This window comes from Carya illinoinensis, chromosome 4, assembly GCF_018687715.1.
Source record: "Carya illinoinensis cultivar Pawnee chromosome 4, C.illinoinensisPawnee_v1, whole genome shotgun sequence".
Lineage (NCBI taxonomy): Eukaryota > Viridiplantae > Streptophyta > Magnoliopsida > Fagales > Juglandaceae > Carya > Carya illinoinensis.
In genome coordinates, this window is record NC_056755.1 from 11,099,193 (window position 1) to 11,150,348 (window position 51,156).

The 51,156-nt window shown below is 34.5% G+C and overlaps 5 protein-coding genes across 14 annotated transcripts; 2 read left to right on the forward strand and 3 right to left on the reverse strand.

The window, feature by feature from the left end:
• Positions 1 to 2,899: 2,899 nt before the first annotated feature.
• On the forward strand, positions 2,900 to 8,444 carry LOC122308222 (glutathione hydrolase 1-like). The gene is made up of 7 exons (XM_043121423.1): positions 2,900 to 3,166; positions 4,847 to 5,193; positions 5,783 to 6,298; positions 6,646 to 6,881; positions 7,181 to 7,445; positions 7,728 to 7,865; positions 7,994 to 8,444. The coding sequence occupies exons 1-7, from the start codon at positions 3,160 to 3,162 to the stop codon at positions 8,231 to 8,233; spliced, it is 1,749 nt and encodes a 582-aa protein (XP_042977357.1). The 5' UTR covers positions 2,900 to 3,159; the 3' UTR covers positions 8,234 to 8,444.
• A 1,053-nt stretch (positions 8,445 to 9,497) lies between these two features.
• Positions 9,498 to 16,914, forward strand: LOC122307339 (pentatricopeptide repeat-containing protein At2g22070). 4 transcript variants are annotated; one of them, XM_043120175.1, is made up of 4 exons: positions 9,498 to 12,272; positions 13,181 to 13,234; positions 13,393 to 13,544; positions 15,801 to 16,914. In XM_043120175.1, the coding sequence occupies exon 1, from the start codon at positions 9,700 to 9,702 to the stop codon at positions 12,055 to 12,057; it is 2,358 nt and encodes a 785-aa protein (XP_042976109.1). In that variant the 5' UTR covers positions 9,498 to 9,699; the 3' UTR covers positions 12,058 to 12,272; positions 13,181 to 13,234; positions 13,393 to 13,544; positions 15,801 to 16,914. The 4 variants fall into 4 exon arrangements, with proteins under 4 accessions (XP_042976109.1, XP_042976108.1, XP_042976110.1 ...); XM_043120174.1 differs by having other exon boundaries at positions 13,181 to 13,544; XM_043120176.1 differs by lacking the exon at positions 13,181 to 13,234 and having other exon boundaries at positions 9,498 to 12,194; positions 13,297 to 13,544.
• LOC122307342 (transcription factor TGA4-like) lies at positions 13,805 to 22,046 on the reverse strand. 7 transcript variants are annotated; one of them, XM_043120177.1, is made up of 10 exons: positions 21,653 to 22,046; positions 20,935 to 21,019; positions 20,146 to 20,311; positions 19,985 to 20,059; positions 19,198 to 19,257; positions 18,987 to 19,064; positions 18,821 to 18,884; positions 17,031 to 17,329; positions 15,917 to 16,144; positions 13,805 to 14,435 (listed from the first exon to the last, which is right to left on the reverse strand). In XM_043120177.1, exons 1-10 carry the CDS (start codon positions 21,681 to 21,683, stop codon positions 14,283 to 14,285), a joined length of 1,239 nt encoding a protein of 412 aa, XP_042976111.1. In that variant the 5' UTR covers positions 21,684 to 22,046; the 3' UTR covers positions 13,805 to 14,282. The 7 variants fall into 7 exon arrangements, with proteins under 7 accessions (XP_042976111.1, XP_042976113.1, XP_042976115.1 ...); XM_043120179.1 differs by having other exon boundaries at positions 17,058 to 17,329; positions 21,653 to 22,039; XM_043120181.1 differs by lacking the exons at positions 20,935 to 21,019; positions 21,653 to 22,046 and adding exons at positions 20,493 to 20,566; positions 20,726 to 20,906.
• Positions 22,047 to 30,027: 7,981 nt separating this feature from the next.
• Positions 30,028 to 30,879, reverse strand: LOC122306236. The gene has a single exon (XM_043118670.1). It carries the CDS (start codon positions 30,877 to 30,879, stop codon positions 30,028 to 30,030), a length of 852 nt encoding a protein of 283 aa, XP_042974604.1.
• A 6,629-nt stretch (positions 30,880 to 37,508) lies between these two features.
• On the reverse strand, positions 37,509 to 39,413 carry LOC122306237 (putative protein TPRXL). The gene is made up of 2 exons (XM_043118671.1): positions 39,374 to 39,413; positions 37,509 to 38,032 (listed from the first exon to the last, which is right to left on the reverse strand). The coding sequence occupies exons 1-2, from the start codon at positions 39,411 to 39,413 to the stop codon at positions 37,566 to 37,568; spliced, it is 507 nt and encodes a 168-aa protein (XP_042974605.1). The 3' UTR covers positions 37,509 to 37,565.
• Between the last annotated feature and the right edge of the window lie 11,743 nt (positions 39,414 to 51,156).

Consider the following 51,156-nt stretch of genomic DNA (forward strand, 5'->3'; position numbering starts at 1 on the left):
TTAATCAAAAAGCTGCAATGATTTCCGATCGATTTACTTCAATTAAACTAGAATAATAATTCCGTTTAATTGGAAGATTTAGCATTTAAGATCAAGAAAAATAGTCACTAATGATTAAGCATGAACAATCGATGATTAAAACATTCACAAATCTATTTGAATATCACATGGATTCTTTAAGCATTCACTGTATTTGAAAATCACAATGAATCAAGATAAATATATAGATAATCAAAATATCCAATAATAAAATCTTTCAATTGATCAAGCTCACAAAAATAAATTTTATGTTGATTCAAAAACAATGTTTAAATCATTAAACTTCACCTCTAACCTTAGTATGAAAATTTAGCCAACCATATTCATCACAAGTGCTATAAAAATTACATAAATATTCTCCATTAGAAAACTAAAATAAAAGAAAACAACTTAAAAATAATAAAATCTGGAAACTCAGCCGACGCCGAGAAAATAAAACCCACGCCCTCACCTACCAAAATTAAAAACAAGAAAAAAAAAAAAAAGAAGTAACCCAGTACGAGAGAATCCTAAGAACTAACAACCGAAAACTTGGAAAAAAAAAAAGAAATAGTCTTCAAACAAGAGAGAGAGAGAGTTTCGTCTGTCTAAACAATGAAAACGCAGAGAGAGAGAGAGAGAGAGCCGCCACCGAAGGTTTGGACGAAAAATGCCTCTCACCGACACTCCCTTCCCCAACGTTCCTCCACGTCAATACTCTCCTGCAAAAAATATAAATCCCAACTGACTCTCCCTCAACTTCTCTCAAATCCCCACCGACTTCTCATAATAAATCACTACCGACTCTCATTTCTTTCACAACCCACCAACTTACTTGAAGAAAATTAACCAATCCCAACTGCCTCAACTCAAAACGTCCCTCCCCTCAAAACCCCCAAAAAAGTAAATAAAGATGACAAGCCCCCACCGCCTAAGGTTTGGGACCTCTCCCTCACATCCCTCTCTACTCCAACCTACTCTCTCCAAGAAAAATAAACTCAAGCACCGACTTCTCTCCCTCTTACGTAACGACCGAAACTCCCTTCAACTCCCACTTCCAAGAATAGAGCAAGGAAAATTAATTAAATAGCTACCTCATTGAAGACGCGAGACGTGAAGACTTCCAATCGAGTCCGCTTTAGCTGCACCAACCGACATCAAATATTTGATTATGCTTGACTATACGTTTGCAGTACCGGAGGGAGATTAAAAGACACGAGTCCAAAAGCACTTTCAATCTTCACCTATCCGCTTCAAAAAATATAATATCTCTTGCTTTTTTCTCATAAATGTCCAAAATTCACCACTAGCCAGCCTCTTTTTCTTTTCCTTTCCATATACGTCCAGACCACCCACTTCTAGGTCCTTCACTTATTTTTCTTTTCAACGTGCCTCCGCTTGGTTTCAGCCCCCTTCTTAGACTTTGACGTTGCATGTATTTATCTACCGCAAACCATTTTTTTTTTACCGCGTGCGTCTATGAACAACCAAGGTAAGAAAGTCACCACTGAAAAATTATCTTCATTTTGTGTCTTTTTTCATCTGCCTAAGTACACCGCTTTCTTCCTTCTCTTCATTCCTCTCAATTAGTATGCACTTTTGGTCGGATCCCATGTGAATTTTATTTAAGTTGAAAATAAGTAGATAAAATAACACTCAAAAATAAATTAAAAGAAAAATAGATTATCAAAAATATGTTATATATGTAAGGAAATATTGCCCAATTAAACTATAGTTATAAAATTAAGTATAAGCATGATATCAATCAATTAAAAATCACAATTCGTATTTATACTTATTAACTATTTTTTCATCTAAAACTAATAATAGTGTCACGAAGAATTTAAAATACATTAACTTTATATAGTTCAAATATGTAATATTTCAGCTCAATCAATATTTCATCACAATTACAACTCGCCGATGTCTTCACCAAGAGTGTTTCATAAGTCCTTTATGTTTTTTCCGTTCCAAGCTATTTTGTGTTAATCTCACTCTTAGCTTGCGCCGGGCTCCTTTTCCAGTAAATTTGTCATTAATTTATGGAATCCTCCTTAATCTTTTCCTCCTTCATTGCAGGAGATGTAGTTTTATCTCTTCTTATTAGTTTTCCTTTTTTGACGTAGATACTATCTTTGTATCCAACTGTACTCTGCTTGTACACATATAATAAATAAAAAACTCTCCACCCCATATAGGTGTGGTGGTTCACAAATATTGTTAGATCTTTCACTTCTATTAACTTTATATTAGGTTTACTTTAACTTGCATAAATTTATGACTTGTTCTAACTTTGTATGGATTTTATTTGTCATATTTTTGCAATACACTTATTGGTATATATAAACAATTATATATATAAAATCATATTCCAAAATAACATCAATATTTTAAAAATATACTAATCTGAAAAACTCAATAATACTTTTTTAATTTTTTATAAGATAATGAAAATATAATAAAGAAAGAGATGATGAATATTTTTTCATATATTACATACTTTCACAATTAAGATAATGAAAATCCAATCAACGTGAAACGTTTAAGCAGTTTTTTTTAATCATCTTTGATTCTTTTGGGGGGGGGGGGGGGGGGGGGTCGTCTGACTCTGCCTAGAATCAAATATTTGTTTTTGTTGGAACTTTACAATTTTAATATCTTTATGTTACTTTTGTATTCATGTGCCTCACAGATATTAAAATATTCAAACTTGAAGGAATGTTCGCCAACAATGCCAAGAGTCCAAAACTCAGGAAAATATATATATATATATATATTGAGAAATTATTTATTATATTTTATTAGAATAAAAGAAATTATTGGAAAGACATGTGATTCATATCTGTCAAGGCATAGATATTATTGGGCACTGGGAGTCTGGGAATATTAGTGCGTGCGCGCATAATTATACGATATCGAAGTCAAACCTGATTAATTGTTTCCTTCTTACAAGTCACCATTTTCCAACTTCGTCATCTTATTTACCGTTCTGGCCATATAGGAATGAATGCGTATCTGCTACTTCTGACCGCACCTCCAGTTGCAGCAAACTCTGAGAGTCCGTGACGCTAACGAAGACGAAGAAGAACAAAAAGAAGAAGAATACAGAGGGTGTGAGCTGATCTTATCTGGTGGAGGCTCATGTCATGTGAGTGATTTAATAATTTTCGTCGACTTCTTGTTAATGGGTTTCATTTTTTGTGCGGATTAATTTTAAGGTGTGCGTGAAAAGATTGAATAGATAACATTGATCTGGAGGGGTGCATAGATGACACTCAACAAGAGAACATAGGTAGGAAGCTTGCAAACGAAAAGCTTGACGGACAGCTGCAACATGCAGGGGATCGAAAAATAAGAAGAAAAAAATGCTGCATGTTGTCCGAATGTCAGTGTATCTGTCACAATTGAAAGTACTCTGGTGAAAGAACTGGGGAAAAGGCTGGTGGCTTTTGTCCATGAAATATTGACCCTTTTCTGAGCTTGACCCACCTTAATTATTTGCCAAGCCGTGTGCTAATGCATATATGTGAATCTCACTGAGTTAGATACCATCAGATTAGAGGGTGGAAAAAGCATTCGCTTAATGGAGGAAACGATTACTGTGCAACTACTAATTCTGACCGTAAATATTGCTAATTGAGCTTGGTGTTCCCTAGTTGCACAACATGGTATGCCCCAGTCGACAGGTTTAATCCCCCAAGTTTAAAATTTTTTAATGTGGAAAATGTACACTTGAGTGGGATTAGATTGTGGTAACAGAGAATGGAAATATTGTTTGATGTTATTGTACTGACTATTGGGGATGCTACTTATAGTTATCTTGAAAGTTTATCATTGAGTTCTATATGGTAACATGGACTTGCTTGCTTACGAACATATTTCCCCCCGCATGCTCGTTGACATAAATTATATAGAACTCAGTCTATTTTCGGAGAGAATGTTAAGAGAACAAATTGAACAATGTAAGGCATTGGCGGTTGACCTTTGAGCTTCAGAAGGCAAAAACCTAATCATCAATGCTACTTGCCATTGACCTTTAACTTGAGAACCCCAATCCTAGAAAGAGGGTCATTAGCAAGCCTCTCCTCTTGATTGTGTAAGAGCAAATCTCCCGGCAAAAAAAATCTATGCACTTTAGTATTGTACTTTTATGACATGTACAAATAACCTGTCTAACTCTCTTTCTATAACGGTCTTTTGTTTTCTGTAGCATCTGATCATTATAACAATGTTCACATTGTTATATTGGTGGCTGATAATTAATATGTGGAAGCCTTGAATGTGTTCTGGACCGTTTAAAACTTTAAACAACAGAAATAATGTCCTGCTTTGCGCTGTATGAACGATAAAGCAGACAGAGCAATTCACAATGCTGAAATATACATGCAATTTAAGTTGTAAGGCTTATTTTGCCAAGCATGCATTTCTTGTGGTAAAATTTAGACCTTTTTGGTGTGGGGATACATTGCAATGCGTCGTTTGAAGGATGGGAGCTTGGTGTGGTTGACATAAGATGGTCGTCGCACACTTCCAAAACACCTATCTAAAATGCTTCAAATGCGCATGATATAAATTTTTCTTAGAAACTAACTCTATCATATACCTCCCCCCCCCCCCCCCCCCCCCCCCAACACACACACACAGATATATATATATATATATATTTGTCTGTATGTTTGTATTTCTGTGTGTGGATGTGATTTTGAGAATTTCCCTTTTGGTGATGTTTTTATTGATTTGGCTGCAATTTGGTTGATCAGTACATACTTTTCTTTATATAGTTATTTTTCTTTGGGGAACTCAAGACTATTGTATCAATTGGTTGCAGCTCTGTTGTTCTTATGGCCCACCATAGCATTTCTCTTCTTTATATGGTTGCCTCCAATTTCAAGCCTTGGTTCTGTCAGTGGTCCCATCAAACATAGGCATGAGGTAATCATAGCACGTCATGGTGCTGTTGCCACTGATGATAAACGATGTTCCAGAATAGGGATGAAAGTTCTTCGTGAAGGAGGTCATGCTGTTGATGCATCAGTGGCTGCTGCTCTTTGCCTGGGAGTCGTAAGTCCAGCATCAAGTGGAATTGGTGGAGGAGCCTTTATGCTTCTCAGGTTAGCCGGTGGGAAGGCACAAGCCTTTGATATGAGAGAAACTGCCCCCTTGCAAGCTTCTGTGGTACTTCACATCACTTTACTTGTATATTTCCGTTGGATTGGTTTTGAGTTTTTTTAACTGTTCTCATTAGACATGACAGGGTTACGAAGACTTGCAAGGCTTGTTTCTATTGTCTGCTTCCTTAACATGTGTGCATTTAGTTTTGGCACTTACTAGAAAATTCTTTGGTTGAGGAGCTCCTTCTTATTCATTTCTCAATTTATATTACAAATATGGTTTATTTACAAGGCCAGAAGCTTCCACCAATGCTTGGCTAGAATAAATCTCAGCATGGGATCCATCTGATCATTGAGTACTTCCCATGTTCAGCCATGCCATCTATAAAACTCAATTTCATATCCAACAACAGATGGAGTATAACATATGCTTGTCCAAAGATATAATCCAATAATTATTTTGCTCTGCAACTACTACAGATCGGCATAGTTTATATGCTAACGCGAATATATATTTGGAACTATCCCATTTAAATTACAATGTAATTGAGAAGTGTTGGATTAATGCCTATCAGACTTGTGTTGCTTGTTGAATTTCATGTTATCCATGACTGATTCATTTATCATTCTCTTACATAATTATTCATTTTCAGAATATGTATGCTGGTAATGCTACACTAAAAACAAAAGGTGCCCTCTCCATAGCCGTTCCAGGGGAACTTGCAGGCCTTCACGAGGCTTGGAAACAACATGGAAGGCTTCCTTGGAAGAGGCTTGTAAGGCCAGCTGAGCGTCTTGCTCGTTTGGGATTTAAGGTATCACCATATCTTCGCATGCAGATGGTCAGGACAGAATCAGGGATCTTAGCAGATGCAGGACTCCGTGACATATTTACCTCAAATGGAAGTCTCTTGCAGGCAAGCGATATATGCTACAACAAGAAACTAGGGCAGACACTCAGATCAATTTCAAAGTTTGGTCCAGTGGCCTTCTATAATGGTTCGGTTGGATTCAATTTGATTAGGGATGTTCAAAAGCTTGGAGGGATATTGAGAATTAAGGACTTGCAAAGGTATCGAGTTAAGTTGAAAGAAGCCATCACTGCTAACGTTTTAGGGCTTAAAATACTTGGCATGCCTCCTCCTTCAGGGGGTCCTCCAATGATACTTGTAAGTATATCTCTTTGCTCTGTTTTGCTATTATGTTCTTCTTTTTCCTCTTTTTTAATCAATAAGGGAAAGCAAATCCATTGATCATAAAATTGATGTGTGCAATCAGTGGCACAATGGGCAGCAACAGACTTAGCCTTTGGTTGTATGGCCTTAGATAACCTTCCTAGATGTATTTTGTATATTGACAGTGGAAAGGATCCACCTTGAAGCATTTTGTATGTCTAAAGTATTTCCCATTTCATATTATTATCTTCAATATTAAGCATGCTTGTTGATTAGAAAAAACTAAAAATAAATAATTACTATTTTATTGACCTAGCTTTTTGTCTTTTCTGCTGCTACAGATGCTAAACATTCTTGCTCAATATCCAATCCCTTCAGGTATTTCTGGCCCTCTTGGCGTCCATCGAGAAATTGAAGCTTTAAAACATGTATTTGCAATGAGAATGAATCTCGGTGATCCCGACTATGTTGATGTGTCCAGATTTCTATCTGATATGCTCTCTCATAAGTTTGCAAAAGACTTACAGAAAACCATCAATGACAATATGACATTTGATGCAGGTCATTATGGTGGTAGGTAAGCTGCTTCATTGGTAGGGAATCAGTTCACCTGTAACATCATAATGCTAAATACTTAAAACCAATGCATGCTTACTAAGTTCTGGGAAACCTTAGCTTTATGCTGTCTCAAATTCATACATTTGATGTGGCAGGAGCCCCATCACATTGGGTCATGCTCGTGCCTTGTGACCAAATTCCCTAGAGTTAAGATATAACAGTTAAAAAATCTTGAATGACTTGCCCTCACCTTTACACCTCTGTCTCTTGTGCATAAAACTCGTATTGTTATGTATACTGAATCTTGTTTCCTAACAGATGGAATCAGATCCAGGATCATGGCACCAGTCATATGTCAATCGTAGATCATGAACAAAATGCTGTTTCCATGACTTCTACCGTGAACTCATATTTTGGTTCACAAATACTGTCACCAACTACAGGAATAGTCCTAAACAATGAAATGGACGATTTCTCCATCCCTATGAATGTTACTGCAGGTGTTCCACCTCCAGCACCACCAAATTTTATCAGCCCAGGGAAAAGGCCATTATCATCCATGTCACCCACTATCATCTTAAAGGTATGTTCTAGCCTCTAGGAGTGTTTTCCACTCAAGTTAGGATTGTTACCATTTCCAAATTACTGAATTAATGGTCAGTACACTGTTCTATTTCGTTGGGTACAGTCCTTCAGATTGACTCTTTGACAAGTAGAGTTGCATGCAGAATACTAACGGCTAGAAGATTGTAAATTCCGTTTGGAAACACATTTTTCTCATAAAATGTTTGTCATAGCTACTTATTACATTATTCTGTAAATTCCTATGCAGAAAATCATATGACCCTTTTCTATGCATCTGTAGGATGAGCACTTGACAGCCGTGGTAGGTGCAAGTGGGGGAGGCATGATCATTGCTGGAATTGCAGAGGTTTTCTTGAATCATTTTGCCAGGAAAATGGATCCTCTCTCTTCTGTCATGGCGCCAAGATTCTATCACCAGGTCTCTCTCTCTCTCTCTCTCTCTCTCTCTCTCTCTCTCTCTCTCTCTCTCTCTCTCATGCACACACACTCTGTATGTAACAATGAGTAGACACTGGAAATTATGTGACAAGTTCCTTTAATTATCAGCTGATACCCAATGTTGTATACTATGAGAACTGGACAACTGTGAGCGGCGACCACTTTGAAGTCCCTGCTGATATCAGGGCAGCCCTTCAAAAGAAAGGCCATGTCCTACAGAGCCTCTCCGGTGGGACTATTTGCCAGTTTATAGTTCAAGATGCAGATGGTTTGAAGGAAAATGGAGGAATTGGAAAGCTTGTGGCTGTGAGTGACCCAAGAAAAGGCGGGTTTCCTGCCGGTTTTTGAAATCCTTCATTATTAGACAATGAGTTCTCATCCTTACACTACACTTAGTAAGGAAAAAAAATAAATAGATAAAAAATAAAAGTAGGTAGTCGTTAATAAGGTTGCCGGCTCTTGTTTGGCTGCTGGCCAGTTATTATGGTTTGGTTCCCTTCGTTTGTTGCTGAACCTCTGGTATTGTAAGGCACAAATAAATAGAAAGAGTTTTCTGTTTGCCTGTGTCTTTACATTTCCATTTCTAAAATCCAAAATGCATAAAATTCCAAAAAAGACAAAAACAACTCTTCCAAGTTGATAAGTTAATAGTTCATTGTTTTTAGCATTTTTTCTTATTAGTTTAAGCTTTTAAAATAAATAGTAATTTAACGTGATATTAGAAGAAATATATTAAATTTCATCTCTAACTCTATACTTCATTTTATTTAATTAAATATATTTCTTTTAAAACCTTCTTCACACATGAGGAGAAGTGTTTATAAATATAATCGATTTATTCCATAAATATGGAATTTAAATGATCCAGAGTAATATTAGATACAATTTTAAGATACGCATGTATCGCATACTCTTTTAAAAAAAAAAGTGAGATTTATTATTAAAAAATTATTTTTTATATTAATTTCATATTTATTTATTTATTTTAAATGTATTGACAAGATTTATATACCTTAAAATTATAAATATCATTTTTCAAATTATCCATTTTTAAGCTCAAAAGCATCCTAATTATAATGTTATAGCACATTTCAAATAATTGTCCTCTAAATGATTCATAGAAAATATATATATATATATATACACATCACCAAATGTGATTAAAGGTGATAAAGTTTAGCATGAAAAATAATAGTACTCTTTTTATGATTTGTCTAAATTCTAAGAGATCAACGACATTTTAAGTCGTTGGATTGAATTTTTTGGGAATTTGTTAAATAAAAAGTGTTAGTTCTATACACAAATCTTACAAATTTACATGCTTGAAACAAATCTACATTATCATAAAAGGAGTTTTCTAATCTAATGAATCACCTTACAAAATATTTTTTTTAATAAATATATATATGATGTATGATATGTGTTATTATTTATCTTGATTTTATTATCGGCGTCGTAAATAATTTTATAAGTGAATAAAGTAATTACACATTAAATGTATTGAAAAATTCTATACAACACATTTTTATTTAATTATATAAAATATGATATATTTATCATCATTATTAAATTTTTTACTATGGAGAACATTTCTCAAATAAATATTTTAGGACTAAAGTTAATTTTTCCCACGCTCCAACGAGGACATTAGGGATTCAAATTCATGCTAAAACCCACTTGAAAAACCTCCTCCTCCACCTAAAAATCACAGCATCCGGCCAGTTAAGCATCACTTTATGTAGTTAGTTAAAGACCTACGAGATCCGTCCTCTGAATCGTTGTTCTAATTGATTGTCTTATGATAGTTGTCTCTAATGGAAATCCGGAGCCCACCCCGTCCCACTTCGTCTGCAGATTTCTACGCGCATTTCCTGCAAACAAGCCTCAAGACCAAAGACTCATTTGCTGGAAAATTGATTCATGCTCGAATAATCAAAGCTGGGCTTCACCTCGGTGTTTTCTTGATGAATAATCTCATGAACTTCTATGCAAAAAGTGGGTATGCTTCAGATGCTCACCGTATACTCGATGAAATGACTGCCAAGACTATATTCTCCTGGAATACAATGCTTTCGGCATATGCCAAACAGGGTAGGTTAGATGAAGCTCGTCGTGTTTTTTATGAAATTCCAGATCGTGACTCTGTTTCGTGGACTGCTATGATAGTCGGATATAATCAGATGGGTCGTTTTGAAAATGCGATTCGGATGTTTGTAGAGATGATAGGAAGTGGAGTGGCACCAACCCAGTATACCATCACTAATATTCTTGCTTCATGTGCTGCCATTGAAGCTCTGGAAATTGGTAGGAAAGTTCACTCCTTTGTTGTTAAACTTGGCCTCCGTAGTTGTGTTCCTGTGACGAATTCATTGCTAAACATGTACGTGAAGTGTAGTGATCCAATAACAGCGAAAGTAGTTTTTGATAGGATGAGAGTGAAGAACACGTCAAGCTGGAACGTAATGATTTCATTACATATGCAGTCGAGTCGGGTTGACCTCGCTCTTGCCCAATTCCAACAAATGGCAGAACGAGATGCAGTTTCGTGGAATTCGATGATTTCAGGTTACAACCAGCATGGTTTTAATCTTGAAGCACTGGAAATCTTCTCAAACATGTTGAAGGATGTTTTTTTAAAGCCTGATAAGTTCACATTGGCGAGTGCTTTGTCGGCCTGTGCCAACCTCGAGAAGTTAAGTCTTGGCAAACAAATCCATGCTTATATCATTAGAACTGAGTTCATAACCTCTGGGGCAGTCAGGAATGCTTTGATTTCAATGTATGCCAAGTCTGGTGGGGTTGAAATTGCAAGGAAGATTGTAGAGCAAAGTGGATATTTGGATCTCAATGTTATAGCTTTTACAGCCCTGTTGGATGGCTACATCAAGCTTGGGGAAATAAAACCAGCCAGACAGATATTTGACTCACTAAGAGAACGTGATGTGGTTGCATGGACAGCCATGATTGTAGGTTATGTGCAGAATGGCTTGAATAATGATGCTCTGGAGCATTTTAGATCAATGGTTTTAAAGGGTCCCAAGCCAAACAGTCACACTCTTGCAGCCGTGTTAAGTGTCAGTTCAAGCTTGGCTTCTTTGTATTTTGGCAAGCAAATTCATGCAAGTGCCATAAGATCGTGGGAAGCATCGTCAGTTTCTGTGAGCAATGCTCTAATTACCATGTATGCCAAAGCTGGAAGCCTTAACAGTGCAAAGCACGTATTCAATCTAATAAGGCAGAAAAGAGATACTGTATCTTGGACTTCCATGATTATGGCTTTGGCTCAGCATGGTCATGGAGAAGAAGCCATAGAACTTTTTGAAGAGATGCTAGCAGGTGGTATTAAGCCTGACCATATAACTTATGTTGGTGTTCTCTCTGCCTGTACTCATGTGGGATTGGTCCAACAAGGACGAAGATATTATTATCTGATGCAAGATCTTCATAAAATTGAACCGAGCTTAAGCCATTATGCATGCATGATTGACCTGTTTGGGCGTGCAGGATTGCTACAAGAAGCACATGATTTCATAAAAAGTATGCCTATCGAACCAGATGTTATATCTTGGGGTTCACTTTTAGCTTCTTGTAAGGTTCACAAAAACGTGGAGTTAGCAAAAGTTGCAGCAGAAAGATTGCTTCTTATTGAGCCTGACAACAGCGGGGCATACTCAGCCCTTGCCAATCTATATTCAGCTTGTGGGAGATGGAAGGATGCTGCTGAAATTAGAAAATCAATGAGAGATAGAGGAGTGAAGAAAGATCAAGGATTCAGTTGGCTTCAGGTACAGAACAAAGTCCATGTCTTTGGCGTGGAAGATGGGCTTCACCCACAGAAGGATGCTATATACGATAAGGTAGCAAATATCTGGAAAGACATAAAAAAGATGGGATTTATTCCAGATACCGAATCAGTACTGCATGACCTTGAACGGGAAGTCAAGGAACAGATTCTTCAACATCATAGTGAAAAACTTGCCATCGCATTTGGACTGATAAGTACTCCAGAGAACAGTACGTTGAGAATCATGAAGAACCTTAGAGTGTGTAATGACTGTCATTCTGCCATAAAATTTATCTCCAAGCTTGTGGGCAGAGAAATTATTGTGAGAGACTCTACTCGTTTTCACCATTTCAAGGATGGTTCTTGCTCTTGTCGGGATTATTGGTAGGCACAAGGATGTTTCAAGAAACATCTGACGTTCTCATGTTTGTGCTACCTGCTTTTCTTAACGCCTTGAGAACATTTACTAATTGCTTGTGCGGGGTTGCTGTATCTTTGGAGATAGCATGCAACTGCTTTGCCACAGTGGGTATTTCCAACATTGATGTGACATTTATAGGAAGATCTTTATGCATGAGTCAACCTGAAAATATCTAAATTCTGGTACATGCTTACATTTATCGTTAGAGGAAATACTATTCACAAGAGATGGCATTGTTTAATTATTTATGCATCAGTACACTTCATACTCTGCTTTATCTTATGCCAAGGCCTTCTGACTATAAAGTACCTTTATTTTTGTATCAATGTCAGGTCCAGCTACCTTGTTTTGTTAAATAAAGTGGTCATATTTGTTGATTTGTTGAGATTATAGTTTATAACTCAGAAAAGTGCACGTTATAGTACTCCTAATTTGAGAAAAAAGTCATTATGAGACTTGCCTTGCTTTACATCCAAAACATAAATGGTCGCCGTAGGCAAATTACACATACGAAATGCCTATACTAGTCTACATGGAGTAATGCTTCTCGCCATCCCTTTTACCATCATCTTCCCACCATTCCACGATATGGTATTAAATGATTAAAGACTATTTGTTATGTTTCACTTGTGGATCAATCATTTGATGCTACAGCAAGGGTGTTAGAGGATGATAGTGAAAAGGATGATAAATAGAAGTTTTCTATTACATGATATGGTAGTGGCATGGATAAGTTAGTTTTTATAGAAACTTATGAGTATTATAGCACTTTGGTTTAAGTAAGCCATTGCTACGAAGGAAGGTTTGTTCTGCGATTTCATGCTAGTCATTTATATTTAGGCCTTTGGTTTTTGTCTTAGCATCATGCAACTGTTTGACCTTTCGGACAGAGTAACTCTCTTTGTGTGCATATTATCCATCTTTGGATTCTTAATATTTTCTTACTGCTATAGCTTTGAATAATTATAAAAATTGTTAATTATAAAAAATATTGTTGGTAAACATAGCAAATTTGGAAAAGACGAGAGGTAAAATGATAATCACAAGATATTTGAACAATGGTCTTTTTAGCGCTTCCAAACCTATGCAGGCTGATCTCTTTTGAAGCTGCGGTTGTCAAACTTCTACATCTTTTACTAACAAGGTATTGGCTCTCCTTTTATAGAATAGCTCTCTGCTAATCGAGTTTCTTCCTTTGCCCTGTAGATTTTGCCCCATGATTCTTACTTCTGTTGTAGCATGGTCTCTGCCTCATTTTATTTGTAATCACGAGTATTTTTAAAGTTCTGAGACCTTTATCAGGCCGGAGTGTGAAGGGACTTATTGCAACCATCATTTTGAACCAAAAAGGAGATTCCAGCCCTCCACTTATGGTCTTTTTTGGATCAGACTTGCCATTATACGCTCCATGAGACTCTTCAAGCTATACTCGTGTTTCATTTGGCATTGAATCGGTACGCTTTCTTTCTCCCCAAGCATTCTGTCCTTTTTGTTTATGGTAGCGCAATAAATGGAAATTTTCATCATTTAGAAGCCATATTGTTCGAAGTAATGTAAAATATTGGAGTTAATTGGGACGTTTTAAGCAATGATTAGTTCACTAATGCCTTGACAGCAAAGAGGTCACAAAATAAAGAGAGAATTAACACGGTCAGTATGCTGGAAATTAACATCGCCAGTCAAGAAAGAATACACACTACTTTTGGAATGACTATGAAGTTGAAAATAGATAGTCCATCAAACCTTTTTTTTTTCAAATTAAAAGCATTTGATACACCTTACGATCACAATCCAATTCAACTACACAATATCACTTCGTTCTGAGCAAAGCAAGTTCAGTTCAAAGCACAAACAACTTTTAAGACATTTTTACATGACAAAGTTCCAAACTCTCAGCTCAAAATCTAAATCTTAAATATATGAACTTTGAGGAGAAGGTAATGTACAAGCACTAAAAATAACCCTAATTACAATTTCCTCTTGATCAAATGGCCATAAATATATACAACTTCTCAATGGTGGGAGGCTGATTGAAAAATGGATCATGTCTATGTATCTTCATAACAACACTACTGAATTGCACATCTGCTTGCCAAGGTATGCTGCTGGTCATGATAACCTCATGGCGATTTTGAGCTTGTAGCTTCTTCCATTATAAGACTAAGCAGTTTGTAGCCTCTTCCACTATGAGACTAAGCTTGCTCATGAGAACGAGCAGCCCAAAGCTTACTCAAATCTCGAAAGCGTTGGAAGTACTCTCCCAAGGCAAGCAGGCCTCGAGCTGCCTGGCGGATAGTGAGGATGCGAAACATCTGATCTAGGGCTTCCTCCCGAATATGGTCAGCCTGTTAAAACAAATACACCATTTAGTCTGCACGTTCAGAGGTTCACAAAGATGATCATGGAGGTACAACTTCTTATTAATAACATAATAAGACCAGAGTAATTAATAAAAAAAAAAAAAAAATAGATTGTTTCTTTAAATATATGCTTCTATTGGTGAAATACTATGGTTGCAAGGTATGGTGTGGAACGCTCTTTGACTACTACAACTTTGATGTTAACCACTTAAGTGATCACTTGATAGAACCCAACCATATTTACTAGTACTCCAGTCATGACCTAAGCATTATCAAACTTGCAACCAAATCATTACAAACTTCCAACCAAAATTATATTCCAATCTTCAGAAGATCTACTCAGATATAGGTTAATAAAACTGTTAGAGCCAACATCTGATTATAAATATAGAAAAGCTTTCAACAGCCTCATGACAGTCTTCTTGTTCTTTGGGGAAAGGGGGGTGGGATGGAAATGCATGGGAAGATTCTTCAAAACTGGAGCCTCATTGCAGCATGAAATGGGAATGCTGTTTTCTTATTTTAACGCCTTTTTCATATCTTGGGAAACTTGATAAGCACCTATGTCATTCCTGATTGCTCTGCCCACAGATTAAAGAGATGAGTGTTCAAATCAATTTTGGATGCAAGATCCACTGTTGATTGCAACGAAAAGCTTGTTTACCCTTATCTTTTTAATGATCAAAGCAACAGTGGACTCTATTAAAACAGCCCAACACCTAGCTTTAACAAGAAACAAAAACACAAACTGATGCACAAAAATAATTTTACCGAACAATATTAGAACAAGTATACATGAAACATGTAAGGCTCTAGGACTTTTGCCAAGGGTCAAGGGTGGAAGGGCTGGGGTAGCTTCAAGTCTCACCTTTAATAGTGGGCCCATCACTGTTTTACTGAATGAAGGAATGCAAAAAATGAAAGGTGTGGTAGAGTACTGATACATCCCTCTACAACTTAAATGACAATTTAAGATCTGCAAGAACGAGTTTGCCCTTTCTAAGTCAATAGCTTCCAATGCTTAAGCCGCTGGAGATTTCTAGGATACATGAAAAAATGCCTCTCATTTTTCTTTCAAGGCACGTGCACTACTTATAGCATCACTGCATCAGGTCCCTCAGACCAATGAAAATAAATAAATAATCCGATAAGAAACCAAAGACAGAAAAACAAGGAAAAAATGTGTACCAAAACGGATTCTCTCCCAACACAATTTTTATAGAATCGAAGTTGCTGTTGTCTCAGTCAGAAGAAAAGTATGTTCAGTCAGAAATATGTAAAATATAAACTATTAGCCTGCATTCTTGGTCTGCATACATTGACAAGGAACAATTTGATGGATCCTAATAGATATTTCAGAGAGAAGAGACAGGTGCAGAAAGAAAGCAGCACAAGTATCAGTCACACTGAGAGTCAGAATTTGTATAGAAGCATTTAGCGTGTCCATGAGAAAATGCAATACATACCTCATTCACAAATTCCACTAGATTTTCCAATTTCTTCATTGCAGCAGCCATCTGCGGGATGTAACTTCCTTCAATCAGTTGACTAGCTGCTACAGTCTCAGCCAGAGTTTGCTGGAGTCTCTCCATACCTTGCCAAAGAGCATCTTCTGCTTGCAGACATGCATCTTGAAGATAGCCAACTTGCACAGATTGTTCTTCTGTCATGGGGCTAAGCTGAGGCCCAAGCACCTGTAATCAACATCAATACAATAATATTTTATGCTTGACTATGGAATTACAGCAGAAGGCATTAAAAAATAAATGAATGAATGCATTTTTTCGAGTAAAAAAACAGAAAAAGGCAAAATAGATACCTAACCCCATGACCCTAATAGGGGGATGCTCATAAATTCTATACTCAATTGTATGCACAAGCCCAAATTAGAGGTTGCCTTCAGCTACGTGTTAGTGTTTGCGCACCAGCAGATTTGTTGACATTATGCCTACCCAACCCTAAATATGATTAGTAGAAGAGGATGACTTTACACTTTATGTTTATACATTATATCAATGATGGTAGGTCACGAAGTAGGTGTAAACAGTCCCCCATCCGTTCAAACCCCTACATGGAGGCAACATTTGATCCTACGTCCCAGATATGATGTGGAGATGCTTTAATGGTATTTATTTTACAGTGTCTACATTTTGCACAAGGTGAAAAGATGGGGGCAACGGCAGCGTTAACTATAAAAGATCTACACCATTTGGGGAGGGCAGTTTCGAACTCCAAATCTCCATTTTTGAGGATGGGGATACTGCCAATCAGGCCATAGACCTTTGGTTAGTATTATAACCTTTATGAGTGTATCAGATGACAATATTTAGCGCAAATTTATGTTTTATGCACAAATATAAAGTTCAATATGTAGTAGCCTATTTTATGAATCAAACTTTTTCCTTGGCTGTATCTATTTGCTTATGATTCAAAATATGCATGACAGCATGAGAGATTCTTTTAACGATTAGAACCTCTAAGTTGAACTGGTAGCCCAGACTAGAGGGTTAAAATTGTCTTTGGATCCTGCAATTTCCATTCCTAGTTGCTCATATGAATTGAAAAATGCATGTTACCCACATTAATTTGAGATGATCCACACGTCACCTTAAGAAGTTCTGAAGGGCGAATCCCTCCAATCCACGAGAAAAAGCGCTCCGCTGATGTTTTCCACATGCCCGACGACACATAGAAGACGTCGGCTTTTGCAGCAGTTTCTTTCATGCGGAAAAGTTCAATATAATGGTGCCTGCAGTTTTCTACCAAGATTCGAAGCTTCATATCAGGTACATCAGCATTCAAAGCATTCCTCAAGGCACGAATCTGTCTATTTTGTTCTTCCACCCAGTTCCCATACTCTATCTCAAATGTAGTAATCCCTGCAGAATCCATAGTGTTGGTACAATATAATAATATTGAAAAAAAAAAAAAGGTAAGCGAAAAAGGGTTGTTGGGGGGAATGACACAAGAAGAAAAATGTACCCATGGGGAATAAAACCACAAAGGCTATCCTCAGCATGCCGAGAGCAATACATGATAATAAACAGCTCATTGAGAAATTTGACTGGTAATACAAACTACAAGTCAAACTTTCTGCGTGTGTGTGTGCATGTCTAGTTACAACTAATATTTTCAGTCTCCAATTAATCTTCTAGAACATTTGAAAAAGGCTGTGGCAGAGTGAATGTTCTAAAAAAATCATCTTCAATATTCAAGGTTGGGTGTATGAGAATAACTATTGTACTTGTCCTGGTAGTGAAGAAGCTTATGAAGGACTAAAGGGATCAATGTTTGAATAGATAGCATGTATATCCACAAAGCAGTAAGTTAAAAGCCAGAGATGTGGGTATAGTTGCTGCTTGAAACTTTTATACCGGACAAGGTGCATGGAGGTAATGTAATTGTACGAGTGGCTTTGTTCCTTTTTTCACCAGATTTGGGCGGACACAAAGAGGTGGACCCAGATGGAAACTGCATCCTCCCCAAATCATCTCACCTTTCTGTTCCACCGCACAACCGTACCACAGAAATACCTCTTTCTCTATCTTTTTCATTAGGAAATAGCCACATCCTTGTTCCGAATGGCTCATTTGAGGAGTGAGATAAGATGAGAATTTTGTGAATAATAATAAGATAGTTTGTAAATAGTATTGAGATAGTTTGAGTTGAGTATTTTTTAGGTTTTGGAAAATAAGAGAAAAAAAGTTGAATAAAAAATATTATAAAGTTAAAATATTGTTATATATATAGTTTTATAATATAATTTTTGTTTGGGGATTTGAAAATGTTGAATTGTTTTTATTTTTTGTTTGAAAGTTTGAAAAAGTTGTAATCATTAGTTTGAAAATTTTGTATTTAAATTATGTTTAGAAAAAATATGAGATGAGATAAGATGAAAATTTTGGAATGAGAGCTATTTTCAAACAAGCCAGATTTTTCTATTCCCTAGCAAAATCAACAAACCTAATATAGGCAAAAGCCGAGAAACCTTAAAAGACTTTTTGGAGGAATAGAAGGGATGTCAATATATGTTAAAAGCATGGTAAACAGCACATTTCATGTTCCCCCCACGTAAACCTTACCATCATGATTGGCTAGTTGGTGTAAGTTCACTTCCTGGTATCAGGCATTAATCTCTCCCCTTGCAATCAGTTCTTTCCTTGATATGATCAACTTTTTTTGTTCCATTAAGAAACAAATAAACCCAACTCTAAACAAAGGGAGGGACTGGGAGGATTATAATAGTCAATTTTAAATGAGATCATGCGCTTTTGACAAGCAGTACAAGAATTCAACATCTCAATGCTTCGGATGGATGAGAAAGTGGAAATATCTGAGATTACATGTACAACTTCGTTACATTAACAAACCTGGGTTCACTGCTCCAGGAAACCCCGGATGGATGGCATCCAACCCACCAACCATATATGAGCTCTGCGGTAAGACATCAACTGCTTTTAAATATTTAAGAGGAGAAAAAAAGTTATACTGATTGATCAAAGATGTGATAAATAAAAGCTGATCCTCTTTTCAAACCTGATGCCGGGCACACTCCAGTTCGTGCTCTAATTGATTCAGCTTCAGACGACTTGTTTCCAACTGCTGAACATAGGCCTACAAAGTAAAACGCGAATCTAGTATGACAAACCACTTTTTGCATTTCCTCACACCCAAGGCTTCTGTTTCAAATGTGTATTCTTATATACCTTCTACTTATAAAAAAAAATAAAAATTGCTACATACATACCTTCTTCCGCAAACGACTTTTACGAGCAGCCTCCCGGTTTTGTGCAAGTCGTCTTTGTGTCTGCAGATTTTATGTTTAAAATTTTAAAACAAGGTAAAGGTTGTTGGTTCTGCATTAGGGTTAATCCTCAAAATTAAAAACTATAAATTGTATGCCAAGCTTATGGATTGAAATCCTCAATTGTAAGCATATATGCATATATTTCTAGATTTTCCATACCATGTTACCTGTTATCTGCACAGAATGAATGAATGGCAAACAACGAATGGACCCCATACATCATTCTTGAAAAACTAACGCACACAACACAAGGTTTCCTTCATATAAGTAGTCTAAACTGAAAAATTGCACCCTCAGAAAACCATTTAAGGTCCTGATCCTGTGTATAGATCACATTTCAGGAATGCAAACTTCTTTAGAACTTTCATACGGCATATGATAAGAAAACCTATAAAACATGCACCAAAATGTATTTTCAAAGGAAAGAAAGGAGAGGAAGATAAGAAACCTAAGATGCACAACAAAAGTTCCAGCATGTGTGATCTCTGACCAAGATACAATACCTTTAAACAAACATATGCACAAAAAGCGAAGCTAAAACTCAAACCAGAAGCAGATATTAGTATGTGACGGAGGGGCACTCTAACCAACAATAGCACATATTGGTCCAGTTTCAGGAGGAAACCATTTTATGAGAAAAAGATGTCATCCATCCAATGCAGAATTATAAGAAAACCTAATTACCTTGTAAATTGAAAATCATTCTCATTAATACAGTCACCCTCACCTTATCAACAGGTTTAGTAGCTTCTTGGTCATATTGATTTGAAGGTCCCGATATTCCATGTGAAGCAACCTCTGACTAGAAAAATCACAGAACAAAAAACATTTAGCATAGGAGGAATTTTTCCCCAACTACCAAGACACACAACCTTCAAAAATTGTCACCTGACTATCTAGTTTCACATCCTCCACGATCAAGGATGCAGATGAATTTAGATTATTGTTGCTTTTGAAGTTTTCACCCCACATGCTCATCTGTTGGATTGGGTCATATACTCCCATCCTTCTCGAGGTGACAAATTGCGCTGATGAAGAGTTCATGTTCTTTGGACTGATCATAGTGGTTAATAAGATTTTCGTATCAATACATAGGTAAGAAAGACAAATGCATAAATCAAACATATAAATTAAGAAACATGGGTGTGAAATGGCTGGTTATAATTTGGATTCCAAATGGCAACAGCACAAAGAATGAAATCCCCAGAAAACTTGATTAATCAAATCATTCTCACAATTTTTTAAGCTCACTGCAGTATAACATTTCAAAATTGTTGGATACAGATCTTAGAACGACTTCAAATTGAACCTTGAAAAAACAATCCAAAAATGAGGTAATATTGATCTAGATTCTCAAAGTAACACCAAAAAAAAAAACATGTTCATAAAATTTTCAAACTTCCTTCAAGTTTGTTCCATGATGATAAATAAATCTTCAGTGTCAAGATGAAGGGTAACAGAATCGAACTGTTGGCACAGTTATATTAGCACCATCCTCGGAAAGTGACCAGAATGCATGCTAATCACATGACATGGCTTTTAAAAACAGTGAGCTGCTGCTTTTGTCAAATGATAATGAATTGGGGCAGGCATGAAAGAAAGCCAAAGAAATTAGAAGGAACTGAAGTCAAACAATGGCAATCCTTGTAAGTGTCACCTCTAGAAGCTTAAACAAACCAGCAGAGAGGGATGACCGAGGAAGATGGCAGAGGAAAATGCTTCCTCTCAAGGCCTTTGTTATCAAACCACAGAAGCCACAAAGCTGAAAGTATTTCTGCTTCAGATACAAATTCGACTTCTTTTTTCTTATTTGCCAGCTAGAACAACTTCTAACTTCCGAGCACAAAAAAAAAAAAAAAAGAATAAAAGAAAAATGAAATCTTTTTCATAAAGATACAAAAAAAAAAAAAAAACAATGATTTATGAACATAGATTAGAAAATACACCGGAAACTTCAAGATATTTGTATGTTTGAACACGTGTATAGGAAGAAACAGATATATGAACTATAAGCAGCAAAAACACTGAAAATGACCAATTAACTGTCTACAAAATGAAATTTCCCAATCTCCTTTCATTGAACCGATTTGAACGCATGACTTTGCTACTTTCTGCATCAAACTCAAGATACAAGGAGGAATAGAAAGACGTTCGTTTTACAAAGTACTGTAATAACAACCAGAGGACTAACCAAAAGTCAAATAAAAAAGAGAAAGAGAAGAAAAACCGAGAGAACAGACCCTTTATATTTCCAAGCACTCTACAGACTACTCACAACAACCGAAAGTGAAACTCAAATAAAAGAGAAACAAACATTTCCACACTCCAAGCGAACAGCATGTAATCATAAATTAAACATGATAGAAACTCAAAACTCCAACTTTCTTTTCGTCACCTTTCCCGGAAACCAAGCAGAGTCCAAGCATGGGCAGACAAAATTCAATAACAAGACAGAAACACAAAGCTGAAACTTGGGGTAAGCCAACTATTAATTTTCTTTTTGTTTCCTGCTCAAATCCCAGCCCTGGGAGCACTAAAACAGTGCACAAACATCCCTGGCTCGAATCGAAACCCTTGCTCTATCTCAACTCCCAGAGCCCAAAGTCCCGTCATCTTGCCGCAGAATCAAATGAGAACAACGACAGCTTATAAGCCACCTCCCGAACCATTTTTTTAATTTTAATTTTCAGACTACTGTTCCATTAGGAATTAACAATGACTGTATAAAACTTATCACATCTATTGAATAATAAGAATAATAAAAAATTATTTTCCCATCCAATTTTCTCTATAAGACCAAAAAATAAATAAAAATGAAATGCATAATATAGCAGTAGTTGTCATCGGGAGCTACAGAGAGTCAAAGATCTCTCGCATTTAACCTAAGCCGTCATCGTCGTCATTGTCATCTTTCCACTACAACTAATGTGCGCACCATGTTGGCTATTTCCGCTTAACCTGCACACCTGGTCGCTAGCCGAATATGCTAATACACGCGCGATCGGAGCCGGAAGTTTTCTGAGGCGGGAAAGTCAGTGGTCACCGGCTATTTTACCGTACGAAGGAGCGTACGCGCTCCATTGCGCGTGGGGGCATCGGCGTTCAAACATTTGAAACTTTTGTATTTTTTAAGGAGGAAGAATAGTAACGGCTATGGGAAGATGCGGTCCAATGCTTCGAAACTTTGTACGCCTTCAAGCATCTTGCATACATCTACTACCCCCAAAATTAATTTATTAAGGTTTCTTTTGAGTACTTGAATTAGTTCAGATTCTATGTTAGATTTATTTAAGTATTTAAATGCATAATTTTTAAATTAATAAATATTATTCAACTCAAAATTTCTTTATATATAAGATTTATAATTTTTTTTCAACTCAATACATCTTTGCACGTGGGATCCACAATCTGTTTCAACTTTTCATAAATACATATAAATTCATCTTAACATCCAAACACATCTAAACTCATCTTAAGCGGGCTTCACAAAATTCACTCCATTATCTTAACTCATTACTATTAATAAAGAACTAAACTCATCTCAACTCAACTCAACATCTAAACATAGCCCAAGAGTTGTTTGGAAAATATAGGCTTCTTAAGGCCTTGTTCACGTTCACAAAACATCTCATCTTACTTAATCATTAGAATCTTTTTAAATTTTTATAGGAAATAAAATAAACAATTTAACTTTTTTAAATTTCAATACAAAAATAATATTAAAATAATATATTCTAATAATATTTTATTCAATTTTTAATTTTAATCTTATCTCATCTTATATCATTTATGAAAACAAACGAGATCTAAGAATAATGTTAGATACAATCATAAATTATGCAAGTATCGTGTATTCTTTTTAAAAATGAGTAGAATTTATAATTAAAAAATTAATTTTTTTTTTTTTTACTGGGATATCATATTTCCTCACTTTTTTGTTTCTAAACAAGTATGGTGCATTTGCACACTCTATAACTATAAATATCATTTTTCTATTCTTAATATACCCCATAATGTGAAATAATTAGATTACAGATCATTTAATGTTGATTATATATGAAATAATTTGAGAATTTTTTCCTCAAGATTTCACTAAGCAAGAAATAATTATTTTAGAATTAAATTGAGCGCAATGTAGAAAAAAATATTGGATTTTTCAATATTTTACATTATCTTTTTTTTTTTTTTGACAGATTTACATTATCTAATTATGTAGAAGAATAGCAATTTCGAGAAAGTCAATTGCTTACAATGTCATTGATAGGTTGATTATTTATTGTTGACTTTCTCCATTTCTGCCATGAATTTTATGTAAAAATTATGAGTTTTTAACTGATCACCATTTGGCGGTTAATCCAAAAACCATTCGTTATTATTGGTTTTAGAAAAAATTAGATATTAAACTTTAGATTTTCCTTTTTTTTTATTTTATTTAATTAATAACCACATATTAATATATTATCCTTAATTATAAGAAAGAACATATATATTTAGATAGAATATTGGTTAAAAACTCATACTTCCTCCTCATGTACCTTATAATTGACCAATTAATTGGACTATTTAGTTATTTAATTGGTCAAAATGTAGCATTTAATGCAGTTCGATTTCTAGGTCAATAGTCTGATGACATATGACCCAATTCTCCATATAAAAAATTGGGTTCAAAACCTCCCATCCTTTTATATAAAAAAATAAAAAATAGAGAGAGAGAATCATATGTACCAACTTGTTAATTATTAAAGTTTTATTCGAGAAAGAAGTATATAAAATAGATGAGACAAGCATTAACTGATGCGCTTTCACTTAAAAATATAAAAAGAAAAACAAATTAATTAAACATGATTAATTTCGATGTGAAAAAAAATGATCATATAGTGTATATAAATATATATATATATATATATATATATATATATAATCGTCTTAGCAAGTTATGGAGGTTGATGGGCTGAATGCATGAAGAAGAATCGAATAAATGCAACCAAATAAACCGATCATCATCATGTCAAGAAAGGATTACATATTGCAATATTATATTCTGTAAATTTTTGTTGGTATATATTCTGATGGTAAAAAAAAAATCACATAATTCATTGGATTTGGGTGGGTGTGAGTTCTAATTCGATTCTAATTCTTACCATCAATTGAAGAATTATATATATATATATATATATATATATATATATAGATCGTGTGCCCCTTTCTATATATACATATTATCTTGTGGAAGCAAGGATTCTGATGATCAACTTGTACCCATCAATGAGTGCATATTGCAAATGCAAAGCCCCTTTTTCTCCAAATTGCATATTTACAAGTAGAAGGCATATCATGCTATAAATAATTTTTTTTTTAAAGGGACTATTTTAATTTAATTTTGAGTTTATTATTCCAAATAACACTAGTTGATATGATACATTTTAAATTCTTAAGCAACTTTATATATATATATATATATATTTAATGTGAAAAGCCAATTAATAAGAACCTCATAATTTGGCATGATGGATCAATGATATAATAAAACTCAAGATAAATAATAACATTATATTATAATTAATGCTTGATACAGTCATGAGTTGTGTAAAAGTAAGATTTATTATTAAAAATTAATTTTTTTATTTGAATTTTATATTTATACACTTTTTAAAAAAAGAATATACTGTTTTTATATATTCTATAACTGTAAATATTATTTATCTGTTATATATATATAGGTGTAATTGGGTTTCTTTTTTTAACTGTTTCCAAGTACATGAGATCAAATTAGAGTTTTGCTACATATAAGTACAGTTGTGCATTCATCTGTATACTAATACTGATTTGTTCATATTTAAAATTTAAATTAACATTATTTTTAATAAAATTTATTTTTTAACCAATTACATTACATTAATATACAAATTAATATACAATTATACTTACAATTATATTTTTCCATCAAATTAATTACGCAACCAAACCACTCGGCCTAAAGTTGCTAGTGACGTTAAACAAAAAGACTTTTGTTTTTATTTGGAATTTGGAAGTTTTGGTGATGGAACAGCTCATAGAGCTCTCTAGCTTTCCAGCTTAACGTATATGAATTTATTATTGGCCCTTGGGATCCTACAGGGACACACACAAACTGATCTCAACCCTTTTCAGTTTCAAGTTGCCATTCATTAGCCGCCGTTTGCATTGTTAACTTTGTCAAGTTTTTAAGTAAAATATAATAAATAATTAAATATTTTAAAATTTAAAATTAATAATAATATTAAAAAAATATTATTTTAATTATATTTTATTCAACTTTTAATTTTTATTTAAAATCATCCCATCTCATTATTCAAATCGTATCTTAATTAGTTGTTATTTTAGTGGTTCTCATATTTAATCTGTACATTTAATTTGGAAATAAAATTTTATTTGAAATATAAGGGGATTTAGACCAAAGACTTAAGTTGCTGAGAACTTAACTCAAAGGTATACGAAACACGACGTTAACACAAAGAATGGATATAATTGATATAAAATTCGCAAAGCTAAATTCAACATATACATGATGAGTACCGATCCACATGATGCATGAAAATCTCGAGCTCCCAAGTATTCAATGGTAGGATCATGTGATAGGTTTATTATGTGGAGAGAGAGAGAGAGAGGAGGCTGGCAGCTCCTTTCACCAACTGATCAGTAGTCGATCCTTGTTTTACAAATACCTGTTTTTCTTGTAGTATGCCATTAATTATTTGTGGAGCTATTTATAATGTAATCATCAACTCTGCATTAATTAATTCAGCATGATGAGTATGATGACTGATTAATACAAGTGCTATATATATAAATATATATTATATGCATGGTGGTTTTGCAGATAAGGAAAGTGCTGATCAGGAGACCAATTAATGAAGAGCACAGAAATGCACTCACATCGGTGATATTCAGCATGTTTCATACCAAAATTTATGTCGTTATGAGCAAAATTCCATGAATTTATAAACAAAGAGTTTCATGTATTTTTTATTTATTTTTATGTTATTAATTATAATTTACTTATCGACTTTTTTGCATGAGCCCGGCCGTAACGCATGCATGCATGCATGCACCCTTTATCCGCATGTACGTGCTTATTTAGTGAATATTCAAAGACAAAGAAGTCATGATCTCTTTATTGGTCGTGAGTCATGTATATATATTTTATAGCTAGAGATCGGAAAACATTACACTCGTACGTAGAGAAGAATACCATGCGCGCATGGCTCCAGCTCAAATTAATTATTAGTGTCATATCAAGTACGTACGTACATATATATGATCGTGAAATTCCTCAAACATGCATGCAAAAATGCTAGCTCAACTTGCAGGTGTTATTTGGAAAGGGCCGAACGAGATCGGCAGAATTACTTGGATTGGACAATTTTTGGAACCTTTTTTTCAGTTTTGCTTTCAGGCCATCATAAATTTAACTGTTGAAAAATAATCTCATATTATCTGTAGATAATATCTTAGATATGTTTATAATGAATGAGCAATTCTCTTTTGTTGAATTGATTTTATGAGATGAGTTAAGATGACCATAAATTTCTTCAGTAACACGTTTGATTTGGTAAGAGAAATTAATGTCCTGTTTCCTTGAAACTTCAATCTAATTAATTTAAGACAACATATATACTGGTTCTTATATATATATATATATATATAAGAACCAAATTTCTTTGGCGGAGTATTTAATTGAATTAATTTTTAATGCCATCAAGTGCAGGCCGGTTACCATAAACGATAGTGACATTATTATTGTATGGCTATCTACTCAGAGACATTAATCTTTAAAAAATGAAGAGATGATCATCAAAAACGGACTATCTACTCAGAGACATTAATCTTTAAAAAATGAAGAGATCCAAAACGATAGATTTTTTTATAATTATATAATTAGGTCACGGTGCCAATGATGTGTGTAAAGTGTGTGTATATATATATATATATATATATGATGGTGGTGGTGGCCGGGGGTGCATGCCTAGCTACATTTCAATCAATGGTTGGCTGGTTCCTTGGTGATTTTCCTTCTCATCTTCTGCTCTCTCTCTCTCTCTCTGTATATTTGTTTGGATAAAGAATGAGAAACGTCACCCAAACACTCTACTTTTCCTATTTGTGGTGGTATTCTCAAGTGCATCCTAAAGTGGTTGCCACTAGGCATGGTTGGTGTGGCGTCAGAATTTTTCAAGATTCAAGAGAAATCATTAGATAAATTTAGATTCTGATCGATCAACCCACATGATTTTGATGCCATTTTGCTTTCTGTCTGTGTCTGCACTTTGGTTGGAGCTAGCGGCCATTTTTGCTCCCTACCTAGCTAAAAGGAAAATCCAATCACATGACAAGTTGTATTTGATTGATTCAAGTTTTTTCCTTGCTTGCATCATTACAGGTTGGAGGAAATTTGAAATAAATTATATTAATTACTAATTCCTCTGCACAATATATTATAAAAAAAAAAATTATATTTACAAGTCGTAGAAAACATGGTCTAATTTTAGTACAGTGTAGATCAGATCATCCTCCGATCCACAGTGACTTGCAAATACTATATAATTTTCCTTCCTAGTAATATGTACTTTGGTTTTATTGTATTTTGCTTATGCATAAATTTTGAAATCGATCACATGATCGTAATGTATTTCTTTGAGATTAATGGATCGAGTACCTTTCCAATTAAATATTGGGATTAGTAATTAATCCATTATATCATTAGTGTCCATTATATGTACCCAAAATTACTTTTTTATATATTAATAATTATTTTCTTTGCAAGCAATGAAAACTTATTTATATCATTACCTATTCCATCTAAAACAACCACAAAAATAAAAATTTTATAAACAGTCACTTTTGTATGTTTTTTTACGTATTTCACTTGTATGATTGGTTGCATCATTTTTTTAATATAAAATAACTAGTTTGATCAATCATATCAGTGGAATGCACAAAGAATATGTGTAAAAGTAATTGTATATAGTATAATTTTTTATTTTTTATTAAAAAAAAAAGAGAGGAAACATATGGTTGTTTTATATATAAAGTAAAGTTTGCAGATTCGAGTAATTAGTATATATAATAAACGGATTCAATACTTGTCAACTTAGGTGTAAAGTGGGCACGCTTTTGTAAACTTCACACATGTTTGGAATGCATGATTTCTAATGCTTCCATCATAGTTTTGATACATACATACATACATACCCTTTTACTCTTTCTTGGAAACTTTTGATCAAATATATATAGTTTGTATATATCAAAGCTCATATATACCCACTTCGTTGTCACATATGTGGCGCATGCTGCATGTATGTACTATGCAATCCATGGCAAGGCGTGTCGGATTGCGAACGGACATATATATCTTATTAATTTGTAAAGAATTTTGGCATGCCTATGGATGTATGGATGTGTGCCTAACATTTAAAAAAATAAAATGAAATATATAGACATTATAAACAATGAAAACTGATGACACATGCACAGACAAATTGCCTATATGGAATGCATCATGCCCTCCTTTTTCTTTTTCTTTTTTTTTTTTTTTTTTTTTTTTTTGCTACGTACCTCTCCACAACTTTATCGTTTTTGATAAACAACGTCAAAGAAGGCAACACGTAGATCGAGCAATATGGTGTATCGGATCCAATTAATATGAAAAGCCTAAAAAAACAAAAGAAGAGGAGGAGGAGGAGGAGGGTGTTCGATTCCACATGCAATAATTGCTTTATCCATTTTTTTAAAAAAGAAATTAGTTAATTTTGACATGAAGGCTAGTCAGCCTTAGTTTTGAGTACCTCCTGACTTCCTTCACTACAACCTTGAGTTGGGTTTTAAATGTTAATCTACATTTTAACCCTTGTTTGGTCTCAAGTTTTTCTTGGCCCAAACTCTAAGTGCTACCCTAAAATCCTTTTTAATTGGAGAAAAATTCTAATAATTCTTCTATCTACAGGCGAGTTGCTGCACGAAAGCTGATGTGTCAGCACCTATTTTATTAAAAAAAGAAAAGAAAGAATAAAAATACAAAGAAGAAAGGAAGAAAGAAGATGTCTTGTATGCAGAAGAACTAATTGGAGAAACTTGTATCCTCCCTCTTCGGTGATTGCAGTGTGCAAAACTAAATACAGTGTTCGTGGTTTATCATTTCAGTGGTTTCTTTGTCAATGTTCTTCATTTCTATTAATGTAGATCTTGAAAGTTGGACCACCTCCAACCAAAGCCTCATATTCTTCTTTCCCAATCCAAATTTGAAGGTCGGTTGGTTTAATCAATTATGAACTGCGTGATTTAAAGTATATGTTGCGGATTTCATAGAAGAAAAAGTTTAAATTCATCCCATTACATGGAAACAAAATGTAGAAAGAAAAAGAAAAAGTCTAGAGTACTCTAGACTCCTTTTTCTTCAATGGGCCAAAATATAATGCCCATTCCAAAATATTGATTTAGTCTAGATTCAGTCCCGTACCCACTTTTCAGTCTATACCCATTTCAGTTTTTGCCTTTTTCTTCAAATGAATTCTATAGATTCAGTTCATTCATTTCCATTTTTTCTTTCTCATAGAATGCGCATTTGGAGAGTTTTACATTCACCACGTGAAAAATGAAAGGGATATGTCTGAATAAATGATTCAAAATGGGTGTATCTTGACATCAGTTTCTAATTTTAAAAAAAAATTAAACCATCAGTCACTTGTAGAGTTGTTTTTTTTTTTTTTTGAAATGAACCTCTGTAACCTTTCATTAAACTTTCTGGATTACATCTTTGTCACTATTTAAAACTCCCACAATAAAGTCTGGGACCTCCTCAATCCATACTCTTTCTTCCTCCATAACTATAGCTTTTTTTGCTAAACTATGTGCTACCATATTATTGGCTTTAGGTACAAACTGTATAGACCAATTTGGTCTGTTGCTGAGGTAAAATCTAATGTCTTCCACTATAGGACTAAAATTGAAACAAGCATCCTCATCGCCATTCACAACAAGAATCACTACCTTTGCATTCCCTTCAAAAATGGCCCTTTGAATGTTAAGTTCTGAGCATATCTCTGCTGCTTTTCTCAGTGCTAAGCTTTCTGCTACTGCTGCTTCGACCATATTAGGCTTTTGATCACACACTGTTACCATAGTCTCACCTTGTTCATCCCTTATCATAATCCCTATTCCCATTCTCTTCCCCTTCAGATCCATAGATGCATCCCAATTAACCTTTACATATCCCCTTTCTGGTTTCTCCCATCTTACCATTTCTGTGTTTGTTTTCTGTACCGCACCTCTTTGAGTTAAAGCCACTTGTGAGTCTCGAAACTCATGTAGAGCTGCCTTTGTAGCACTAAATGAGTTCTTAGGACAGGCCATTATTTTTTCAAAAATCCAGTCATTTCTCCTTAGCCACACTTTTCTCAGTAAAATTGTCATCTCTTCCAACTGGTTCTTAGCGAGTCTGTCCATGAGCTTCTCCCAAAGGGACATAAAATTTGACTCAGATCTGACCCACTTTTTGACACAGCTTTCATCATTTCCCCACAAGTTATTAGCTGCTGGGCATTCCCAGAGTACATGCATAATTGTTTCTTCCTCTGCCTCACACATAGGACAGCTTTTTTTTTCAATAACCTTCATCTTATACAAGTTTTCTTTTGTGGATAGCAAATTATTAGCAGCTCTCCATATGAACAGTTTTGTCACTCTTGGTACCTTCAGCTCCCAAATTTTGTTTCACCTGTCATCCTTCCTCTCTTCTACTGAACTCTCTCCTTGATTCCTTTCCCTTAATTCCAGAAGTAAGAAATAAGCACTTCTAATTGAGAAAATTCCTTTTTGAGATGGGCCCCATATCAACTTGTCCTTTGTTCCTCTACTGCTCAAAGGTACACTAAGTATTTTTTCAACTTCCTCTGATACAAAAATTGCTCTAATCTTAGCTTCATTCCATTCACATTTCTGCACATTAATCAGCTCCTCAACTTTAGCATCTTCTTTCAGTAACTTTACTAGGGATTGAACAGCATAAGAGATAGGACTTGGCACCCACTTCGACCCCCATATTTTAATCTCCTTCCCATCCCCTACTCTCCATCTTAACCCTTCTTTCAAAAGGTTTCTAGCTGACCATATGCTTCTCCATATTAGGGATGGTTGTGATCCTAACTTTGCCTCCATAAAGCTCTCATTTCTGAAATATTTCTCTCTGAAAATTACTGTTGTCAAGTTAAGGGGGTACTTTAAAATCCTTCACCCTTGTTTAGCAAGAAGAGCTGTGTTAACGTTTTCCAAATCCCTAAAGCCCATGCCTCCTTTTCCTTTCTGCACACTCAGCCTTTCCCACTTCCTCCATATCATTCCTCTTCCCTCCTGCTGTTTTCCCCACCAGAACTTAGAAAACATCCCATTAATATCCTTGCACAGTCTACTCGAGAGTTTAAAAACCCCCATGGTATATGTTGGGATGGATTGTAAGACAACTTTAATAAGGACCTCTTTCTCAGCTTGAGATAGAAACTTATTTTTCCAACTAACTATTTTCTGCCAAATCCTTTCCTTCAAATTTCTAAAAGTGTTAAACTTAGACCTTCTTACAATAGGATTAGGGAGGAGGGAAATTAGGATTAGGGATGAAGAGAGATGGGGTGGTGGATAGGGGAGGAGATGGAACTCGAAGAAAAAGGATCATGTACGAACTTAAAACACACTTTTTGGTTCATAATGAAACGAACCGTTTCATTTTAGTCTATCTCTCATCGCATTCCACAAATTCCTCTCCTGCCCATTCGTTGAATTAAGCACTGTGTTTGATTTTTGAGTTTGCATCGTAGCTTGAGTTCATGCTCAATTCATCTGTAAAATGGACTAAATCTAGACTTTTTCAAATTCTGAATTCCGTTTTGATAATAGTTTTCAATTTTTTTTTTGAAACAAAAAAGAAAAGATAATATATGTGTTTAGTGTAATATTAGGGTGCACAAGTCCTACGCTTTTTCTTTTTCTAATATAGAATCGATCATTAACCAAAAAAAAATTAATTTTTTTATGTGGATCTTAAATTTTCTCTAATTCTATTGGAGGGAGTACGTGTAGATTATACACTTTAAAATTGTATAAATACTTTTCTATATGTTTATATCCATACACACGTCGACATAAAATACAAGCTAAAATGTTTAAATCAAATCATCAACTCAAATATGAAATATGACGTAAAAGGATTTTCATAACTCATTACGGCATGCATGTAAAGCTAGATTAAATTTTATAAATCCAAGCTTACAAATTTTTTTAAAAACATTCCAAAATAATTTTACATCACCTGTATGAGTTTGAAATAGTTATAGAAGCCAAAATAAGGCAAAAATACTGTAATTTATTGGAGTAGAACGAAGAAAGTTTAGCTCTACCAAAAATAAATGAAATGATATTTACAGTTTTAAAATGTATAAGATCCGCATACTCTATTTAAAAAAAGTACATAAGTATAAGACTCACAAAAAAAAATGGTAAACTTCACATTTTTAAAAAAAATATATATTTTATATAATTTACATACTCTAAAACTATATTTAACATTATCCAGTAAAGAAATTAGCAAAAATAACTCATTTCTGGGTCTTGGCGAAAACAAATTAAATTTGGGAAGAAAACACGATCATATGTATAGGTCATTTTGGATGGGCAAGCCCAACCTAGGTCTCCGTTGCAATGATTAGATCAATTTGGACCCTTTTTTGGGCCGGTGAGGTTTGGATCTTGTAGTTGGGTCTAGATGGGCCCTTTTTAAAAAAATGAAATTAAAGAAAAATGATTAGTTTTAGGCCTGGTCGGGCTCAGGAATCCGGATTATCATCAGCTCTTGATCCTTTTTTGGTACATCAAATCACCGAAATCTCTCTTTTAAAATTCCTTGTCACCTAACATTGTCCCAAGTCTCCCTCACCTAACAGTCATCCCAATTGGTTAGGTTTTTTCTTATGAATAACTCTCATTCTTTTTAGAGAAATATTACGTATAAATATCGTGATTTTTTTTTTAAAAATAATTATATTTATTATTAAAAAATTAATTTTTTATAATATAAATATCGTTTTTATTCATTTAAAATAATAATTACATAATATTTATATATTTAAGACTGTAATTATCATTTCTTTTCTTTTTATGAAAGGATGACTTTATAATAAAATTGACTCTTTCATTCAACCTAAACATAGAATTTTAGTTGTTATTCCAAAGAAAATATCCTGGGCAGGTTAGGTAAATAAGATGAGAATTTTGAGTTAAGATAATTTAAAATATTATTTTTAAGTATTATTATTTTTTTGAGATTTGAAAAAATTATAATGAGATTTGAAAATTTTGAATTATATATTATAATTTTGTATAAAAATTTAAAAAAATTGTAATAATGAGATAGAAATTTTGAATTGAGACATGTTTATCAAATCTGTCCAATTTTAAAGTGTAAAGTCTCGTCATACGCTTTTAAAAATAAAAATAAAAGTTATTATTAAAAAAAATTTATTTTTTCATTTAAATCACAAAATTAATTTAAAAAAATAAAAAAAAAATTACAAATATTATTTCCGTATTCCTCCCCTATCCTCTCCGCGCCAGCCTCGTCTTTATTCTCCCACTCAATTCAAAGGCTCTTATTCTATTAGTTATTCCCTATCCCTTCACTTTTTTTCTTTTCTTTTCCATCCAATCAAAGCCCACCGAACCAAAAAAGAAAAAATAGAAAAGAAAACCCAATTACAGCTGTAGGGCCCACCTATCAACCAATGTATCCTTGTCAAAGAAGCAAATGAATATTAAAATTAAAAAACTTGATTATTAATCTTTACTTAAACCCTACTCGAGTTAATCAACCTAACTATTGTTATCAAGGATTCATTGGATTTCACATTTTTCTCGACCTAAGTATTTTTTATAATTATATTAATAGAAATGATAAGTTTAATATGATTATATAAATGTCATGTAATTATTTAAAATAAAATAAATAAATAAAATTTTTAATAATAGATTATATATATTTTTAAAATGATTATATTAAGTTTGTGAACTCTAATTTTATTTAAATTGAAAAATATAAATACATTAATAATTTGAAAATTGTAAAAATTTAATTTTTTTTATTTTTTTAATAATTAATGTGGTCCCATGAATAAAATAATGCATTAACCCATCATATTATAAATAGTAGAATGACAGATTTTTAAAAAATAAATTATTATAAATATGATTGAAAATTTGAAGATATTTACATTAAAAAATCACGTAGGAATGAAGACCGTCGAATTTATAGACAAAAATAAATAAATAATTAGAAGAGGATGCAATGCGTGAAGTTTGTATTCCATTTTCCGGTCTTAAAAACAAGAAAAAACGTTTTTTTCTCATTGGTAGAAGAAAATAAAAACGTTGAAAGTTAACACAACCCACACTTGTCCAGACTTAACTCTTCGGTCAGCCCAGAACACTATCCGTTTACAAGATGAGTACGCTGCCCGAGCTGCCCGAAACCTGACTGAGAAATTACGGGCAGTTAGTCACCACCAGTAGTCTCGCTCCCTCTCTCTCTCTCTCTCTCTCTGTGAGACCTCTGGATATTTCTATATCTTGCTTTCTCTGTGTCTCTAAGATTACGATCGGACGGTCGGTAATGCACGGGCTCTCTGCTGCTCGATTCCCCAAGTTTTAGAGGCTGAAACCATCGGATCCAGCATCGCCGCGCGCAGATCTTTCTTTCTGGTATGGTTTTGCTTTCCGATTCTTTACATCTCTTGCCAAGTGATAACCCTTGCTATCGAAGTCCCCGTTTGATTTCTAGCGTTTTCTGCTTCACCTCACTTCTTCATCTTATTATGCAGTTTGTTCTCGTAGTTTCTAGCTTCCAGACGATTTTGAGGTTCCGTTTAGTTTTGGAGAGTCTTAGTCCGAACTTTTCGAATCGTTCGATTTCCGGCTAGTTTTGTTAACTTTTTTCCGTCACAACCTCCCGCGATTACCCAATTTCCGGCTAAATACCATTTCATTTGTCGCCGGAGAATTTTCTCTGCGCTGGAAAGTGACCCTTTGTCTTTTGCTAAAACTATCCGTTGGAAACACCTTTATTTTTCAATAGAGAAAAAAAAAAAAAAAACTATTTGCACGGCTTTAGAAATACATCACTTTTTTCATTCTAAAAAAAAAAAAAAAAAGAAGGAATTTTCGGTGCCTGTCTGTGACGTTAATGGAGTGAGATCCAACGGCTGGAATGAGTTTTTACTGGATCTGACGGCAGCAGCTAATTTATTTATTTATTTCGTGTTTCCTCAGGTACTTTTATTTTTTTATTATGGAGGCGAAGCATGGTTCAGCGGTGGCTACGCTTGGTAACGGTGCGCTAGTGTGCGCCGGGGATGCTCTAGCGACTTTCCTCCTGTCGGCTCTGCTGAAAACCCACCTCCTTGCTCCGGTAACTACCTTGTTTTATCTCTATTTTTATTCTTTTAAGGCACTTTATTTTTTTTATTTAAAAAAAAATAGTTTTGTCAACCATCGGATTTGGACTTGTACGGTTCTTTACTCGTCTCCAAAACTCCTTTTTGGTCCCTACTAAGATGCGCCGGTGCTTTAGACATCTTTATCCTGCGCACTTCGTTCTTCCTCGCAATTTTTATTTTTATTTTTGGGTAGTACGCCGACTGGGTTTCAAAAATGTTTCGTCGTCGGAGACCCGCGAGCTAACGAAGGGTAATTTGATAGCACGCGGTCGGGGTTAGGTTTTATCTCTCCTATTTCCTTGGTAATTGCTAACGTGCGCACTGGGTGAACTTTAGTCCGGACTCGGAAAAGAGTAGATTAGGTTTTGGGGGTTGGGGGTAGGTCGAGGTCCGATTGTTGTCGCACGTGGAAGCAGTTCAGTCGGGGGGAACAAACATAAAATAAAACTAAAAATCTTATGTTGTCCTTTTCTGACGACGAAAAGGTCAGCGTTCCTGGGGAGTGGGATATTTTAATTTACGGTACAACGTTGGGAGGAATATCCTCTGGGAGATGCTATCCTCTCCTTCAATCCTTTCTTATGTTTTCCAACGGTCTTATACTTTATTTTATTTTCGAAAATATTGAAAAATAAAAAAAACTATTTTCCTGTGCAAAAGAATCGGGTCGGCTTGGATGCAACTCGACCCGTTCGACAGATGTGGGATGCGTGACATGTATCCCAATATTTAAGCGGGACACACGGCATATATTTAATTATTTATCCATATTTGTTCATCTGCTCGAAGAAAATAAACACATCATTAAACTTTCATGCGTGATTTGCAAGATAAAACATTAATTACTATAGGATTTATCATATTTGATATGTTTATTTATCTAATTTCAGTATTCCAATATTTTAATTTATTTTTTTATGATTTTTTTTCTTTTTGAAAAATTCCACTTGTCTGGTATTTTGGGGCTAATATTTCTTCTCAGTTCTTCTTTATTTCAAGTTGGTACTGGAGGAAGCGGACTTCAATTCATACCACTGTATCTGTGCTTGATGCTAGTGAACTGTGCTGATAAAGAATTAACAGCTTGAGCTCAAAGCAAGCATGCACCAATATCTGGCTATCACCTTTAAGCTAACAGAGAATCGCATAATCGTTAGTGTAGGACAAATCGAGTAATCGTTAGTGGGAAGGTTGCCCCTTGCCTATTGGAGGCATATTTCCTTTTTATCTTCCTGTGTGATAGCATATTCCATTCCATTACCTCCAAGGTCCCTTTTTGCCTTTTGAAAATAGAAAGATAATGAACCCGTCTGGACTATTACCCACACCTCTTCTTAGTGCTTGTGCATTTGCATTGAAGGGATTCTTTAGACAACAGTCTGCTTGATTCTCGGGCTAACATGTCTAGTTTTTGCCCTTTTGACCCAAAACCATGTAACTTAAATCTTTTCGCATCGTCCCACCTATTGAGTTTGATCTTCTTGTTTGTGACACACATCTGATGCTATTGATTTTTAGGTTGACCCAGAACAGGTATTTAACAGTGGTAGGATTGATGCTTGGTTTGGCATAGCTTATTGATGTGTTTTTTATTGTGTCTTATGTTGTTTTCCCCTTTTTCGGGTGGATAAATGGCTTGATGCATATAATGATAATTTGGAATATCTGGCCCTTGCCAAATTATGCAGTGCATGTGCCATATCTTCTCTCCATTTTTACCTGTGATACTCTATATTCTCTCTTGACCTGCTATCGATCACAGCTTCAGGATCCTCATATCAAAGGAGATCAAAACACTCAAAACCAAGACAAGCCAGTTGATGCTGATGGAGATGACGGGAATGATGATGATGATGGGGAAGATGACAATGATGGTGATGGTGGACTTGAAGGAGGCGAAGAGGACTTGTCATCTGAAGATGTAGGAGAATATGGTAGCAACCCCAACAACAATAAGAGTAACTCGAAGAAGGGTTCAGATGGCGGGGCAGGTGGAGCAGAGGAGAACGGGGACGAGGAAGAGGATGACGAAGAAGAAGATGGTGATGACCAAGACGATGACGATGATGATGACGAAGATGACGATGATGATGACGACGGTGGAGAAGAGGATGAAGAAGTGGTAGAGGAAGAGGATAATGAGGAGGAGGAGGATGAAGATGAGGAAGCACTCCAGCCCCCAAAGAAAAGGAAGAAGTAGACCGCAGAAGCTGTAGAGCCTCCGCCAAAAACAGTCTCTCTATGTGACTGGTGTCTAACAGCATCTTAATTTCTTGTTTTAGCTAATGTGGAGGCTTGCTTAGAATTGTTGTGGTTCTATCGGTAGTCATATTTCTATTGCACGACTAGAGTACTGTATAACTATTGAGCTGCGGCAATGATAAATTTGACAAAATGTTATGGTTTCAGTTTAGCTACTTTCAGTCAGGTTCTAGTGTAAGAATTTTCAAGCAATTTGGTGCTCTTGTTAGATTTATTTTCATATATCTGCAGTTAAAGCTAGGATGTCATGGATTGGGTGAATTCCTGCAAAGAACTATATTTCCAACGTGCTCTTTAGACCAAGCGGCTGTATTAAAGGAGTTTCCTAAAAGAGAGGGAAAGCATCCTAGTTCCAAGGAAGGGAAAAAAAAAAAAAAAAAACCCACATTCCAATCAACTCTCTCTCTTTAGGTGACATACACTTTAATCCCAGATTAGCTACTTAATAGGAAGGGTAAGGCGTGAATTGGACAGTGAGTAGGGATGAGATAATAGTTGAGAGTTAAATAAAATATTATTAGAATAATATATTTTAATATTATTATTATTTTGAGAATTGAAAATGTTGAATTGTTTATTATATTTTATATGAGAATTGAAAAAAATTATAATAATGAGATGAGATAAAATATTTTTACTATTCAAATAGAGTTTAAATCTCAACGAATGAGAGCTGGACAATTTGGAAGCGTCGGTCAAACCAATTAACTAACTGAAAATTTTAAATGTATTTTAAAAAATTTACTTGCCTATATATTAGTTATTAATGCTCTTGAAAATCATATAGCACTAATCTTATCAGATTTAGTTGGAAGAGTATCTCCGAGGACAAGAAAGGGATGCTGAGGGTTCCTGCTGACCTGACTTGTGTACCTATTGTGGCACTGATCAGCCACAATCACCTTTCCCTAAGTAGCCACTCTTTTGTTTTTGCCCCCATTTTACAGGCTGGTTAGTGTGTCTCATCATTTATCTTCCTTTCAGCCACTTTCATGATTTAAGTTCACTTGTTTTACTGTTAAGACTTGGGCCAACTTGTACCCTTTTATTTAGCAAAATTCACTGTAATAGATCCAATACACTGCAAATCCAAGCCCTCATCGAACTTGAACAAGAGGCTTGGAATAAAAAATAGAATTCTATTCATTATTTTTACAATACATACCTGTTAAGAGAAAAATAAAAAATAAAAAATGTACGGAATTTATGAATAATAAGTAAAAGTTCAAAAATTATAAAAAATATATATTATATTTTTATCAATTTTCTTTTGGCAATAAAAGTGGCCAATTGGCCATATTGTACATGCAGCCCGACTCCATACTTCAATAAACCCGACATACACTCAGAGAAGTCCAGCATTCCAGTTGACAGCAACCGCATGTGTAGTAGTAGCAGAAAAGCCACGCACAAATATTTTAAATGTATATATATTTTTTTTATATTTTCTTATTTTAAGTATCTTTATTTATAATTTAAGGTAAAGAATATGGATCGCTTCTACTGTTGCTGACCTTTGCATGCATCTTTACGCCTAAATGTTGCTTCCCGTGTAGTAAATTTGTGCAAAGATGTTATCATAAAGCGACGTCCAAAACACACAAATGGTCAATTATAAAATCATGATTTAGAAAAATAAATCCAAAACCATCTATTCATTTATCTTAGGAAATGAATCAAATTTATATTTAATATCTCTATGAATTGTTATGGACGTGTTTCATCACCACTCACACACGATCACTTACAATCAAAGAGTAGAGTGGCTTGAGGGTTATGGGGAACGTTTCCGATACTTAAGCCGACAATCATGATGGAAAGCTCTCATTTCAATACCAACAAATCAGATAGATAGCTTTTATATTTGGATCTTTTGTATTTATAGAGCCTGTGAGACTTCCGTTATTATGTGACAGTGGACTTTTTCGCTATTTGAAACTCAAGTCCTGAGGTGGAGAGATTATCTATACTCAAACGATAGAATAGATTTTATTGCCCAATGAACTCTTTGACAGTTATTCTCTTGATGGTCAAGATGGATTGGGCTCATAGGCTCAGTTCTCAAGGGACCCTAGTTTAGTATCCCGACTTGTAATCCAGACTCATTGGTTAGCCTAATCGGCCTCGTAATGATACTGAGTCCCTTCTAGTTATCTCGCGAAGTCTCATCATGCGTAGCGTGACAGGATTTGTAATTATAGCATTATATCATCATTTGTGCCTTTTTGTCATAACGTCGTTTTAACTTCGCGCTCTTTTGCATATTAACCGTCGCACATATTTATGGTTCCCATCTAATAACAAAAAATATGGATTAAAATCCCTAAACTTTTAAGTTCCATTTTAATATGGATTTGAAAGAGATATATATAATATATGAACCAGCAACATTTAATAAATCTTTAATGCTTATTTGAAAATTTGATCAATAATGAATAATAAATATATTGATATAATATATAATACAAGTGTGTTTAATCAAAGTGTTTTTTTTTTCCCCATGGTAGTAGGACGTAGCTTCCGCTAAGTCATATTCCATACGTGGGCTTGCTATGATAGGCACGTGACAAAGGCTGTGATCCTTGAGCTAATCAAGAAAGAGTAAATTCGGCCAACAATTTTAAAATATATTTTATGATTTATATATATGCTATATATAGAAAATATTATACCACAAATTTTATAAAAAGATTATGTTTTAACTTTATGTTGTCACTGATTGACTCAACCAACAGCAAAATAAGAATTTCAATGTTGTCTCTATTGATTGTCTACAGGATGACATAAATTGATGAATTATAATACAAACATCAAACGACACATATTTTGAACTACCGTTTGTGTTAGACTTTTATTAAATTTTTCGCATACATCTTTACTAAAATTATAGATATTATAAACATGTATTGAATTATATGATATTTTGGACTAATTTTTTTATTTTATTCAATATGCCTTAAATTATTAAGTGACGTCAATAATTTTTATAAAATATATATTATTTTTTACAAATAATCATTTCATAAAATTAGACAAACGTGCTTTGCACGTTACTCCTACCTAGTATAATATATGAACCAGCAACATTTAATAAATCTTTAATGCTTATTTGAAAATTTGATCAATAATGAATAATAAATATATTGATTTATAAATATGTGAAATAGGGATTATATTTTCTCGATTACACTTGAATTAAATTTTTAGGGATTGATTCAAGTGGTAAGGATTTTAGTTTTGAAGGTATGCTAGATCTAAGGTACAATTTTTTTTTTTTTTTTTTAAATCCTAGATAACATTGGTAAAAATAAATAAATAATTTACTCAATTTGCACAAATACGAGACTTAACCAATTAAAAATGGTGCGTTTGCATGGTGGTTTTGCGCCATAGAAAATTTAAAGTGAGGTAAAAACTACTTATTTAGCGAAAATATAAAATGTTTTGATATTTAATCATTCTTGAAAATATAATCTACAAAATATTTCTTGTTTTATATTAAAGAAATGTTAAAATTATTGATAAAAAAAAATTACTTCACAAATTTACTTAATTTGACGTGATATATTTTATTATGAAATAGATATGATGTCGCCTCTAGGGGTGTGCAATCGAATCTAGATCCGGATTCGAAAAACTGGGCTGTTATTTGCCTAGATTAATCTAGAAATAATCCGTGCACAATCTGGATATCAGGATTTTTTTTCCTTTTTTAGCTATAAATCTAGATATCCAGATTTAGATGTCCAGATTGTAATCGGATTTATTAATACTTTATATATAGATCCCTAAAAATTTCGGATTTATTAATACTAAAAATTTCGGGTTTTTACAATACTAAATTTTTACAATACTTGTATATTAATACTTTATATACAAGTTTTACTAAAGAAGAAGGCAGGAAAGTTGTAAAAACCAGCCACCCTCCTTTAGAAACCATCCTTGTTTCTGTAAAAGGGATTGAAGTAAAAGTTTCGCCCTTCAAAATCTCGGATCCAGGTCCAAATGAAAATGTTTTTGCCGAAACAAAAAAGATCATAGAGCAAAACAATTTCGTCAACCAGACCCTCCATACAATAGGTCAACAACTTGACCGTATCGAGGATAAAGTTGAAAAACCTGTTTTTGAAAAACTTGCCTCAAAGAATTCAAAAACAATTGAAAAACCTTTGATCGTTCTGCCACCTGACAGGTCAAAAATCCATTTTGGGATGACCAGTACAATGGCTAAACTTGATCAAATGCTTGCTGAGGTTAAGCAAGAAAAACCCTCCTGTTCTGTTATAGACAGAAATGGCCCAGGGGTTAGTTTTGATGATTCTTTTTCTGTAAACACTTGGAATGATTCTGATAATGATGCCTCTTTGTCTGATAATTCTTTAGTTCAGAAAATTGATTTACTTGAAAAAGAGTTTCAGGGTCTTCAAGTTGAAAAACCCGAACTTGCCAGAATATATTCGAGAGACATTAAACCAATAGGTCTCACGAAAAACTGGTATTCTAGACCCACACCTCAAGAGAGAAGTTCACACTCTCAGTTCTCTGTATCTGCCGACCAAATGTATGAATGGAATATTGACGGATTCTTTGAGCAAGAAATCTTCAATACTCTGAATCGTATGTCTATGGTTGCTATTGCTTATTACAACAACAAACTCAGCCAGACTGAGATTATTGATATCCTGACCAGCGGATTTTCAGGGATGCTTCGTTCTTGGTGGGATAAACATCTCACTGCCGAAGATAGGGAAACCATTCGTGTTGCTGTCAAAAGAGACACAGATGGTTTACCCATTCTGCCACCCGAAGAAGACCGAAGGGAAGGAACCCATGGGTCTCCTGATGGTGTCAATACCCTGATTTTTACCATAGTTAAACATTTTGTTGGAACACCTTCCAACATAACAAATAGAGTTTCTGATTATTTGAATAACTTACGATGCAATAAAATGTCTGATTATCGTTGGTATAAAGATGTTTTTATGTCTCGTGTTATGCTTAGAGATGATTCTCAAAAACCTTACTGGAAAGAGAAGTTCATTGATGGATTGCCTCGTTTGTTCGCCATTAAGGTAAAGGACTCACTTACTGATATCACGGGTTATCTGAATTATGATAATTATACTTACGGTGATATTGTAAGTATTATTCAGAAACTTGGTATTAGTATGTGCAATGATCAAAGGATGATTGCTCAACAGATGAAAGATAGAAAGAAAGCCAAATACGAGATGGGAAACTTTTGCGAACAATTTGGCCTTCCTCCTATTGCTCCATCTGTACAGCGCAGAAAAAGTTCTAAAAAGTTTGCAAAACCTCGCAGGAACTATAACAGATCTCGTGAGGAGTTTTATAAAAAACCTGTTTCAAAATCGGTTTCAAAAAAGAAACCATTTCATAAAAAGGTTTCGAAAACCCCTGCAAAGAGAACATATTTTAATTGTGGCCAACCTGGACACTATGCGAATAAGTGTACAAAGAAGCCACAAGGTTTTAAGAAAAAGCTTAATGAGTTAAATATCAATTCTGTTGATCAAGAAGATCTGTTTCGCTTACTCGAACATGGATCTCCTACATCCTCGGATGATGATGAACTTAGTTCAAGTGGATCTGATTACCACTCGGACTCTGATCATGTTAACTCACCAAATATCAAGTTTGGATGCAACGATTCTTGTTGTGCTTCTAAAGTCAAAACAATCAATGTTTTAGACGGAGGAAGAGAACAAGGACCTGTTTTGAGTAAAGAGCAGGAACATGAAAACATGCTCCTCTCGATTATCTCATAGATTCAAGACCCTGAGCTTAAAGAGAAATATCTCAAAAAGCTTAAGGAGACAATGATTCGTAAAGAGCCATCGACTTCCAAGGGCAAGATTTCTTTTGAAGAAACTTTGGGACGTTTTCAAAAACAAAAACCCAAAGATATTTCATTAAACGATTTACAGCATGAAGTATCTCTTGTAAAAAAGGAGATTACTGAACTCAGAGAAGAGATCAAGAATCTCAAATCTGAAAATGCATCTTTTAAACAAGATTTAGCATGTTTAAAGTTGGATAAAGAATTTGATCATGACAGTCCTTCTGGTGAAGAATCAAACCAGTCAGACCATGCTGAACCCTCTAGTCCAAATAAGGAAATTTGTTTAGTTCACCGTTCTGTTCCACAGAAATGGTTTTGTTTAGTAGAAATTATTGTTAATCATGAATATAGATTCTTTGTTGTTGCCTTAATCGATTCAGGAGCGGATCTTAATTGTATCCGAGAAGGCTTAGTTCCTACCTCCTATTTCGAAAAGTCCGAAGAGAATTTATTCTCGGCAAACGGATCTAAGATGAAGATTCGTTATGAGTTGAACACAGCTCATGTCTGTCAGGACAATGTTTGTTTCAAGATTCCTTCTGTGCTTGTTAAGAATTTGACTCATGATGTTATTCTTGGCATGCCTTTTCTTAATATGATTTATCCATTTCTTTCTGAAGCTGATGGAATCACTACTGACCCCTTTGGACAGAAAGTTAAGTTTAAGTTTGCCTCTAAGTTTGAACGTGATACTGCTAGAAGATCTGTGTTTTTGCTTTCTGCAAAAAGAAAACATTTAGATTTTCTTAAACAAGAAATCAAATTCAAACGTGTTTCTGATAACTTGCATGATCCCCTGCTTAGATCTAAAATCGAAGATTTTCAAAAAACTTTGATTTCTGAGGTCTGCTCGGAGATTCCTAATGCTTTCTGGCATAGGAAAAAACATGTTGTTTCTTTACCTTATGTTAAAGATTTTTCTGAAAACTTAATTCCAACCAAAGCAAGACCTATTCAAATGAATAGAGAAACTTTGGAGTTTTGTAAAAATGAAATCCAGGATCTTCTTGCTAAGAATATCATCAGGCATAGTAGGTCCCCCTGGTCTTGTGCAGCTTTTTATGTTCAGAAAAATGCTGAGATTGAGCGAGGTACACCCCGTTTAGTCATTAATTACAAACCCTTGAACAAGGTGTTAGAATGGATTCGGTATCCTATCCCTAACAAAAATGACTTGGTTCATAGGTTAAGTGATGCAGTTATTTTTTCCAAGTTTGACCTTAAGTCCGGATTTTGGCAGATCCAAATTAGGGAGTCAGACAGGTACAAGACTGCTTTCACTACTCCATTCGGTCACTATGAGTGGAACGTCATGCCATTTGGGCTAAAGAACGCTCATAGTGAATTTCAAAATATTATGAATAATATTTTTCTATCATTCACTGATTTCACCATCGTCTACATAGATGATGTTCTTGTTTTCTCCAAATCTATTGATGAACACTGGAAACATCTTAAAACGTTTCTTGAGATCATCAAAAGAAATGGACTTGTTGTTTCTGCGAAAAAGATTAAACTGTTTCAAACCAAGATCAGATTCCTTGGTTATGACATCTTTGAAGGCAAAATCAGGCCCATCCAAAGAGCCATTGAATTTGCTGACAAGTTTCCAGATGTCATTCTTGATAAAAACCAGCTTCAAAGATTTCTTGGTTCTTTAAATTATATTTCGGATTTCTACAAGGATATGAGAAAACAATGTCGCCCCCTCTTTGCGAGATTGCGTTCTAATCCTTCCCCATGGACTGATGTTCACACGAACATAGTCAAACAAATCAAGACACATGTTAAAACTCTTCCGTGTCTTGGGATTCCTACTTCAAATAGCTTCAAGATTGTCGAAACTGACGCCTCAGACGCAGGCTATGGCGGCATCCTGAAACAGATTGTTTCACCAGGTTCTTCTGAACAGATTGTTCGTTTCCATTCTGGAACCTGGAGTCATGCACAGCATAATTATAGTACTATTAAAAAAGAGATTTTGTCAGTAGTACTATGTATTTCTAAGTTTCAAAGTGATTTACTTAACCAGCATTTTCTTTTACGCATTGATTGCAAAACTGCTAAAACTGTTTTAGAACAAGATGTTAAAAACATTGCATCAAAACAGATTTTTGCATGATGGCAAGCTATTTTAAGTGTTTTTGATTTTGATATTGAATTTATCAAAGGTTCTGAAAATTCAATCCCTGATTTCCTTACCCGTGAATTCTTGCAGAAAACATGAGTAAGAAGAAGAAACCGGTTCCACCGATTACTTCTCCACCTCCCAGACCTGTTTTACCTATGTTGATGCCTCCGGCATCTGTTTCAACCTTGGCTTCCTCCCCACTGGAGATAGCCAACAGATTTACCAGTCTAGGACAAGTTCCTAGACCGATTCCACCCAGTTCATTTGCTTCCACTTTGGCCACTCCGCACGACGTTTATGCGTCAGCAAACCCTCTGGCCGTGGTAAGACCCAAGTTTCCTACTGCCAACAAGGCAGAATATTTCTTGAAAGCTTATTTCCAAAATCTGTTTTACATTGAGAAATCGGTAAAAACAGATCGCTTCCAAATTGCTTCTGATTATTTTCCAAGAGGTTTCCATTGGATCCCAGAAGACCCAAATAAAAACCTTGTTTATTATCTTGGAATCTTGGTTAACACCGGTTCCGTTTCTATTAAACCAATTTACTGTAAAGTTGATCCTTCCAAGATCATCTTTCACAACTGTTATCTTGTTTCAGTCATGACAGAGGAAGAATGGGAAACCCACCCTTCTACCTACAAGACACTTAAGGATTCTAACGCCCAGTATAATTATCACGATTATATTGAGGCTTGGTTAAAGTTTCCTTTATTTCAAGATCCACTTATGCAGCACTCTTGGTTCTTTAATTTCAACAAGAAGTGCAAACAGTCTTTTCCTTTGTGGTTTCAAAAATGGTGGCATTTCTTTGGCCCCATTAATGAGTTGTTTCCTGATAGTCTTCAACAAGCTATCAAACATTTTTCTATTTTTAATGCGTCAAAGATGAAAGGACGAGATCTCTTACTCCCGCCCTTGCTTCACTTTTGTGCCAGATACAAAATCCCTTGGATTTGTAAATGGCAGTACATTAAAAAAGACCATCTTCTGGTTCGACAATATTTTGTCAAGTGGTGGGATAAATTTCCTCACACTAACAATATTGTCTCAAGAATTTCAGCTGATTTTTCCCTTGTTGTTCCTAACCTCAAGGATAAACAACAGTTCCCTTCCCCCACCCCAACCCAAGCCTTGGTTACATATCCGGCCATTCCAGATTCAAGTGATCAAGCCTCTGCTTCAAAGAGTTCTTCATCCAAGCCGAAGAAGAAGTCATCTTCAGAAAAGAAGAATTCTCCTGCTCCATCCTCTTCTTCAAAACCAAAGAAGAAGGATTTGCTTTTACAGCTTGACCTGTTGAAGAAATCCATTGAAGGAACTTCCGACAGTGAGCAGTCAGATAAGGAGTCAAAAGCTTCGTCAGCAGACTCAACAGCCTCTGCTCTATACAGCAATGTTTTTGGCCATGATTCAGAACCCTACCCTCCTGATTTGGGTGCTGATTGAATCATGACTATTTGGCATCTTCTCGATCCCGGAGTCTCAACTTTTTGGGGGCGGAAAGATGGTATAATCATAGCAATCAGACAAAGCACATTGAAGACAGAAATGCTTTCGGTGCTTTAATCATTCCAGCTTACTTTCGGCATAACCAGACAGCACATTGAGACAAAAATGCTTTCGGTGCTTTGAGTGCAGAAAGAATATTTCACTTTCGGCGAAAGAAGACAAAGTTACTTTCGACGAGTGCCTGCTTTCTGAAAAGTGAATAGTAAAAAAGTCACTGTTCACTTTCACTGTTCATTCCGTAATTTATGGGTCTACTATTTGTAAAAGAGCTTCCTTCTTCTATAAAAGGGCTCTTCATTTCATTAGGAAAGCAGAACTTTCTAGCCGAACTAACCTTCAGCAAGAACTGCTTTCCCTACTTACTTGCAAGCTTCAATTCACCTTCCTTATCTTCTTTTCTTTATTTCAAGCTTGTGTAAGTTTTGGTTAAGTTTGTTTAAATATTTACTTTCAATTAATAATATTTGAAAGTTTTGGATCATTATTTCTTTTATTTTCATATCAAGCATTTCATGCATCGGAAGTCTAATTACGACTCCAAAAATATCTGTTCACGTTTAATTCTTGCCATTAATCTTTGAGCTTTGTTTCATTTTCTCTCTATCTTCACTTGCTTCCGTGTTTATATATATATATATATATAAACCGTTTAAACTTTAAAAAATATTTTTATAGCATTTAAAAAAAATTATGATATTATGTTAAATTACCTAGATTTGATCTCTTGAACACTATAACTGTTTCTCTTTCTCTCTCTACAATCCTCTCCTTTCCTCTCTGTAATTGGTGACTTTTGGTAAAGTTTAGACCAAGCTGGGTTTATGAACTGCAATCTCCAACGAGGTAAAGAACAGAATCCCAACAATTCTATCTCTTCTCTCATGCTTGTTTGTCTGTTCAGGAGATTAAATTAGTGGACTTTTCCAAGAGAAGACGAGGGCTTTTAAAGAAAGTTGAAGAACTTTCTGTTTTGTGTGATGCTGAAGTTGTGCTCATCATTTTCTCAGCTACTGTAAAGCTCTTCAATTTTTAAAATTTGGGTAATTAAAAAAAATTAAAAAAAAAAAAGAATTTGGTTATAGATATCGGGGTCGCAAAACCGAATCCAGGTTTATCTTACTTGCTTGGATGCACCCGGATTCTAAGTTTCAAATCGGACCCGAAAAAAATCCAGCCCGGTTCTACACCCTTGGTCACCTCAATTTATAAACTTATTTCTCATTATTATTGTTGCATATATAACATTTTTATGGCTAAAGGCCTGTTTAGATACTTTCTTTTTTCGTTTTTGAAATCAAACAAAATATACTTTCATTCATTCAGAACAAAATTATGCCGACACTTGCTTTTCAAGCAAGACAAGACTATTAATACAGGAAGGACCCTCTTCTACCCATACTCTCTCATTCTCACATTTTAAAAGCAAACTTTGCTAGCTAATGAGCTACTTTGTTCCCCTCTCTAGAAGGAAATTGAACCTTCCATGATGGTTTGTTACTAGGGATTTTTTTGATATCTTCATCAACTTGACTATACCATGAGGAGTTCACTGTTGTACTATTAACTTCCTTGACTACAAAAAGAACATCTCCTTCAAATACTACCAATCTCCATACAAAGAGTTAAGCCTCTCCATAAAGCATAAATTTCAACATTTACTGGCATATTGAAATGTGACTGGGGTCACCATCTCTTATTACTAACCCTGCATATTGGCATATGCACTTTTCACACTAAACATGCCATTTTTTCTCATCCCCCAAATAAGCTTGCCTTCGGAGCCTAACTTGCTTAGTGGTAGCCCACATATAGTTTTGGCTTCCTCTTCATTAAGCACTTGGTAGATTAGTTCTTCATTCTAGCTCTTGTCATGGTGATTGATCAGCTCACTAACAATTGCTTTCTAATGTAGACTCTCCACTTGTGAATGCACTTAAAAAGTATTCTGAATGAGTAGCCATTTGTCTCTCCATATTCTTATTTTCCTTCCATTTCCAACTCTCTATCTCATTCTAGCATTGATTAGAGGAATTGCGCCCCAGATGCTTCTCCAGAGGTAAGAAGGACCTCTCCCCTCTAAGATGTCCCCCTCCTTTATAGTATTTCTCCTATAGAATTTTTGCAATCAAAGAATAAGGGTTAATTAAAAGTCTCCATACCTGTTTTGATAGCATTGCTTGGTTAAAACATGCAATGTCTTGAAAGTCCAATCCTCCTGTACTCTTTGATTCCCCCCACTCTCTCCCACCTCTTCCATTGTATCTTCTTCTCATGAGTCGTATTATTTCACCAAAACTTTGCTAGTAAAGATAAAATTTCTGTACATGGCCTTTTTGGAAGTTTGAAAACACTCATGACATAGGTAGGTATGGCTGGAAGAATAACCTTGATAAGCACTTCTTTCCCTGTTTGAGACAAAAAAAGTATTCTTTCAATTTTGAATTTTGTTCAATATTCTTTCCTTTACCCCCCCTAAAAGAATTGTATATGGATCTGCCCACCATCGTGGGAAGACCTAAGTACTTTTCAAAGTCTCCACTTGCCCTTGCCCTGACCTCCTTATAATCAATTCTTTGGTCTAATTGTTGGTATTTCCACCAAAAACTATTGAAATTTTCTGCAAGTTCAGTTTCGATATTTAGAATATCTCATTTCACCTTATATTACTTCTTCTTTATTCATCTTTTAACGCTTCTCATCTAATTGCATTTTCCGTTTTGTTCTATTTCTATCCTTTATTATCAATTTATTTCTCATTTTTTTGCATTACTTTCATCATAAAACATTTTGTCTCTATTCAATTCTACGTATTTCACCAAGATTAGTATTAGAAGAGGATCATAATTAGGCCATTTTCAGGTAATGATATGAGATATAAAATTCTTAAAATATCTACAATTTTCATCCCAAACATCATTCAAATACAAAATAATTTTCAATCTCAAAATTTCAATTTTTTCATCTAATCATTATCTAAGTATTATAACAATTACAAACTTCAAAACAAAACACAAAAATCAATACAACTTTTTTAAACCTAAAAAAAAATCATATTAAAAAATTATATTCAAATAATATTTTAACTTTATAATATTTTTATTCAACTTTTTATTTCTCATTTCTCAAAATCAAATAAAATATCTTAGTTTAAATCATTTCAATACTATTTATAGATCATTTCAATACCATTCACATAATTCTATACTCCAAATATTTAAACGAGTTCATTATATGTTGTTTGGAATATTGGATAGTGAGATGGGATGAGATGATTTTAGATGAAAGTTAAAAGTTGAATAAAATATTATTAGAATATTATTTTTTAATATTATTCTTATTTTGATATTTGAAAAAGTTGAATTGTCTATTATATTTGGTGTGGAAATTTAAAAAAAGTGCAATGATAAGATAGATGGGATGAGATATGTTGAAAGTGTTTCTTAATCTAAATGACCTCTTAAAAAATTTTATATAGTTAAAATGATATACAAATTTAAAAATTAAGAAGTAAAATTTCCTATATGGTGCTATATCTGTGTATGAAAAAAAAGAGAAAAGACAAGGTAAAAGGACATGGCAGTGAAAGAGAGAAAAGCTGAATTCAAAAACCAGTAAATATTT

Bases quoted from the DNA above. Each gene is read 5' to 3' on its own strand.
- LOC122308222 (XM_043121423.1), top strand. The intron at 5,194-5,782 runs GTACTTCACATC...ATTCATTTTCAG, and splicing joins CCCCCTTGCAAGCTTCTGTG to AATATGTATGCTGGTAATGC. The intron at 6,299-6,645 runs GTAAGTATATCT...CTGCTGCTACAG, and splicing joins GGGGTCCTCCAATGATACTT to ATGCTAAACATTCTTGCTCA.
- LOC122307339 (XM_043120173.1), top strand. From the start codon at position 9,700: ATGGAAATCCGGAGCCCACCCCGTCCCACTTCGTCTGCAGATTTCTAC.
- LOC122307342 (XM_043120177.1), bottom strand. From the start codon at position 21,683: ATGCTTGGACTCTGCTTGGTTTCCGGGAAAG. The intron at 19,258-19,984 runs GTGAGGGTGACT...TAAAATCTGCAG, and splicing joins CTACTAAACCTGTTGATAAG to ACACAAAGACGACTTGCACA. The intron at 14,436-15,916 runs GTATGTATTGCA...TTGTTTTAACAG, and splicing joins TAGTGGAATTTGTGAATGAG to GCTGACCATATTCGGGAGGA.
- LOC122306236 (XM_043118670.1), bottom strand. From the start codon at position 30,879: ATGTGTGAGGCAGAGGAAGAAACAATTATGCATGTACTCTGGGAATGC.
- LOC122306237 (XM_043118671.1), bottom strand. From the start codon at position 39,413: ATGCGGTTGCTGTCAACTGGAATGCTGGACTTCTCTGAGT. The intron at 38,033-39,373 runs GTATGTCGGGTT...CAAGAAATTAAG, and splicing joins AATGCTGGACTTCTCTGAGT to ATGCTGTTAGACACCAGTCA.